Source organism: Anopheles marshallii, chromosome 3 (assembly GCF_943734725.1).
Source record: "Anopheles marshallii chromosome 3, idAnoMarsDA_429_01, whole genome shotgun sequence".
Taxonomy (NCBI): domain Eukaryota; kingdom Metazoa; phylum Arthropoda; class Insecta; order Diptera; family Culicidae; genus Anopheles; species Anopheles marshallii.
In genome coordinates, this window is record NC_071327.1 from 1,079,319 (window position 1) to 1,150,427 (window position 71,109).

Below are 71,109 nucleotides of genomic sequence, written 5' to 3' on the forward strand. Positions count from 1 at the left end.
TTGAATAACAAATTTCCATTTCCAAAGTAATGTAACTTGTAATTGCAAAGCGATTTCCAAAGTAATGTTGCGCTTTTCAACGTATGTAACGTAACTGTAATCTAATACGCAGTAACGTCGTGTTGCGATTTCGACTGACGAACCCTGCACTTTTGATGTCAAGTAACAGCCAAACAATCGCCCGATCATATGATTGTCAACGTAAACAAAACAATAGTCCACTCCGTCCAAACTTGTTGTCCTTCGTAGTTTGTTAGTCTGTGCAGTGTTGTGTTCTGCGCCATGAAATGGAGCTGCTCGCGTTGGATGAGGATTCGCTGATGGAAATATTTTCCTACTTTTGCTTCAACGAGCTACTAGTGCTATCTTCGGTCTGCAAACGGTTCCTGCACCTTTGCCAACGGCATCTGCGGAAAATACGCCACTTCGAGCTCGACTACCGCAGTGTGGCGGGACGCGAAAATTATCCGGATTATCTTCGCAACGTGTTTACCAGCCTTGGACCAACGCTAGAAGCGTTCCGCTTTTCCGGTGGATACATAATGGACGAAATGTTAAAACAACTCATTGTGGACGGTGTGGCCGTCCACTGTACGAACTTGCGCCACCTAACCATCAACTATACGATCCTTAACGAACATCAGCTACGATCGCTGGCCGCACTGTTGGGAACGCTCGTGCATCTTGACCTTGGTCGCTGTGATCTAACCGACGAAAGTTTGGGCGAGTTTCTGCGATCGCGACCACTGAAACTGCAGACATTGGCCATACCGGGGAACACCAATTTGTTGGGTGCATTTTTCAAAGATTGGACCACAGCGTATGATTTGCAGCAGCTTGATTTAAGCTACTGCTTTTCTTTGAATGTGCAAGAGATGGATGAGTTTTTAACGCACCATGCCAAACGTTTACGGGCGGTCGATGTTACCGGAAGCCTTTGGTTGCAGCGCAACAAGGATATTTTTGGGAAGGATGGCCGATCGATAACGATGGGAACGAACCTACCGGTGTTGGAGTACTATAAAGCGGGCTAAAGCTAAAGAAGTCTTTGATGCATAAAAAAAAAACCATTCCAAAGCTACAGAAACCTAGTTATTGTGGCTGTAATTGTTGAAGTTAATTTTGAGTAAGATAATTTTGAAACAATTCTTACATATTAGTTCAAAAGTGCCTAACACAATCGTTGTATCAAATTAAAAAATGTTGGTGATGGATCTCTACCGAAACTAGTATCATTAGAACAGCTGCCACTCCCTACTCGAGGTGATGATCTCATCACATCGAAGTAGTCACAGGATTTGAAAAAAGACTCGCTCAATCTGGTGTGAAAGAGATTTTACTCACCTGTTTCGATATCTCATCACGACGATCGATGTGGAAAAAAAACTCAACTAACGACACGAAACCATTTTTCTTTCCCCGTAGGTAAGGGTTTTTAATTAAAAAAAAAGCATATACGGGGTTTTATTTTCTGTGATCTTCATTTTTCCTTTCTGTGTTTACACATCGTATTGAATTTAGTTTGCCAAATTTGTGCCTTATAGTTAAAACAGAAAAAAAAAACAAATAAAATACAATCTATATATGTAAAATGGGTGTGTAAGTTAATGCTTTACAATTTATCTTTTTGCCTTTTTGTTTCGTTTGCTTCCGAAATAATAAGGTTTTTGTTTTCTTTTGTTTTTGAAATTGCCAGCAAATTTCATTTTTACTCACAAATGTAAACCAAAGTTCAATACGATTCTTGCCAGAAAGCATGCAGACACCACAAGGAACCACGAGTAGCGTTCTGCAGAGCTTCGGCACAGCGTCACACTGCACGCCATACACAGATACGCACTGGCAAGTTCTCGAAGTGTCTGCAAGCGGCAAAACAGCACGGTTAAAATTTGTTTTTCAAAACAAAAAGACAAATGGTACCCGCAAACGTGTATATGTGTGTGTGTGTGTTTAACGGCTAAAACATTGTCCACTAGCAACGGTATGCGATTCCGAACCAGTTTACGACTTCCCTACGATTAACTGCAATGGTAATGATCGATCGATAGAATAAACCCGCACAGCAAAACGGTTACATTGCACCTCGCGGCAGGTGTTGGGCACCGGGGACAAAACAATCGCCTTTCACCTGCCGGGATAATGCATATGCTACCGTACTGTTGGTCTCCGACTTACTAAGATTCTTCGACTTCTCACGACAGTTCCTTTAAACACTGAGTCTCACGGTTCTTTTCAGCACGGAGAGGCACTCTTAGCCTGTGGATGTGTCTTTTGTTGCCGTCGAGAAAGGAATGAAGATATGCTGTTTGTTTTTAAAATCTAGTGTTCCTCATAATCTTGCCCTCCTATCGGGTGGTGTCAAACCTTTCGTGGTAAGATTCAACAGCACAACACAATAGTTGGGATGATTTGGATCGACAGGACATACGATTTAACGACGATTACTAAACTGCCTCTACTAGAAGGTACGTGAATGTAATAAGTATTTTTAGTGTTACGTTTGTTACGCGAATCTTCTCTACTGAATGTTTCATTCCCATTTTATATTGCTTTTCTACTGTTAATTATAAAATAACCGGTAAGAGAGATACAAATGTAATGTTGTTTTGCGGTAGAGTTGATTTTTAAATCTTAGATTTCAGAAGTTCGCGCAACAAATTCTTAATGCATCGTATGTCGCGCCCGAGTTCCTTCGACTCACTCTTCAGCTTGTCATTCCTTTCGCGCAGAATTTCCTCCACATTAAGAATCTCCTCTATTTCCGCCTTTTTCTTCTGGCGGTACCGTGTAGCAGCGTTCTTGTTCTGCTCCTTTTTACGCGACTTTTTCTCCTCAATGCCACGGCCACGGGTGCTGGTGCTGCCATTCGGTCCGGTACGCTTTTTCGATACGGCGCCACCGTTACGACCGTTCAGCTTTTTCACCTTCAGTGGGCACCAGTCCTCATCGTCACCATCATTGCGGCTACTGCCGTAATAAGCGGACGATTCAGCCGAATCGCTGTAGACCGGCGATTGGGCAACCAGGGACGATGTCAACGATGCAGGCGACATGGAACCACCATTTTCGATGGATCCGATCTCGGAAGAATCGCACGACTCGTCATCATCGCCGCCGTGGTACGTGTCACGCTGCAGGCTGAGCAAGATTTTTTCCATCTCGTTCATCTGCTGGGGTGTGTAGTTTTCGCCAAAGTTGAACAGAGTGGTCTCAATGTCGCTGGGGACTTCCTGCAGTTGTTCCATCGGTACCGCTTGCTGCTGGATACTTTCATTCACGATCTGGTTCGACACGTTGGAGAGTTCGCCCATGATGTAGTAACCGTTGAGGTTGGTGTCGTTGGAACCCTGGAAGGATAGCTGTTGCTCCTGCTGCAGCAATCCTTGCTGTGGCGCATACAACGGTTGGAACTGTTCCGGCGACTGTTGCTGCTGCGATATCGTGACATTGTTGATCGGCATCTGAAGGGGAGGGACGCAACCAACGACACCGCCAAATGACGACGACTGGGGCGGCGTTTGCGGTGGCGTCAGATGGTTCATCAGCTCCATATTGCCGGGCACATATTCGAGCTCCATCAACACTTCGGTTCCAGTAGCGCAGCCGGTCTTCGACTCCGGTTGCTGCGGGAAGTCGTAAAATTCATCTTCCCCAATTGTTGACGGCGGACCGTAGTTAAGAAGCTGCACGGACTGGTTTGTCGATATCTTCAGCTTATCATCGTAACAAAGATCTAAAAAAAGAAGCAAAAATATTGTGAATTAATTTAACGTTTATCCAGAATTGAAAGCACAAGCAAAAGGGCTAGTAGCGGTCACGATTATATAGAGTGATGAATAATCAAAAAAGTTTCCATTCAAGCAACAAATCCTATGCGTAATAAATAACAGAAACACGTCGCGAGTTTGCAGATACGGTAAGGTAGAAACAAGACAAGAGATAAGGTTCGTTGCAGTTCAAACCGGATGCTCAAAATTTGGACCGTTCATCAAACCGGCTATGACTCCTATCAACGTCACCTTTGACCGTTTACAACAACCCGCCTGTGCACTTTTATCTCCAGACGTCAATACTTGCAATGGCAGTATTGACCATCGATGATTTGTGCAAGATTTTGCGAGACTCAAAGCTATAAGATGAGCAAATTTCGGGAAAATTCGCGCCATTTGCTGAACTATCTATCGCCACAAATCAAACAGAACTTGTTACAGTAGCAACTCTTCTGGAGGACGTATTTATGTGCTTCTATGAGTCACACACCATCGTTAGAATGCAGTCAGCATAATGTTGTTGGGTTTAGACTCGAAAGCATCACACGAGCACTATGGCAATCATTTACCTCGACTGAAATAACACCGATAAGATACTATCCCGTAAGACAGTTTGATGTTTGCGATATGATACGGTGACCCATTAGCATTGGGTGCGAAACAAAGTATCCCTCCTGGCAACAACTCGAACGTTTATGCTGAATATGCTGTCTGACCATCGGCTATGCCATCTTGTCATCGCAACCTTATACAATCGGATACAAAGCTATAACCTGCTACGCTGTGTCGGGGAATACTACAAACCAAATATCTATGGGATGCGATTAATCGGCCAAAAACGATCCCAAAAAACGATCCATTTTTCATGGCACTACTTTCTCCCTCTGTCCATTCTCGAACAACTTTCAACCACCAACCACCGTCATCGATGATCGAAATTCAAAAACACCGCATCGTACGACCGACGGAAATCGCATCGTTTCATCCGTTGCATTGGCCTACCTTCGTGGGGAAAGTGATAGTTAAACATTTCCGCTCGTTATGTGCAGCGTAAGGCTTTTGCGTTGCTCGCGCGATTCGGCACGAGGGATCTGATGCAGACCGCCGGGGGCACCGCCTGCACAGTAGCAACAGCAGCAACAGCGACAGTCCCGGGACACCGTGCAGCAGTGTACCAACCCGTCACAGACCGGACGGTATGATGATGATGATGGGGACAACGTCGACGACGTGGATGAGGACGGCGTTCCAACACCCGCCAAACAACCGTGCAGTGATTCGTGAGCGTTTATCTTCATTGACACAAGCGGGTGTCTGTTGTCTGCGCTTCTCAACGGTAGCTGGGGATTTTGGCGCGATGCAACAGACCAACGCTTCACCGTATATCCTTTTTCCCGGTGATGATCACCACTCGACGAACTTCAGTATTGGGTTGCTACCCAACAAAACAAAAACAAACTCCACCCTGAACAGCTCAACAGTAATGGTACAAAATTCCCAGCACGGCTCAGTTCCAGACAAACTTCACAATCATGTCGCTCAAACGAAACGTTAATCCGGCGGATGAGTGATGCTTCCTTTCGCCCATCGAAATCTTTCTCTTCGCGCACACTACAACAGCGCACACTAGCGGTCGGCTGTGAACTGTGAAACGGCTCCTTCTTGCAAACCGAATCGGACACACGATTCCGCGATTGTTCAGTGCTGGAGGTTCAGTGTGAAACGGATTCCACCATCGGCATCGGCACCATCGCTTATCGGTGGTTTGAACCCCAACGGTGATAAGGGAGGGCGGCGACGGTGCCGCGGTAGTGCACGATCTTGAACCATCCGCTGCCAGGGGATAGACAATAAATAAGAGATTTGCCAATGACACACACACCCATACATAGGATGGGACGACGTTTAGTATTTTTTATTAAGTCCCAAGAATAGAATAGTCTCATACACTGCAGCAAAGTCGACCATCTTTCCCTGTTCGAAGATGCGTGCTAAAACGAAATGCAAAATACATCCTACTCCACGTTTGTGTTTGTATTGGGAACCACTATCAGGAGGAAGCATCAATTTCGGGGACAATGGTCTTGCGTTCAAGTGGTATGGTGGCATCGACATCCTTTCGCTCGTTGGTTCATGGTTAGAAGGGTCGTCACGCAACAAAGTCAGTTTGTAGCTTTTCGTCATACATCATCTTTTTAATTCAGCCGCATAATCAGGGACCTTTCGCTTCATTGCTTCATGTTTCTAAACCTAATCGAGAATCAAAACGGAGGAACAATGCGCTGTCCAGTTCGCGAAGCGTCTTTTCCCCCAGGGAGCAACAGTCGATGACCCATTCAAGGAATCTTCTAACGGCGCAGTACGAATTTCTGCACCACTGAACCGGCATTCTGGGCAAGGTCTTCTTGGGTCACAGGTCGACACATTCTGCAAGTGGGAACGTTTTTCCTGCCATCCTCTATCACGAGTATCACACGTGAAACCATCTTTTTACTTTTACTTTTACATTTGAGATCAGCCATTTTATGTGTGGAGTTACCACAATACGACAAATGTCTAGGGCTGTTCGTCCTCCTTCCCAACCGATCAATCAATCTATTCGCTGTATCTATCAGCTGGAATTGGCAAACGCCATTCCACAAGTGCAGTAGGTTCTATATGACAGAAGTGTGGTTAATCTTCATGTATCTGTCACGTGCTACCAACGTGGGACATATCTTACTGTCAATAGATGGAAGTGTTTTTTTTTAACCAACCATTTTGTGAGTTCCATTTTATCATACTTTAACATCACTGATCTTACTTAGTTATTACGTACTTCTGTCCCTGTCACTTCTTTGAGCAGATTCCTTTAGTAGAAATAGTCTCTCTCTCTCTCTTTTTTCACTTATTTTATTTTCTCTTGAACCCATTTATAGCTCATTACGTATTTTAAACGTACTGACCTACTTTTGAGACACAGAAGCCCTCAATTCACTCAGAATCAAAACATGGAACAAATAGAAAGGCAAGGCCAGCAGGTCAATTCCTTGATAACTTGCACTAATACACCATGCATACGCGCATACACACCTCATTTGGGAAACTTGAGCTTCAAGCTTGGTGCGTGACCAAGGGTTATTGGCTTATGTGATTTTTTACTGGCGCTGTGGCGCTGTTCAATGTTCCAAGGTTATGTCTCACTCACACTTCCCAATTCTTCAGGAAGACTTCCAGCAGGTGTGTGCAGTTGGAACGGTTGTAATGAGACTTTGACTTTGAATAACAAAATACTACCAGTTGCAAGAAAAACATAGCCATTCCATAGGTGATACACCATCCAATGAAAGTCTTGTGCTGTCTTTTACTCTCCAACGTACGAATTGGAGTCATCTCGTATCTCGCGAATAGAGGTACAGGAGGCAGTACTACGGCTACCCAACTGCGTACTTCACTTGACGTAGATTATCGATAAATAAATATTCATCGTTAGCGAAACGCTCTACGCGCCGCGATTCACCTCTCACCGTGCTACGGCCAACCAACTAGGTGAGACGGCGCCACCTGCAAACTTCAACCCTTTGTACAACACACGGGCCACTAGTACGTAGGGCTGGCTCGCTCGTATGAAAATAACCTGTTCCTCGGCAAACAACAATGCCTCGTATATCGCAGCAATGACAAGACTATCACAACTGTCCAACAATGCTTCTCAACGCAGGTGTAATACAGCCGCCTAGTGGCTCTTTGATGGATTCAGATTCCAGCGATAGCAATTTGCTTTCTTACGCATAGGCCGGGACACTAGCCAGAGACCGGGATAGGCAGAACCGGTTAAATGCAGTTTCATGCACATATTTAGAGCACCGCCACAACCCATTCAGACCAGCGCGGTTGGCGTTGACGCTTTGGGGTTGAAAAAATGTCACCTCCACCCAGGAGCCGGTTTAACCGAACCACCAGAACCAGAACACATTTCAATCGATGTGTCGCGTCGGAGGTTTGTAAAATATGGACCAGTTTACCGCCACCACGCCTTAGTCATTCCCTTCAATGTCCACGGCATTCGCTTGACTGACCGGCGGTTAAAACAAGCCACCACCTACAACAACACCGCTTGGTGCTAGCTAGATTCAAAATTTGCATTGATAATGCTGTATCGCTAATGGCGTTCGCTGTGAATTCACTTCCTTGCCGGTCAGGCTTGGGGAAACCCACCCAAACGTACCCTCCTTGTAACGATTCGCGTTTATAAATCGATCAAGGGTACACGCCTCGGCGAGATGCGGCATGCAATGCAATGTGCCTCATCGTGATGATTTTGGTGGGAAAATCAGCACTATTCAATAATAATAAAACACGGCACGGTGCGCGTGTGGTTTACACGTAGAACAGCACGCTTTCCATTCATGCGCAATGGTCGTGAAGGTTCAGGTAGGTTCCTGTGTTTCGGACAGGTGTGCTAGAGGAGTGCAATGCATCATTGACGCATGCTTTACGCAATACTATTTGAAAGTCAATGCTCAAATTATTTACGAGCTTAAACCTCAAAGTTTAGAGTAGCCAGTTTCAAGCGTCCCGATGGTGTAATTGCCAACTGAGGAATACTCATTGGGAGTTTTATAAAAAAAAACTCATGTTGACCCTTCCGCATTTCGCGTTTCGATATTCTTCGATCGTGCAATTTACAGAAAAAGAAGAAGAATATCCAGAATTTCCAGAATCGCATCCTAATTCTAGACTAAAACAAAGAACTTTAGTCCGACATTACTATTCGATCAACGTCCACAGCGAGTGCGCCCTCTATCGGTAACCTAATTTTGGGTGGAATCTAATCTATCCGATGGTCCACACTCCTAATCATTTGCGCAGTTCTGGCCACCATTGCGTCCCCCCCCCCCCCCCCCACTTAGTCATAGTAATGTCAATCAATAAAATAAGGGCATGCAAGCATGCGGTACCGATCGGCAGATGGTTTGCGTAGGATGTGCAGCATCAACTCGATCGTTCTTGTACTAGCCAAACCACGCAGGAATGTTTTCCACTTATCAGTCGCAAGATTCGGACAGCCCAACTCACAACAAAGGCTCACAGAGAAGCTTGTTGCATATTCATGCTTATTTCTTTGGCTACATTAATCACCGAAGCGTCGCTGCTTCCCTGTGTACTTCAATAACAAATCGTCGAAAAATCCATAGCGCCTATGCCTTTCTTTGCTAGAACATTCAAAACGAACGCTAGAAGGACAAGAGGCTGCAAAATTGATAACCGGACGCAACTGATAATATTGTGCCTTTGCTTAATTTGCATTCGCAAACCGTCATCCCATGTGGACAGGTTTAAAGTGGAATCGTTCCGTCCCGGTCGAGACATCTTTCATGTTATACATATTTATCATCTAAATAGTCAAGCACATGTCGAAGGACCTTTGTTCAATCCATACTAACCGTAGACATTCATCTCTAGCTGCAATAGATTTCGTGGTGGTTGATTTGTTGATGCTTTGCTGCTGCCGCTGACCTAACGATACAGAATTAACTCTTTGTCCCAACGATTTTTGTTTTTCTAACGACAATTGTTACACCCTAGTTCTACTATGCCTAACGTTCCCTTTCACCACCTGACACCTGAGTGAAGGTGATTTTGCCGACGTTTGGGGCAGCCGATCGTCTGCCGATGTCTAGACTCTGACTCGAGTGGCTCCTTGAAAATAGCTTTAATTGCTCGTTTGATTGCTTCCTGTCCACTCTCCAGAACAATGCCAATCGGCAGTTCAATTTATGCGTAACGCTACTAACGTCTAAATTTAATCGCGTACCCCTATATCCTACACGGTTGAATGTAAATGTAACTTCGACTTTTTAAATCGCTAACTAAAATATATCCACCTGGGATTCGAAAATATGGGCACAATAGAATTTCACAATGGACTAAGGGGAAAGTATTTCCCGGAAAGACAAAAGGCTTGAGCAGGAAATTGTTCCCTTCTCCGCTAGTGTCATATAATGCGTACAAAAATAAGGATAACGAAACGCCAAAAGGCTCGCTTAGGACCGTTTCCGGGGCGTATAAACCCCACTACTGGCAGGGAGTTTAACACCCGGTTGATTTAATATCGAGAGATTGTTTTACGTTGCTTCAGCTCACCAACAATTGTACTAAATTTAATTCGACTGTTATCGCACGCTAAACCAGGAGAAAAACAAACAAACACACTATGTAAGGAATTATTTATAAAACAAACAAAAAATACACACAGCAATTTTCGATCACAGATATTGTTTGCGTACCAAAAGAGAACCAAAAACAAAAACAAAGGCGTACTGCACTTGCACGCCCTTTTCGTGTTGAGTATATGCGTAAAATTTGGCAAACGATTTGGCAGGCCCTTTTCGGCGCAAGAGCTGTGCAAGCTTTCCGTATCCTATCTTTGCTATCTTTTTCTACCTGTGCCTCTTGTCCTGCTATAGGGGAAAGTGGGATCAGGGTTCGTCTAATGTGTGATGATCGCCCTAACTTAAAAACAAATGCCCTAGAACAACTGCAAAGAGAGCGTTAATTATTATTAGTGCTTTAATGCAGCAGTACACGATAAGCTTTCTCGATAACCCTCGATAACAGTTCTAACGTTTCACGTGTTTTCTAATTAACAGTGTGTGGTTTTTGTGTCTGGATCCGGAATATCCGCAATTGCCCCCCTGTTTCTAACGCGCAAAGGATTCAGACGGCAGCAGCAAGCTCGGGGCAGCGGCACACCACCAGTCGTCTCTTCACCAGCTTCTGGGAGTTGAACACGATCTCGCGATTCCAAGTGTATCGATAGGCCACCGCAACGACGGCCACGACGCTCATGCTCACGGGTGGTAACGGTAGCAGTGTGGGCCGAATTTTGCCAGCTCCGTTAAAGCGGACGGTGCGAAACGGTTCGCGACGTTTACATTAAACTTCCGGGTCTCCTGGTATGGCTCCTCCGGATATCACTAGACAGCGTACGGCTATCTTCCTCATACACTTGCAGCGATCGTTTGTGGACGACCACCCGAGGGGCACGCAAACGTTTCACTTTTCCTTTTGCAACGCTGCGTTATAAGAAACACCACAACGGTAACCGTAGCACTGCCCTCAATAGAACACCCCGTCGTTAAGGCGCCGGAAGAAACTCCTTCACAGCACAAGCACACACTCAACGAGACTCAAATAAGAAGAACACAACTGTCAAGAACAGCGCAGAGATAGCTTAACGCAGGCGCAAGCAACCACGCGGACGGGACTCGAACGACAGACTGAGCAAAGCTGATTCGTGACTGCGTCGCGAGAGCAGCACCATCACAACGGTATTGGTGTTGGTGGGGTAGTTCTAAAGGTGAATCGACAATCACTCCCGATTCGATTTCTCATCCCCTAAACGCGTCGGGGTGGTACGAGGCTGCGAGCGAAACAAACACAACAATCACCGCGTCGGCAAGAGTCGCACGGTGTGTGCGTCATCACACTGCGGACTGTTCGACCACCATCAAAATGGCCACTCGCTACCCAGGTCGTGCGTGGGGGAAGCAGCGTTCAGTGTGCTAGTGTACCGAGCACCGACCGCAGCGAGCTTACGGGCGAGAGCGAACCGCATCGAGAGCGAAACAAACGCCCCGAAGAATACTATCAGCATTTAATCGGCAACCTCTGAAACGACACCAATGACAACGGTCCGTCAACCTTTAATTCTACCAACACCAACTCCGGCACGCATGTTTGGTTGACCCATACGCACACACCAATGGGGGTGCTGGTGCAGGGGGTTGATGAAAGCTGAGCTGTCTGACCGTTGTCGCGATAATCGAAAGCCCACACCGAAAGTCGTCGTGTATTGGTAGGTTGCGCCCCTATGCGTATCCCTTATAAGCAACATAGCGCCCAAATATCTCAACACAAACTGGAGCCCCGTTTGACTGTAAATGCTGAAATACTTGTCAACGTCTTGTCCGATTTTATATAAACCCTTAACCATATCTTCAATTTGGAAGGGTCCGCTCCAAACTATGTCTCTGTTCGCCGTTTCGAACAATGACCACAACCGGCGCCACATAAAACCCCGAACCTGTTCCACCGCTTCCCGGTGAGCAAGTCTCAAAAACCCTTTACCGGGTGCCTTTCCATTGGCTTCTTCCAACGTGAAGGCTAATGGTGCTGCTGCTACGTTTTGCAAGAGATGGCCACCATCATCGGACCGGGTACCTCTCGACAACACCGTGAGGCGTTAAAGTGACTCCGAATCGAGCTCTTGTCCGACCTGCGTTAAGCTGGATACCAGTTTTACAGCGCACAGGGAAACCAACGCGAATCACCATATCGCTCACGGCAAGGCTGGAGGATAACAGCATAGAGACCTGGGCGCTTGGAATAACTTAACCGGTGCAATACAGTTCCACAGTGAAAGTCCACGCGTGAAGAGAGAAGGGGATGGATCACCTGTTTGCCGTGGGCCTCTTACTGGAACTGTTAATATTATTCGAGGCTGCCCAATTAATGTTTTCGGACGATGGGATCCACAGAAACAAAGAAGAGGAATTCAGACACTTAAGATCTTCGGCGCGAGAGGAAGATTTGGACATTTTCTTATGCAACGCACTTCGTGTGTTGAGGCTTATAAGCCAATGCATAATGATTAATAACGGTTACAGCAGGGACATACATCCAAATAGTAACAAGCAACCTATAAGGGAGATTTCTTTGCGTCTTTGTGAATATTGCCTACCAATATGCATCGCAACAGTGCAGCAACGCAATTCTCCGGCTATCATGACTGCAACAAACGAGCTCACAAATCGGTGCAATGGCAAACAATCGCGGCAATAGGTCGAATGCGATAGCAAAAGCCGGACTTTAATGCCGTCTACCCATCCAGCTGGCTCTCGGTTGTGCAAATTCTCGTGCGATCATCCTGCGTGGTCTGGTGAGATCATGTTGTATTCTACTTTCCACAAGACGAAAACATCCCGCAGGAGGTCATCTCGAGTGCAGCACACATTTAGTTGGCTCTATCTCTAGCTTATCACACCCGGAGCGGCGTGGTGCACACATAGCACGGAGTCTTCCGTTCCTTTTCCGGTAAATGGTAAATTACAACAGCGAGGCGAGTTGTTCACTTGCTTCATAAAAGGCAAGTATTTGTTATGATAGTGCGCAACAAATAGCATCCTCACTTGAAAACAAATTATTTACATCCACAACGCGACCATCGTGGAAATTTTTTCCCCGTCGTCTTACTCCCCAATTGGGAAGGGTTGTGTCGCTCAGACATCCAAGTGACAGCGACGCAAATCCCCAATCACAAGCGTTCAATTAAATCGTTTAAATTATTTATCATTTACCAATGTAACGCACATCGACAACCGTGCTCCGGTGTTGTTTGCTACCCCTCCGCCAGGGATGTATGCAAATTGAGACAGCATGTTATATTATTGGCCCCCAGCGATATTGAGACAAATCACTTCGCACAGCACTGGCATGGACGGAATGCGATTGCAAGTGTGCGCGTGTGGACGGCGACACGAAATCAAACGTGCTGGATTGTGGACGGATTGTGTCTGATTGACGTCGAAACAGCATAACAGCAGAAAAGAAACGCTCCTCTCATGACCACCCGTGATTTCTCTCTTGTCTGGTTGGTGGCCCGTTTCAAATCCTTCAAAGGGATTTCCGGACGATTGGAAAAAGCAACAATTTTACGCAAAAGGGTTTCCCGAACCCTTACACAGCCGAAGGGGCAAAGGTGAGTTTTGTCCGGACCGGTTTTGGACGGTATTGTTTTATTTTCATGTCACATTCAAAACAACAACCAACTCCTCGCTTCCAATCGCATGAGAAAGACAGTAAGGCTTGACTTGTCACACCAGGCGTGCTATTCGGCATCGTTTGCCACTATCAGCATCCACAATGCGTGCTTTTCTAGCAAAAGCTGAACCCTCTAAAGTAATCTCGTTTGCGCGGCATGCTAGCAGTACAGGAAGCTAACTTGCCAAGGCTATATTATCCCAAGCTTACCAATTAACATCGCCCTTCACAGGGGGTTGATCTTCAAGGTTGATCTTCAGAAAAAAAAACCGCATCTCATAAAATGGTTAGAAGATGTCTATTATAGCAAAATTATTCAGAACTTGAACTACCAAGAGATTACCAAGCATTTTTCCCTAAAATTCAGACTTTTTATTCATGGATGTTGGTAGTTTACCATCGTTAAGCAGTTGTTAAAGTAAACTTCCACTACTTATTATGATGATTGTTCCAAACGAGTTATTTTATTAACCAGATCAAACTAAGCACACGTTGTTACGCTTGTATGATAAACGTTCTATCACTTTGTCTAATTCGTGACCAATCACAGAAAGAACCGGTTGCAAACGAGCCGTGCATTCTAGCCGTGTAATCATGATTGATTAAGTGCTAATGTATTAGCATATTGCACCTTCCATTACGAAATCGCAAAAAATATCCGCCAACTGCTGGTTCGCTTCGATTCTGCTGCCATACACAGACATATTTGTCATGCAATTCATGATCGTTTACCGACATATGGACATAACGCGACAATACCTGAAATGTTTTTGTTGTGTAATGTATCGTTTTGCATATTCGAAAAAATGTGCTATTGCTTCCAGTTGGCTTGTAAAACTTTACGTAAAATGCCTCGACTTGATCCCGTCCTTTGTCCAGTGAGCCAATAACCAGTGAGTGATAACCAACACACAATAAACATAACCCATGGGGTTTGTTGAAGAACGTTGACTTTCTACATTATTTACTATTTTATAATTATTATGATTTACATTAGTTTTGCTGTATACACGCGGGAAATATGCTTACTTTTCTACGTGTTCATTTTACTGGGGATGAAACATCAAACATAAACACATTAAATAACGTCCAACCAGCAAACTCAAACAACCCCTCCTCAGAGAGGGGAGTATGTTTACTTCCTTTCTTTACGTGATCATGTAGCAGTCACGTGATCGCTTGAAGGAGCAGCAAAAACCAACATGGACCAATACATACACACGTAAATATTTAATTGCCACGCTTGGTAATATGCGTGCAGTGATAGCAAAGTCGAGTTGTAGCATAGGTGAGTTCGCTATGCTTCAAAAAAGTAAATTTAAACGAAACCGGCTCCAACGAAGTCACTAACACGGCTCCGAACTTGCAAGACAAACAGCACCGTGGAGTATAGTGTATTTAAACAACATTGAACCGCACCCTGAAGCAGACTCAATAAAAAAGCGTGAAGGAGCAGGTTTTTTCCATGTTTTTTTTTTCTTATTCAAAGCGCTTTACTTGTTCTTTTTTATCCTTTGCGCTACCTTAACAAAGAGTTTGCAGATAATTAAGAGTAATCACATGAATGTATCGGTGTATTATTTGAGTATTTTTTGTTTTAATTCATTCGTAGATGAGTCTTATAGAGGCTTATTTGCTTATTAATCCATGAAATATTTAATCACGCTTGAACAGGACTTGCCATAACAAGGGTATGAATTTATTGTCATAATTTGGATGATAAAATTTACAGAGACACATTGGAACTGTAACCTATCAAGACACCTTAACTTATTAACACTTTAACGAAATATAGGCAAAATAAAGGCCCTATAGGCCTCTGTTGGGCTGATCATGTCATTAGAATGGCACCGGACCACCCGGAGAGTATAATCTTTATAAGTGCCTCACAAAGGAGGAAAAAAAGTGTGATAAGCCCAAACTGAGAGGGAATTATGGCGTCCCACAGAAAGGCTGGAATACAAGACTGGCTAACAACTGCGCTGAACCGTGAATGCTTTAAAGAACTCCTGCAGCAGACCAAGACTACGTTACAGTTGCAACCCCGGATAAGAAAGTAAGAAAGACTAAAGTTTGCTATTGATGATGACTAAAAGATGATCATCTGTAACAATTTCACGCCGCAGAACTTCGTAGTGCTTGGTGACGAGATTTGAGTTTTCTTTGAGGTAATATATAACTTTACTGCTTGATACTATAACAAAGTTAAAACGTCGTCCTACCTTTATTCAGCACTTCAATGGGAATTTGCAGTATTGCCAGTATGGATGGGTCGGGTTTCAAATCATCTTCTAAATCGCAGACTTCATTGTTGAAAAGTGGTTCTAAAATAAAAACAAAATACCATTCCAGTTACTTTAGAGGGCCGTCTATATGGACTCCAAATTCAAGTACACACCATTGCAGTAATCGTAAGTATCGTCGAAAATGTCCTCAGCAAGACCATGCTGGGAATTCGATGGAGACGACGGCTCCATCTTGCCCTCCCAATCGACGTTTGTCGGAAAGGTTGTGGGCGTCGTCAACATCTCCATTAATGATGCGGATTCCATTGGTAAGGATTGACAACGAAGATGGTAATGATGATCCTCTAAATTGCTCTTGGGCAATGGTAAATGATGTTAAAGATTGTTCTTGTACGAAATCGGTGGCATCTGTCGCAGGGGACTTCATTTTGCTTGTTTGGGGCGCCATGGTGGCTCTAAAATAAAATAAATAAATCAAATTCGTTATTACAGTTTAAAACATAGAACTAAGTCATATGGGTACGACGCAACAAAAATCCCCTTAACTAATTATTGCGCTATCAAGCTGTGCGATCGGAAATGGGAATGTAAAAACAAATACTATAACATCTGGCATATCTCTTATCACTCGCATCATCGCACTCGACAGTAAACAACCGTAGTCGGTTTCGATAAGCCTTCAACACCGTCGTTCGTCATGGACAAGAGTTCGATGTTAAGAAAATTGGTTTCGCGTTACCCAAGTAACGTTCCCACACAACCATGATGAGGATGAGTCACGCAAGCTAGAGATCATGCAAATATGCGACGACGACTTGCTGTACGCAGGCATGCTAAACGTTAATGTGTTTGTTATGAAGTGCGGGAGGGGGGAAGCATCATGTTGAAAAAGTGCTTCGTCATTCGCATAGCATCAGTGACGCTAATAGTAGCATCACGTCACCCACTTGATACACGGATGCCGCCGGTAAACCAAATTAGCGAAAAAGTTGTGAAATAAAGTTCAACATAAGGTGAGGTGAAGATTGTTTCTCTACTAGAAAACACTCGAAGCATGCTTTGAGTGTGAAAAGAAGTAAAAGTAGGTCAACATAAACTTCAAGAGAGAGTGGGGAACATTGCAAGGAAACTGCAGTAGCTGTACAAGTGGAAATTCACCGTTTTTTTCAAACTAGTCACGAGTGTGGCGAGCTATTGGCCAAAAACCAGTTTTATCTGCTGATTCACTGGGACCCTTTTTTGCGATACATCTGTTCGAGTTCTGCCTTCTAAACACCCAAGCCAAACTTGAATTGCACGCGCGCGCTAAGGGCATTACATCATTTTATACCAAAATAAATTTCCCTCGCTTTTCCCGAATTTCCGGCACCGTCCAATAAATGCATTGTTTTCCTTTCATTTGACACCCGTTTGGGGGTGTTTCAACCACGTTAGGCGTATAAATTCTTGCATTATTCTAATGCAATTGACACACCTCCATTCACCTTCCATCCCAGCCCCTTTTTTCAACACTCATCGCTGCGAAGTGGGAATGTATATCGCGTAGCAAATTTTTTCACCACCCTGCGTCATGCCCTTTGCCAACACAAACGCACCAAACGTTGCAGCTCTGGTACGCTAAATTTAGCTAAAATTTCGCCGTGACAATACTTACAACTCGTTTAATTTCATAATGATTGGGTGTACTTTGGGCACCGGAGTGCGCTTGCTTTTCAGCTGGTCAATTAATCCATTTTTCACCTTTTAATAAGCACAACACAAAATTTCAATACGTTCGTTCTTTGTGGCTGCATTTGGGAAACTGAATCCGATCGGGCTGTGTAAACTACTGCTCGCTGCAGATGACGCAAGCACGCTGCGTAGCGAAGGTTAGCTCATGAATCATGACATTTCACTGGGTGCCATGTTGCTTTTACGAATTGATGATTGTGGTGAATATCTAGAATCACCTACCCATTCCCGCACGAATTCCGGCTATGTGCCAATTCCAGCATTCCATTTATACAATTTATTACACCAGCTATTGTTTTCAATTGTCCCGAATTGTTCTTTCTAAAATTACACGATCTATACACGCTAGAACGCTTGTTCATTTAATCGATATTTTATATTATTCCATTGGTAATTAAAGATCTAAATCATATATTAAACAGAAAAATTATCTTCACGTTCAAAATTGTGTTTATAAAATAAAAACAACGCAGACTTTAAATGGAAAATTTTGACCGTGTAGGTACATCATGGTCCCAATGTGTTATTGACATGTTAATTTACAGCTGATCGAATATCGATGATCTTGTCTGACGGTACTGAAAAAATGTAAACAAGCAGAAGTAAAAAGTGGCTGTTTATAAATAATTAAATCATATTAAAATTGGATCCTTCGAGTGAATATCATAATAATAAGTGGAAGCATAACGATAGCGTACGTTTAACACTAAAATATGCTAAAAGTGTATCCTTGTTAGTTACAGGCGAATCGTTTGAGGTTGAGGATCTACATCCGGTAAGTGCATGGATCATGAATTGTGTTACCTCACAATAGGAGATCAATAGTAGTCAAATTTAATGTAACTAAAACTATTAACGTAATGTTTGCCTTCCACGTGATACATAATGAAAGAAGACTAACATGGCAAATCGAATTGTCTTCATCTGTTGGTGAAGGGACATCTGCACTATGTAGAAGCACGTGATTTATAGAAAAATACATACGAATGGTACACATTCCATTCAAAGATCATGATTACTGATAGTAATCATGGTAATAGTTATTTCACATCTTAACTAAGGCTCTATTGAAATCTATACTTACATAATCAACTGTTTCGGTTGATCTCAAATCTGAATCGGAAGAAGAAACTTGGATGACATCATTTTACGATAAAAGATTTATCATCAGGTGCTATCATACCTATCATAATAGGTGCTAATGTGATAAAGGTTTGGATGTTGATATCTTTCTATCATGAGAAACAACTCCATCAAAACAATTCAATTCTAGATTTGGCCCCGTGAATGAATGCTCTGTCGCGAATCAAACAAAAGCATCATCCGCCAATCGATCCATTCGCGCATCACACTAGTCAATGAGATAATTAATATGATGTCTCCTAAACAATTATCTCTGATTGTGTCGCTAGATCGTACGCTTACCGAATGCATGTTTTCTCCCTCCTGTCGGTAAGCACAGCGTTTTGCTAGTACACTTCTCCGAAATACACGACACACCTGCGATCCTCTGCACGAGAGCGACCGCGTTGGCCAGTCCGTTGGGTGTGTTGGTATCGCTCTGTTTGGGTGCTATTACTACGCCATAGCCCGTGGCACTACACGGGCCAGAGCATCCAACGTACACGGGGCCCGAGTATATTGGGAGGTTCATATCGCTGGGCTGTTGCTATCAGTCGGTTCAGTAGAGGTTCGGCAGTGGTGCGCTAGAGATGTGGCTTTACTACGGAGTGATCGATTTTGCAACGCGTTTCATGTGATACAGAGACTTTCCCAACACGTTGGACCTTGCGGTGTGGGGATTTGCAGATTCGCATGCCTTTGTGTGACTGAAGAAGTGAAAAGTAACAGCCAGTGATACGATTCCAGTTGTGATTTAACAGTGGACTTTGACAAAAGAAGAAATACGTTGTGATTTTTTAATCTTTAAATATTAACTGGTCATCCTAACTTACTTCCGTTTAGGGCGCGTTCCTCTTGGTAGAAAATGATGTAAGTTACTGCAAACGTCAATTAATGCACGCAAAGAATAATGCACACTGGTAACGGTTATGTAAAGCACCTGAGCAAAGATTGCGGTTTTCCCCGGACTGCGGAAGATCGATCGTGAAACGATTAACAGCTATGCGATTGTGTGCTTTCATCCCCCACATTACTCTTACTCAGGCTGGCGAAGATTCTCCTGGTTGAATTCATTACCCTGTTCCCTGGCACGACACATTCATCAAGGCACTACACCAGCACTTGTCCATACAGAGGAATTCTCCGATGTCGATATCAAAATATAATTGTGTCCGATCGCACAATGTAGATCATTCTTAACGATCTGCGTAGCGTGCTTGTAATCGTCTTCGTAGAAGACACAGTTTAGTATCAAATTAGCCCATCATCACCTCATTAGAGTTGTACGTCTCCATCGAATCCATCCGCATCGATCAGTGCACATGTGCTATGCGATCGACAGAAAAAAGAACCGGCGAACTCATTGAGTAGCACTCCATCAAAGCCGTTCAGTGCAAACAAAGTTTGCCAGTTGTTCGACAACATCGCGACTAAGCATTCCGTCATGTTATACCGAACAAGTATTCGGCATTATCTGAAGGGGCTTTGCCATTTTACAACTCACCGATAACCACCCTACGTGGAAGAACAACCGGTAATGAGACATAAGTTTTGGAGTACTTTAAACGTAGATAAGGTACGCGTAAGTACGCGATGTCTATTGTATTGTTTGGTTTTTTTTTTCAATAAAGCAGCAATTATGACGACTTTTAATCCCGATTGTTAGTGAGACGAATTTGTGGAGAATGATTCGCTGTTTTTGATTGTTTGCAGCTGGAATCGTTTCACACGTGACGTCACTTTGTTTATATTGAACTCTGCAGTTTCGAGTCTAGTCGTGTAAAGTAGAGGGTTTCAACTCTTTTTATAAATTAAGATCACTTTCTCACCCTCTCCTACTAGGTTGTTCAAATTTACAACAAAAATTACTAGTCATGTTAGCGATATTCGCTTATATCACAACATACTTTACTGCTGCCAAGTGATCTCTCCGACACTCAATTGTCTCCTGAATCAATTTTATAGAATAATAGATCTAAAACTTAGTCATCGTGAAAATCACGTCATTTTAAGTGATTTTACATTGCAAAAAAAAATCGATTCAGCGTGTTCGTTTACGCGATAAAACACGATCAGCCAGCGAGGAATGGAGTTGGTGCCTGCCATAGAACCTTACCGCACTAGTGATGAATACATTATAAGTAATGATGGCCACTATGATGGGCACCAGCTCGCCCGCCTAGTGGCCGGCCCGGTCACTGAAATGAGAATAATAGAATTGTTGTAAAAAAAAAAATACACACACAATTATTGTTTGTATCGTACATGAATGTGTATGTTGTAAAAACGATTGCAATCGACCTTGAATGTCTGCTGGGGCGATAGGGTACCGTCCCGGGGGTTCGTGGCGAATCAGTCTCCATACAATGGGTCAATCTCAAAGCAATTCCGATGCAGGGCAGCATGGGTTCAGTGTATGCTAGTGGGCATTCGTTAGAATCAGTGTGGCGAAAACTCTCGCCCAAGCACTGAGTACTTATGCAATCTATTTGGTTCATTTTTCTTGCATTACCATCTCTGTTTGCTCCAAACCCTGACCATAACTCCATCTCGGGTAGCGCCATGGCTGATTGCTACAAGTATCTCGGTCAAAAAACCCCTACCGTGTGCGATCGGGATGCATCACATTAAGGATTGCTAGAGGCGGGGGGATCCTTTCTCCATTTAAAAGAGCGAATTGACGAAATAGGAGATAATTGAAAAAAGACGCTATATAAAGGTACAGCGTCCCATCCCATCCCAAACTAGGCAGCTCGGTGACAACGAAAGACTGGCTGAAAATAGCAAACAATTCATTCAAATTGACAAGGACCGCAATCGTACTTGCCTCGCCAAACAATGTTGCGGATGTTCTAATGGTTTGGAACCTAATAAAACTAAGTCTAATAAGTAGCCAATATCAATATTTACTCTCTATTGGGCCACACATCAAAACATTACTGTGACCATCCGGTCACAATCAATCACGCGTCCGTATCGTCTTTATGGTGCAGCGGGTCGCTTGATTTTGATTAGTTATAGACACCGAAAATGGCAGCATCGGGACAATCGAGATCAATGCGCAAAGCAACTAGAACTAGTTCCATCAATCAGCGCACAATTTTATGCAATTGGCCTACATATGCTCGGTTGGCGAATTTCGTTTCCGAGAAATAGGACAATCAGCAGCCTTGGGGAGGGCTACGAAAAGCGAAAAGACACAAGGCCGGAAAATGTCAACTTACTTGTCGCTTGTGTAACAAGCCATCAGTTTATCAATTACGGTAGCTCCACTGTACAAGCCAATTAAAAGCGAATGATGTTGTATTCCTATCTACGCATCTTGTCAGCTACTCGATCTCGATATTTAACGATAAAAAGTAGCTCACTTGCTCCGATTTCACGTGAAGGCAGGTGAGAGAACTTTCAAGGTCATTTATCTTAAACCCTTCGAGGGGTGTGGTCTGACCCATTACTGGATGATAAGTTTCTGTCTCCCGTCGCAAGTGTGTCGCTGTCCGGTAATTACCGCTCCAGATCGATTTTTTAGCATAAGTACCGGGACTGCAAATTAGGGAATCACCTTCACCGAAAACAAAAACAGACCGCTTCGTACAGTGCAAAACGGTAGGCACAGTTTAATTCCTTTTTTGCCCCAGTATGTTCCACAATTACGGACAGACCCCCCCGGTAATTACCCGGTGTAAACGGGAGGGCAAATGTTGGCCGAACAATTAGCAGCAGTAGTTTTGTTTTATTGTTATACAATTACCTCACGTACCTTATACGGTTGCACCGGTCGGGAATGCCTGAGGTACGTGGGACACTATTTTTGCATTGCGCTGCCTAACACACATCACTCCATCCTCATTAGCAGTTGCTTTGGCGCCTTTAAATCCAGTGTTTAAGCCACTCTTTGAAACAACTCGTTGTCAAGTTTTGAAGTGTTGTTCGCTAGCGTCTTAAGTGCGCCCCGAAAGAGACGCTTCTAGCGATCTTTACACTAGATGCTATTTATTGTGTCACTTCTAGGCTAGATTAGGCTCTCGGAGTGTGTAGAAACTGTTCCTTCTGGAGGTATTCTTCTAGACCCACATGACATCGCAATTCTCTCTAGCCTGGCAATTGTTCTTCCGAGCCGGCTATCAACGCTATCACAGTCGTTGCCATAAGGCAAAGAGTTATCAGTTATGATCACTTTTATTGCCGTGCTGTTTGATGTAAAGATACCGCGTGTCTACTCTTGCTCCAGGAGGTCCCCGTCAAGTGCGAACTTTTCGTGTTCTCCCTTCTTGAGTGAGAGGTTTATCAGCAGCGGAGTTTGTACGAAATTTGTGAAGCTACTCGAAATGACGGAAATCTTTCATAGGAATTTTTAGGATTGCCCACTGTACGTCACATCACTTGCACCATTGCACAAGTGGATGTTGAAGACAATCTGGCGGACACTCTGTTGCAAGTACAAGTGGTAAAAGTCCAAGTTCCAAGATGGATTACTCCAAACTTAAACATTACTTCAATTGCTAAATTGTTGGGCTTCACGTGGGCTTGTCCAGGATGATTATCTTCAGGGTTCAACATCTTCAAACATCCAGTCAAACTTTACATTGTTCGAACTTCCCTGTGCGACGAAACGTTAACTACTCTCAACAGCAAGCCTTTGGTCTGGTATCACTTTGCAGATTGAATGTCAATAAGAAAAGGCTTTTGCTGCTCTCGATCCCAGCGGCACTGGTGATCGTTGCTCTCGTGGTCGGCCTAACTGTTGGTCTACGATCTCGGGACGATGACAATAAACCCCATGCGCGGCTTACCGGAGCAGCCGTCACATCGAACGGCATCGAGTGTGCCGGCATCGGTGAAGACATACTGCGTCGCAACGGCACCGCAGTGGATGCCGCTATTGCCACGATGTTCTGTGAGGGTGTTACCTGTCCGCAGAGTATGGGCCTCGGAGGCGGGTTTCTTGCCACGATCTACTTCCGGGAGACGAAAACCTCCGAAGCGCTGGTGGCCCGCGAAGTTGCACCGGCCGCAGCCACAGAGGACATGTACGTGAACCAGTCGTCGACGCAGGGTGGTCTGGCCGTTGCCGTCCCCGGCGAAGTGAAAGGCTACTGGGCACTGCACCAGAAATATGGTCGGCTCGAGTGGAAGGAGCTCATTCAGCCTACGATTCAACTGTGCCGAAATGGTCATCTGGTTACGGGCTATCTGGAGCGTATACTAAAAGGCCGCGAGGAGCGAATTCGAAACGAACCGACGCTGCGGGATGTGTTTATCAATCCGGCCACACAGCAAACCTGGCTAGAGGGTGACAGACTCAAGCGTCCCACATTGGCCGATACGCTGGAAGTGATCGCGGCAGAAGGTGCAGACGCGCTGTACAGTCGCAATGGAACTCTCCTGCCGAAGCTGATGCGTGATCTCAAGCTGCTCGGAAGCATCATCACCGAGGACGATTTTTACAATTATGAGTATGTGTGTGTTTTTTGTTTTTACGTAACGAATGTCCCGCTTGAACTCCATTCCAGTAAGGGTCGTGGTCTTGTACATCACAGTACAACTATGGCTGTTTGCACTGTAGTGGGGTTTATGCTTGGGAATTCCGTCGGGAAAGCCACCCGTTTAATCGCTATTTCTCTTGCGTGCCTCGGCAATGCTTTGCAGACCACGGTGGGTAGCTCCGATACAAACCAGTATTAGAAAATCTAGTAAAGTCTATTCGATCCCACTGCCGGGCAGTGGACCCATACTGAACTACATGCTGAACATCCTAGACAACTACGACGACCTACGGCAAGGCGATCCTGTGTCGTGGCATCGGATAGTGGAGAGTTTCAAGCATGGCTACGGAATACGCACACAGGTCGGTGATCCGGCGTACGTTCCCGGCATTGAGGATGTTATGGAAAAGCTATCGAGCAAAACGTACGCCCGATACATCTTCGAAACGATCAAAGATGACCGGACGCACACCGATTTCGCACACTATGGGGCCAAGTTTTCCAACGAGCGAGATCTCGGTACGGCACATGTGTCCGTGCTTGCCCCGAACGGCGATGCCGTGTCGATCACGAGCACCATCAACAATATGTAAGTTAAGCCCGACTGTGGTGTGTGACCAATCGGCTATCGTACTACTTCCCACTGACCCACCTCGCCATCGTTATCGTTTCTACAGCTTGGGAGCCATGGTACGTTCCACCTCGACCGGGATCGTGCTGAATGACGAGATGGACGATTTCGCCACACCCGGGCTGATTAATGCGTACGGTTTGCCGGCATCGCCCGCCAACTTTATCGTGCCCGGTAAGCGGCCACTCTCCTCGATGACACCGACGATCATCACGGACGAAACGGGTGACGTGCGGCTTGTGGTTGGCAGCGCGGGTGGAACGCGCATTACTAGCGCCACGTTGCAGCTGATCGTGCGGCACTTGATGTTTGGCGAAACGCTCGACACTATCATTAATACGCCCCGGATGCATCATCAGCTTGCACCGATGTCGATTGAGTATGAGAAAGGGTTCGATCCGAACGTGATCGCCGGTCTGCAAGCACGCGGTCACGTGTGCAATGAGGCTGCATCGGACGGTGGGTTTGCCGCCATGACAGCAATCGTACGCCATGCGGACAATCTCATCGAAGCCACCTACGATCCACGGCGGTCTGGAAGTATCTCCATTATAAAGGACTAGCTTCGGAACGATTGATGAAGCAACGTAGTGACTGCGACTAGGAAGTAGAAACCACCGTAGGATACTGCGTGAATCCTTTCGAGATCACGGAAGTGAAACACCGTCGTGTTCCTATCGATAGCTTGCCTTGTATTAATGATATTTGTGTCATATATGTCTAGTTACCAATTTCGTACAATAAAATGATATTTAAAGAGCAAATAGGCCAAGAATATGCATTCACAGACACAGCGAACATTCGAGTTAATAGTTTAAAATGTATGCTTCATCTATCGAGCAAATCTGTAGCACATCACGTTCTAATTCTAACTGATCATCGCTTACTAACCAAAAACAAAATCATGTTTTGTTTCTTTCAACGGTTCCATGTACGAACGGGCGAAACGTAGGGTCATTGGGGGTTATGTACGTGTTCTTATCAACAGCATGAAATTCACCAGCGTAACACCTACTAACACACTCTAGCACGAACCTTCAGAATGGTGAGAGGAATAAACAGAAATTAAAACGAATAGCTTAGAGTAGTTTCGAATGTGAAACGGGGTAGGTACAAACTAACAGCTCGCCCTGTTTACGTTTTAAAAAGTCCTGTGAGGAATTTTCGAGAACTGCTTGAGTTGCATTTGCCGATTATTCAACAACCGTGTGACATATTGCATTTTCTTGCTTAAAAGATACTGCTGAGGCTCTCCATTGAAAGACCACGAGAGCATCATGAAACGCAGAACCATTCTTACGCTGCTGATCGCGGCGATCATTCTGACAATCCTCACGGTCGTGTTTGTACTCGCTACCCAGGGCAACATCGCAACGCAGCAACGGGTGGAAGATAACGGTCAACATCAGCGCACCGGTGCCGTCGTTGCGAACGGTGCAGAATGTGCCGCGATCGGTGCACAAATCCTGCGCCTTAATGGTACCGCTGCCGATGCCGCCATTGCAACGCTTTTCTGTGAAGGTGTCACATGTCCGCAAAGTATGGGCCTCGGTGGAGGTTTCCTGCTGACGATCTACGACCGCCAGAACGGTACGGTTGAAACGCTGAACGCTCGGGAAACTGCTCCAGCCGCTTCCGAACAGAGTATGCTTCTGGTGGCGAAGAAGCGCGGCCAGGACACGAGAGGACTTACCGTGGCAGTGCCGGGCGAGTTGAAGGGTTACTGGGAGCTGCATCAGCGATACGGTCGGCTTAAGTGGGCCACACTCGTGCAGCCAACGATCGAACTGTGTGAGCGGGGACATCTAGTGACACCTTACCTGAGTAGGATTTTGCAGCGTGTGCAAACTCAACTCTACGCGGAACCATCCATGAGAGAAGTGTTCATTAATCCAGCCACAAACCGGACCTGGCAGGAGGGAGACACGATTAAAAGGTTAAAACTGGCGGAGAGTTTGCGCATCGTGGCGCAGGAGGGCGTCAACAGCATGTACAGTAGGAACGGAACGCTCTTGAAGATGTTGATGAACGACCTCCAATCGTTTGGCAGTATTATAGACGAGGATGACTTTTTGAACTACAGGTAATGCAGCGACGGAGACCTCTTTACGTGCGAGCTCTACCAACATTTGTATCCCTATATTGCAGACCACGTTGGGAATCTCCCGATTCGGTGACACTAAAATCAGGCGAACAAGTTCACTCAATCGCGGTGCCGGGAAGTGGAACAGTGCAGAACTTCATGCTCCGCATTCTCGATGGCTACAGGGAAATGGACTCGAAGGATACCCTTACGTGGCACCGCATTGTGGAGAGCATGAAGTTTGCGTACGGTTTGCGCACACGCATCGGTGATCCTGCCTTTACACCGGAAGCGATGGAGGTTATCCGCAACTTAACGGATCCACAGTTCGCAGACCACATCCGCACCAAGCTGATTAGTGACGAACGGACGTACAACGATTTTGCGCACTATGGGGCCGAGTTTGCCGACGTGGAGGACAAGGGAACGGCACACATCTGTGTGTTGGCACCGAATGGTGATGCAGTATCGGCAACGAGCACCATAAATTATCTGTACGCGTCCTGCTCGTATCTTAAACATGAGAAGATCTCATTCTAATCAATCCTTTTTGCTCTTCACTATAGACTTGGAGCCAAAATACGATCACAATCGACGGGCATCATTCTGAACGACGAAATGGACGACTTTTCCACACCGGGCACAGTGAATACGTACGGATTGCCGGCATCGCCTGCTAACTTCATTGCGCCGGGAAAAATCCCACTCTCCTCCATGACGCCCTCGATCGTCACCGATCGGAATGGTTCGGTGCGGATGGTTCTTGGTGGTGCTGGAGGTTCACGCATTACCAGTGCAACGGCCGTCATGATTTATCGGCATCTAGTATTTGGGCATGATCTTGATACAATTATGAATGAAAAACGGCTCCATCATCAGCTGGCACCGATGTGGGTTGACTACGAAGCCGGATTTCCGCAGTCCATACTGGATGGACTTACGGCCAAAGGCCATCGGGTGAAGGAGAAAACTCCGGATGCCGGATTTGCCGCTGCGACTGGCATTGTGCAGGACGCTAAGGAACACGCGGTTCAGGCGGCGTTCGATCCACGACGCGGTGGTAGTATGGAGATTGTGAAAATGTAGTACACGTGACTCAATGAATGTGGAAATACTAATCGTAACGTTAAAGTTAATCCCTGTGTATGAAGTATTGATTGACAATAAAAATGACACGTTATCGTACTTTTTCCTTGTTGGATTATTTTGGTTTGAAATTCGTTGAAATGCGCAAGTTTTTATGGATAAATCCAATGCTTTACCTGCGACATAGTTATTCATATGATTTTAGAATTCCAACACAGCGTTGATATATCATTCAAAATTAACTTCAAGTTGTTAAAAGAATTGACTAAAGTTACCTACAATCCCATTATATCAACAATGGTTTTGCCACTCGAAGGATAACATATTAGTAATATTTATTTTTTTCGAAGTAAAATGAATTTGAAATCACGTTTAGTGGCTATATGCAAGACACTATGAAGGTGTGTAACGACCTATTTTAAAAAATTTCAAATATACCAAGATAACTGTATATTTCTATCAATCTTGGTAATTCGCTCACACAGCAGGAAATTCACCTTTTCGCCGTTGTCAATATTTTTCGCCGCTGTCAAATTTCACTGCTGCCAACTGATGACAACTTCCTACTTTTTCGGTCTTTTCGACGTACAACGTGCTGAAGGTAGGAACGGTGTGTTGTTTTCCTCCACGAAGTTGCCCACAAACAATAGTGTAATTCGCGTGCTGACCTTACATTTTCCTCCCGACAGATGGCTGATAAGGCTAAGAGTGCCCCCAAGGCCGTGAAAAAGCCGGCAGATGCAAAACCCGCTGCGACGAAGGTAGCGAAACCGAAGGCTGCCGGTGAACCTAAGAAGGTGTCGAAGCGGCGTTTGCCCGCGGTGCCGGAATCGTGGCTGAAGATCGGCAAGGGTAAGAAGGGACAGCGGCCGAATTTGTTGCTGCATCGTCGCAAGATCCGTGCCGTGCGGTTGTTGCGTCGCAAGCAGAATCTGCTCCGCGCGCTGAACTACGAGAAGACGTACTTGAAGACGGAGCGTGGCGTTGTGCAGCAGGCGCGCATTGCCAAGGAGAAGGGCAACATCTACATCCCGGCCGAGCCGAAAGTGGCGTTTGTCATTCGTATCCGCGGGTAAGTAGCGGGAAAGATAGTACCTTTATCATCCGTTGAATTTGGATAAGGAACTCGTTTAATTAACGGTATTTTTCCCTCCTTTTCCGGACAGTATCAACAAGGTTGCCCCGAAGGTGCGTAAGGTGCTGCAGCTGTTCCGTCTGCGCCAGATCAACAATGGCACGTTCATCAAGCTGAACAAGGCCACCAAGAACATGTTGCGCATTGCCGAGCCCTACATTACCTACGGCTATCCGACACTGAAGTCCGTTCGTCATCTGATCTACAAGCGTGGCTTCGTTAAGGTGTGTTTTGTGGTGCTACGCGCAATTGTGCCACCGTCATTGACTGATCAACTAATCACATTGTGTTTGATCTTACCTTTCTTCCTTTCCATAGCACCGACATAGTCGCATTCCGATCACCGACAACTTCGTGATCGAGCGTAAGCTCCGCGGACACCGCCTGCAGTGTGTGGAGGATATGGTTTACCACATCTACACCGGCGGCGCATCCTTCAAGAAGGTGAGCAACTTCCTGTGGCCGTTCAAGTTGAACACGCCGACCGGTGGCTGGCGCAAGAAGAACAACCACTACGTGGAGGGTGGTGACTTTGGTAACCGCGAGGACAAGATCAACGAACTGATCCAGCGAATGGTTTAAGGTCCGCGTATTCTGCCCGGCGGAGAACAGCTGCTGCTTGGCAAGTTTTTTTTGTGAGTGTGTGCAGATAAGTGGAATAAACGTGAAGAGAAAAGCCTGAACCCCGAAGGTGAAAAATCTAAGTTACGTGTTGTTCACAACCAATGTGCTTTCCTGTTGGGTTGCTGAGATTAGTGGGGACGAAGCTTACGTTGGCATAAAGTGGTGCATACAGCGTCCGTACGGTTACTATGACAAGTGAGCACAGCGAATGGGGTGAATGGTGTGTGCCTCGCATTCTACTGTGACGTTGCATTGTTTTGGTTTTGTGAGTGATTGGATGTGGGATTAGCATTTCGGTGCCTTTCCTTGCAGTCCCAAGATATGCTGTTGATCGTATTGTGAAAATCGGCCAATGTGGTAGTTGTGTTGTTGTTTTGTTGTTGGCCGTACGGACTGGTTTTGTTTTTGTATAATTGCAATTATAAGTTTAATTGCTATCGAAGAAAACGACGAAAACTTTTCAACCTGTCCATTGACACTAATTCGTTGTTTCAATCATGTTTGACATGTTTCATCATTGGACATTGCAAGTGGATAATCCACTATATAAAAGGATGAATAATATATGATATTTTCCTTTCCTTTTGCTATTGATGCGCACCTGCTATCAACGGGTTCTTGCAAATAGCGAATATTAAAGCATGCCTCCCAAATTGTATAATTTGGATTAAGCCTAATAAGCTCACTGAGTTTCTGGTCTGCGGCCACTACAGAGAGATGTGTGTGGCCAGGTGTTGTCCTAATGAGACGCAATACTTCTGGTGACTTTTTTGACCATTCGCCAGACTTGTTGTTGACTCTAAAGAGCTCTGAGCGTTTGGCCAAGCTGAAGCAACTCATGATAAATGATTCTATTTCAATACTACTTAAAGAGTTGAAAAATGGAATACCAGTGGAATTCAAATCCGAATTTCCCAAGACGAATATTTTGACTTCTGGACTTACTTCAGCGTTTGTCTGGGTCTCACGAAGAGTTAGTAGGAATTTTGATTACTGAGTAGATCTTCATCCCTACTCCATAGCTGAAAGAACTTTGGCCGTTTCTCCGTGGTAAGGCAATATCACCTTTGATTCCAGAATGGTAAGATTTTTTGGGTTCCTTCTCGTGACACAAGATGTTCAAGAAGATTGAACTGCACCGCACTCACGTTAGGAAAAATGTCGATGTGATACATTTCAGCTTCGTAGATAATGCTTTCCAGATCATTTGTAGCTCCTCAAGGTACCCCATTACGGTTTGGAGGCACTAAACCGAATTAGAAGATAAAACTAATCACACCAAGCAGACGATGGTGAATTTTGTGATGGACCAGTGGCGGATCTAACGTTTGGGTGGAGTGGGCGCCTCCTAGGTCCCTGCAGAACGCTAGTGTGTAAGAGCGTTTGTATTAGAAGAGTACCAACACGCGTGCATACGGAGGCATGGGTTGGAAAAGGACCTCCTTTCCTAGCAAAAACTGAAACAAAAAATCTCCGTCAAGCGCCCATAGAAACGAGCCGAATTCAGATTTCGGATACCAGAGGAGCATCTTTCTAGGAGGAAACATTGATTCGGTTTCAGCGTGCATGTAGCTGTACCGCTCTCGCATGTTATCATTGAGCGTGATAGCAGATCTTGTGATAGTTTGATAGTAAACGATAGCGGAGGGCAATTTCACCACCGCATACTATCAAACTTGTGAGTGCGATCGCCTAGTGTAAGTGAGCTAGATGAAAGGGAAAGCATTCTCCATCTCTTCTCATCTCTCTCAAACTCCCCGTCGGCGGATGCGAAATGAGCCGATTTCTGATTTCGGACACCAGGAGAGCATCCAAAGCAAGAGGTAACACAAAATGTCCTCCGTCGCTGTAGTACATCATATGCATCTTCTGCTTTGGCATTGATCATCGTATTGATTCATCCTCCATCGAGCATCCTCTTTTCATAAAATAGAGAACTGGTAATTAACGAACTGGGATTTTTTGTTTTCCCATCAAGAATTTAAAAGATGGAGAATGTTTTTCTTTCTACTTCCCACATCCATCGTTCATTCAATAAGGACAACTGAACGAGACGCGTTAATATGTACAAAGTATCTACAGTATTTATTGTGTGTTATTGAATTGAAACGAAAAGTGTGGATCCATTTTGATACCAATCACGGAATTAGGTTTCCGAAGGTGACGAAATACGAAAATGTTAGAACTGTGGTTTGTCACAGCAAGAAATAATCGCTGCTCATGTAAAATGATCGATCGATAAAAGATGATCGTTACATGCTTTCCTATATACGGGTATAACACGGGAAGTGGGTCAGATGTGATCCTGGTGCTACATTGTTGTACTCTTATGCGCTTACGGTAATGTATTTTTTTATAAATCTAGAAGATTAAATGCAGAATGTGTAGTCTGCAAACGCTCAAACGTTGAACGCGCCTTGCTCGCCGATATGCCATCCATCCACGAAGCAAAACACATATCTGGTTCTCCTTATCATCTACAGTAGTGTCATATATTTTGCCTTTCCGTGTTTCATATGCCATCTCCCTGTTGGGGTGTATTTTCGTGTTCGCTTGAGAGAGTTGCTGCCGTTTTTCTGTTACAATCCAATTTACTGTAACAGATCGCCGATCATTGCTGGGACCGTGTAGCACGAGGGAACTTCGATTGTGCTTGTGCATTACATAGATAGGTATTTAGGTATCGCGCTCCTCCCTTTGTGTGTTTTGCTGCATAGTCCCGCTTTCCCACAAAGTCTGCCAATCTAGAGATACATTACGTACGATACACACAAACACACACCTACACCTCCAAATTCGCTTCCTCAAGCATCTTTTCGCTTTAATACTTCTATCGCGTACCTTCATTTAAGACAAAACTAAATTACATTTACTCCCATTTCATCTGGAGCTGTGTAGCCGCTGCCACATTTCATTGCTCCCCATCAATCGTTATCCTCCTCTTCCTCGTTATTCTTGTAAGTAGTGAATCGGGCTCGGTAAAATCGATTTTAAATTAACATGTAAACTTTTCAACGCTTAGTTGATGTATAAAGAAATATTCTACGAACTCCCCTATCGCTTTCCTCCCAAATCACCCTTCCCGTTCACCGTCTAGAAGTCCGAGTCATCGTCGTCATCCATCGGAGGCAAATCTTCGTCCTCCGAGCTGTCCACGACCCTCTTTTTCGGTTTCTAATCAACAAAAACAAAAGTTAGTCAGTTAAACGAATATTTGAGACACGGTTTTGGTTGGCCGTCCTTAATTATCCTCACCTTTGTAATTTTGTCCGTCTCGCTGCTGCTGTCACCACCGACCTTTCGGGCACGCTTAGCACCCGCTGCGGGCTTTGCTGTGTCGGCCACTTTCGGCCCGAGGACACGCTTTTTCACTGGTCCTGGTTTCTTTATCGGCGACGACTCGCTATCATCGAGATTGATCACTCGGGAACCAACTGGATCCTGCACCTCCACATCACTGTCGACGCCGGCAGCGGTTTTCGACCGTCCTTCCTGAATATTGTCGAACATCTCGTCATCCGAACAATTGAAATCGTCATCATCCACTTCCTCACCGTCGTTCATTATAGAGTAGTTGACCTTCGGTAATGTTGGAAATAGTCGACGAAAAGATGATGGTGAATTAAAGGTGGTAAGGATGAATAAATTATACTTATAAACTGGCGTCATGTGTAAATTACCTTAGCTGCTGCTGCACGACGTCCGGATTTCTCGCGCGTCGGAACTTTTACCGATGAAGCGAAGTCATCGTCACTCATGTCCGATTTGAACGCACCATCTTCATCCGACGATGTAACCTTTTTCTGTAAACAACCGCAATCAACCGAAAAATAAAATAAAATCATAACGATTTGCAACTTTACACTTATCATATTTTTATCTTACCCGTCCACGCTTTGCCGGACCCTTTGGTCCCGGGGAACTCTTCTCCTTCTTTACCCGGGGCGCTTTAGGTGCTTTGGGTTCCTTCGGTTCTTTCGGTTCCTTCTTGACGCGCGGTTTCGGCATTGGCTTCTCACCACCACCGCCACCACCACCTTCCACCAGTGCATCAAACTCATCGATCTCACCCTCGCCTTCATCTCCGTTTTCGCCCGGTTCCTTTTTCTCCTTCTTCACCTTGCCGGCGGCCGCCTTCTCGAACTTTTTGATCATATCCTCTGATATGCGGAACTTCACCTCTTCCGCCTCAATGCTCGGTTTCGTGTCGTCGATGGCACTTTTCCGGCTACCGGTCTTTGTACGTCCCGCAGACGGGCCACCCTTGCCTGCCGTATTCTTCAACTTCTTTTCCGTGCTGATTGCATCGAGACGTTCCTTCTCCTCGACCTCGTCCATCTTGCGGGAAAGCACATCCAGATCGTCAATCCACAGTACCTCGGGTGTTTTCGCCTCGAGCGCTTTCAGTTCGGCCAGCTTCTGATCGCGCTGCTTGAGAATTTCATTTTTCCGTTCGTCCGTCAGCATCCACATGGACATGCCGAGCAGATAATTGAATTTCTTCACATCGGTAAGCTTCTGGAACGCTTTCTCCGGATCGGCCGGGGCCTTCGCACCCTTGGCAGACGATTTGCCCGGCTTCACGTCTTCATGCTCTTCCTCCTCGTCCCCTTCGGCTTCCTCTTCCTGATCTTCATCGCTCGTCTGTACGCGACGCTTCCACTCCTGGATCGGATCCGGCCGGTAGCCACGCTTGATCAGTTCATCGATCAACGCTTTGCGTTTTTTGTTCTCTACCACCATCGTACCGCTACACTTCTCCATGATGAACCGTGCCTTATCCGAGAGACTGTCCGCCTCGGCCTGCAGCATACCGAGCAGATACGATCTGCGCTTTCCATAGTATTCCAGCCGGATTGAATAGAACTCCATGAAGATGTCATTCGCGTGAGCGTACCGTTTGAGATAGTTTTTATCGTCGAACGCGTTCATCGATGCCGTCGAGATGGAACTGGTCAGTTTGAACACCCGATGGAAACCACCTTCCTCCGCGTACAGCTTTGCGTACTCTCCGGACTGGAAAGAGATGATAAACCGCACCGTAGTGTCCGTGTTGTACTCCTTGTAATCCGAAATGATTGCCTTCTGCTTGTCGGTACCGTGCAGCAGCGGTTCCAGCACGTTCTCCTTGTACGTCTGCGTCCATGTACCAATGGGCAGTTCGGAAATTTCAATCCTCTGATTATCCAGCAGCCCAACATTGCCGGCCGTGATGTACTTCTGAACACCGACCGATTCGATAACACCTCGGAAATTTTTATACCAAGGTGTCAACACTTTCGGCTCCTGTCCGTTCAACATTCGACGAATGTTAGCAATGACGTCACGCGGATTATGGTTGGGAATTTTCGTTGCCCATCCGGTACCGATACCGTCCGCACCGTTGATCAGCAGCATCGGAATAATCGGCAGATACCATACCGGTTCGATGCGCTGATTATCGTCCATCTGGTACTCCAGCAACGGATCATCGAGGGGATGGAAAATGGAACGCGTCAGTGCGGAAAGCATAGTGAAAATGTAACGGGGGCTAGCGCTATCCTTTCCACCCGTCAAACGCGTACCAAACTGACCGCCAGGGTAGAGCAGATTGATGTTATTACTTCCTACGTAGTTCTGCGCCAAATTGACGATCGTCGAACAAAGCGACTGCTCACCATGATGGTAGGCGGACTTCTCCGCAACCGAACCAGCCAACTGAGCCACCTTTACTTCACGTTTGTCGTCACGCTTGAAGCAGGTGAACAATACCTTACGTTGACCCGGCTTTAAACCGTCCAGCATGCACGGAATCGAACGAACGTTGTCCGAGTTGGAGAACAACACCAGCTCGAGATTGACAAAGTCCTTGTAGCTGACATGTTTCGTCGTTTTGGTGTACAAATAACGCTCCTGCAAACCGACCTGCTTTCGATGGCGGCACTCCTCCATGTGGGCCGTCAGCCAATCTTTACGTTGCTCGATCGCCTTCCTGGAGAATGCCAACAGGATCGCATCATCGTCTCCAGTATCTTCGTAGCGGAACAGAACTCGATGCCGCTCCATATTTTGGAAATATTCCTTCGCCTCCTTCGAGGTAGACGTACCCAAACCCTTGTAGTACTTGATGTTGTACGTGTGCGAGTTGGCCGTCTCCGCTTTCCACTCTTCGAACTCGGGCAGCGAGAAGAAGGACAACTCTTCGCCATTCTTCTTCGTTGCCTTCACGATCGGCGTAATAAACTCCTCGAGGAACGGTAAACGTAGCAGCTCCGGCCAGTTGGTATGTATGAAATTGATCAACAAACCTTTAATGTGAGATCCGTCCTGGTCCTGATCTGTCATAATCATCACCTTGCCGTACCGTAGCGTCTTCAGATCGTCCATCGTAAGATATTTCTTCTTATACTGCAGACCCAGAATCTTGATGAGATTATTAATTTCGGCATTCTCTAAAATCTGTTTGTGCGTGGCTTCTCGCACATTCAGCAGCTTACCACGCAGCGGAAACACGCCGTAAGTATCGCGACCTACGACCCCCAAACCGGACACGGCCAAAGTTTTGGCGGAATCTCCCTCGGTGAGAATGAGCGTACAGTTGAGCGAATTGCGCGAGCCAGCATCGTTAGCGTCTTCCAGCTTCGGAATACCCTTGATCTTCGACTTTTTCGAACCGGATGTTTTAGCCAGATCGGTCTGTGCCTTAAACTTGGCCCATTGAAGCACTGACTCTACGATTCCACTCTTCGATACCGCGTTTATAAACTTCTCCGACAGAGCACACTTCGATCCGAAGCTCTTCGACTGCAGTGTCATGTTTTCTTTGGTCTGCGAGTCGAACGTGGGATTTACGATCAAGCAATTGATAAACACCCACATGTGATTCTTCACCTGGAATGGTTTGATCGTTACGCCGCCCTTGTTCTTTTTCTTCAGCACCTCCGTCAGCTGCTTCACGATCATGTCCGCTACATAGTCCACGTGTCGGCCGCCCTTTGTCGTGGCAATCGAATTAACGAACGATACCTGTTGGAAGCCTCGTTCCGAAATCGCTACCGCTACCTCCCAGCGTTCGTTAACGGTTTCGTAGCAAGCCTTCAACTGCGCACCCACTTCGTCTGTCGCTTCCTTCAGGAACAGATCGACGTAGTCCTTAAACGATTTAACGGGAACACGCTGACCGTTCAGAAAAACAGTCACGCCTCGTGTCGACGCAGCCACATCGTAGGCACGGCGCGACAACAAACCGACGATATCATCGTCAAGCTTTTCCATCTTGAATTTGGTCAGATCGGGCGAGAAGGTAATCTTCGTGTAGTCATCACCGTAGAAGTCTTCCTTAATTTTCGGTTCGGTCGCTTTCGACATGTTATCGCCCCAGCTCTGTTTGAAGCACTTCTTGTACTGCTTCGAAGCCGTCTCGACCGTAAACTTGGTGCTGAAAATGTTGCACAGCTTCGCACCGTATCCATTACGTCCGCCGGTAACCTTCTCTTCCTCATCGTTGTAATTCGAGGACGTTAGCAGATGACCGAAGATCATCGTCGGTACGAACATCTTCTCTTCCTTATGCATCACCACCGGGATACCGTGGCCATCGTTCCAGATCGAGATCGTGTTCGTTTCCTGATTGATCTCCACCTTGATGGTGCTCATCTTCGGATCGCGCTGTTTGTTGTCAGCAGCGTTCACCAGGATTTCGTCAAAGATCTTGTACAATCCCGGCACGTACGTAATCTCGCGTTGGATCATTTTCTTGGCCTCCATGTCGAACACCCACATCGGCTCCTTCACCATCTCGACCGAACCGATGTACGTGTCCGGCCGGAGCAGGATATGTTCTAGTTGGGATTTTTTCTGGTAAATCTTTTCAATAGATTTACCACCGATTTTGGGACTCGATGTAGCCGGTGCTCCATTTTGCTGTTTGGCAAACGCTGCCTAAAATTTAGAACATCAAAAATAAATGTAATATAAAATGTTAACCTTCATATTAAATGTAAATAAAAACAAATCTACATTTGGCAATAAAACAAAACAATATTAGAAGAGATGAAATACAACGAAAAACATTTTCAAAATGATGAAAATCATTTTAGGGTTGGCTGGACGAAATAGTCGAATATGAATCCAAGAAGCCGTCTCAAATCATCCGTTGCTATTATATATATATATGTGTGTGTGCGTGGTTTTTTTGCACCGGCACATTGTGCTATCTTGCTCTAACTGGTGTTGGTTTTGATGTGTGCTGGAACAAGATAGCAACACGCACAGCACCGACAGACCGCGTCAAACACAAAAATGGCGGCTAAGCAAATTCCACCGCAGATCTGAGCCAATTCACCGGATGCACACTATCGTTCTTGATTCTTTTGTTTTGCTTTCCTGTGTGTAAAGCTCGTGACTATATGCGTATTACAATAAAATACCTATCACATAATTTACTTGGCAAGATAATTGAATATGTTATGCCTGAAGCAAAGGTTAAATTACATCGAATTAAGTAAGCTCCTACAAGTTGCAGCTACACTACACAAGCGGGATTGGGCGGTAGATCCATTTTCCCTACGCTAATTGTAAAAAAAAAAACACATTCGTAGATGGTTGCTACATACCCGTATATCAGCCATGGTTTTTGCGCGTCTTCCAAGCAGCAAATCAGATAATTTTCTTCGCGTTACCAGGAAAAATATTGTTGTCTACACAGTAGGTCTCGGTTTCGAAGCGTGCGAAGCGGTTTCACTGTGTTGTTGCGAGATTATGTGTTTTCGGTACTGTCTCAATCAGATCCGAGTTGTACACGAAACAAACAGAAATCTCCCCCGCTTCTATTCGCTGACAAATCCTACCCGCACAAATACCACACACGTACCTGTTAAGCAACCCAAAAAAAACACTGCAATTAGTATGATGTCGAAGCCACTGAACACAGTATTGAGGGCCTAGTGCTGTGTAAAATGATATGAAGTGTTCCGGATCTTTACTTTCTGCAATGAACAGTTTGCAGCTGCACACAATATTTCCTCTGATTGAAGCGTCACCCGGCGGATTGAACCAGCACTGAAATGTAACCTTTTCCGGCTTGTACACCCTCTACCGACAACTTTTCCTATGCTAGACACTTGCGCGTTCACCTACCTGCGAGATCTAGTGTGCGAATGAGAAGAATTTGCTGGGCTGAATGGACAAACACAACAGCTGCACTTTCGTGTACGATGACGCCGATGGTGCGAAAGAGCGCGCGCAAAGCACAATCTTTGTTTCGAGCTGTCAAAGCTCCGGTGTTCACCGATTTGAGCCGTTTTTGTTTGATTATCTTAATTTGTGATAATACCGCATTTCATCCGGCACTTGACAAAATACCTGCTCTTCGGTGCTACAATGCGATAATTTTTACACAAAGCAAAGCAAAGAACTTTTTAGTTTGTGGATGCGTCAGTGGATGCTAAAGAGGCGTTGCATTGGAACTAATTTGAATGTAGAAAAGTCAAAATGCGAGAACCCAACCAACAGAGAAATTATGTCAAATGTGCCTTTTGTTGTGAAAAGGCTTTTTGGGAAATCGTTGATCAGGCGAAAATTAAAATAAAATCACACTACTAATCATGATTTGCGGTGTTTAACTGATTTAGTCAATCAAATCCAAATAAAAAAAATAGCCGACGTACTAAGCCAAAAAATAATGAAAGATTTATGTTCGTTCAAGGGGTTGTTTACAAAGAGTTGGAAAAGATATTTGTGTGTCAGCAAAGGCAATAGTTTGCAATAGCTTCAAGGCAATTCATCAATTGAAGATGGTGAAGATGGAATTTTCATGATCTTTTTCGGTACGGTAACCGCCTAGACCATCGGCTTTCGATTTGCGCAACGATGCAAACTAAAATTTGTTTGCTAGGAATCGATACAGACGTTCCGAAAGGGAGGCCGAAACTGTCAAAATTACGAACAGAAAAAAACAACAAAACATACGCAAAGTGAGATGATTGTTCAGGGCGATCAGCATTCTTTCGTTATTTTTATTTAATCCGTTCCAGCATCCGGACCTAGCACGTTTCAACCCTTTCACCGGAGCGGCCTCTGACGACATGAAGCGAACGGGTGTGTGCTGATCCTGAAGAGAAGAGTGTGCGAGTGAGTTCGGGTTATTGTTTTCATTCCTCCGCTTAAGGAACCTCCTCCTCATCATCCATCCTCCGAGTGTCGGAATTCCAAGTGTGCTGTTTAACATCCCTCTCAATCCACATCCGGAGTATCCCTTTCTGCTGTCTGTAAGGGAACTTTGGAAATATTTCTACATTTTAAAGCCAGAACAGCGTGAAGCTGGGTGCATATCTTAGCCTCGGTATGGACAGTAACCTGGAAGGTGATGAGGTGGAGTTTCGCAAACATGCCAAATATTTTATACGATTTCTGCACACACTGCCCGAGCGTCTAGCATCGCACGATTCTACCAGGTACGTATCAGGCTCGAATATCCCACGGCCGTGCAGAGTGGTTGCACTTCAAATGACCTTTGTTCCCTTCACAGAGTCACCATCGCTTTTTTCGCCGTCAGCGGGTTGGATGTGTTAAATTCGCTGGACATGCTAACCGACACCTTCCAGCAGGACATTATCAACTGGATCTACAAGCTGCAAGTCGTGCCGAAACCGGGTGAACGTGCGTACGGTGGCATACAGGGGTCGAGCACTTTCGACGTGATCGATACGCCGGAAAACTGTGGCCTGCAGCTGTACCGATGGGGCCATCTAGCGATCACGTACACGGGTATTGCCGTGCTGGTAGCGCTCGGAGATGATCTGTCTCGGTTAAACCGAAGAGCCATAATCGAGGGTGTGGCAGCGGTACAGCGGGACGATGGTAGCTTCGGTGCCACGATCGAGGGAAGCGAGCAGGATATGCGGTTTGTTTACTGTGCGGCCGCAATATGCGCCATGCTGAACGATTGGGGTCGTGTGGATCGTAAAAAGATGGCCGACTATATCCTTAAGAGTATCGTAAGTTGGCGATGGCAGCAATTATAGTGGGACAGAGAGCTTAATGTCACATTGCAAATCATTTCCAGCGGTACGATTACGGTATCAGTCAGCACTACGAGATGGAATCGCATGGTGGCACGACGTTCTGTGCGATTGCCGCCCTGGAACTCAGCGGGCAGCTAAACCTACTCACACAGGACACACGGGAAAAGATCGTTCGGTGGCTTATCTTCCGTCAGCAGGATGGTTTCCAAGGCCGTCCGAACAAACCGGTCGACACGTGTTACTCGTTCTGGATCGCGGCCACGCTCAAGATACTGAACGCGTTTGAACTGACCAGCTTCAAGGACAATCGAGATTACGTACTCTCGACGCAGGACGCAACGGTGGGTGGGTTTTCCAAGTGGCCCCAAGCGTACACGGATCCGTTCCATTCCTACTTCGGTTTGTGTGGGCTTAGCTTTCTGAACGAACCCGGTCTTCAGGAGGTGATGCCCAGCCTCAACATATCGATGCGTGCCTACCGACGGTTGCAGGGACTGCAGCGTGACTGGAGCCTGCTAGAGGAAGGGCTTGCGTCCGGCAATGGGGAGGTGACCGTACATATAGAGTAGAAATGGGCACCCCTACCCTCAAAAACACAGTTAGTGATCACAAAATAGCAAACTTAGCACACACATCCACCACTGCCCTCTTAAGAAGTGGTAGGATGGGTTCTTGATTAGAATGTTTTTTTAGATACATTTTTAAAAAGGGGAAAACCATGGGAAGATATATTTATTTTCGTTATTCAAATGGAATACACGGTATTAAATTAAAACTTTACTGCTTTTAGAGATTGCATCGTGTTGCGGGAATTGCTTTTATGTAGCTTTAGTTAGGCCGTTTACACCACAACATTTCAAAAATCCATGCAGTGCAGTTTGTCGCATCTCGTTACTCCGCGTGAAATGCGTTAAACGCGCCAAAACGCTTATGCGAACCGGTTTTCGTTCACGCTGCACTGGCCGATTACAAATATATCTCGCGTGATGGCAGCGTGATAGCCTGTTGTATTTTGATAGTCGCTTGCTTATCATACACTTTCGTTATCTCTCGTTGGAAAAGGGCGTACAATGACGATAAAGTACGATGCGGCGTGTGTTTGGAATGAAAAGCCGGTCGGCTAGGATGAAAAAGGACCGGGTTTGATAATTGTTTCTGTAGATAATTGTTCTGGAGCGTCCTTGTACCTTGGAAGGCAAACGGTAAAACAACAACGGCACAACTAGGTTAAATAATCGTCCGAGCATTCGAAATGTGTCGAATGTGTGTAGTAGTAGAAACGGTAAATCGAATCAAATCGTAGCGCTTAAGAGAAGTGTACATTAGCAAGACTCGACAGGTGGGAAAATAAAGCAACATATTTTAGTGACAAAAACGTACTTTCTGGGTGTTTGGGACTTCTGATTCGATAAGACAGCTTCGCTGCTTGAGTAAACAATCACAAAGGGGTGAGCAGCAGCGAAAGCTCACGTAAGTGTTTATTACCCCATCCGGTTGAAACAAAATCTGTACCGCAATAGTGTAAGCGTTGGGTCTGTAAACACGCCAGTAAAATGAATTTGACCTCACTACTTAACAGTGGTTCCATTATATGACGTAGATAAGGCATACCATACAGGCGTAAACAGTGTTGCATTTATGAGTCACGTACTGGTAAAAGCATCAGTCGTAAAACATGCCGATGAACAGACTGAACCTGCTGTAATTAGAGCTTTGCGGTGGATTTGGAACCGGTCTTGGTGGTATGTTTGTCGCAGTGCCTGTGAAGGCGTTATTACCTCTCTTTTGTCCATGTGCAACACTTCTAATACGAGCTAGGCGGCTTGATATTCTTCTATTCACATGACTAGCCAACAAGACATGGCCTGACGACAATCAATAGTTTTTGTGTATCAAGCTAAAATCCTCGCTGCTTATATGTCCCAATTCAGGACGTTGAGTTTTCACCTTCTGCAAGAGTTCTTTAACCACTCACGCTTTATAGAAGTCGTGATCTAGGGCTAGTGAATGAATAGAATAAACTTGAACATGTAGTAAATGTGACGTTGAAGTCTCTTGTACAGCATTATGGAAGACATTTCGGAAGTTACCTTGTTAATAGAGAAATACGTTTGCATCTAAGATCTTCATGTTATCTTTTTTTGTTATTATCTGTTTCATTCTCATTGTTTGCCATCGATGGCGGACTCTACGATCTTCGTCTAGATTCACCAGTATTTCTTTGCTCTCATCGTCTCTAGCTTAGTTCGGGAGTCGTAATACATTACATTTCCGTCGGTTTAGTGGGTTTAGTGGGTCAAAATTCTTGACAAAAAAAGTCCTTCATAGCTCAATTCACCTGTACTCCATCAGCTGTGGTAAGAAAATGGCTCACATTCTATTGTATCACACTCTGTAATTACTGCTGTCGTACAACTGTTGATAATCGCCAACAGGTGGGCACGTGCCTGGAGGTGTTAGCTTGTTTGTATTGTATTACTGAGAGGAGGTCCGTTGGTTGTGTAAGTAAAGACGACGCGACGGTAGCTAAGGCACCTTAACAATTTGTATCATTTAGTTCATCTTCCTCAAAAAAAAAAAAGAAAACCTTGCACTACATTACCTCTTCTCAATTTCTTCCTTCAAGCCATACATAATACAAAATTCATTCTTTTAGTAACAAAATTCTTTTACTAGCACGAACAAACCAATTCTCTCTCACTTACCTCTGTTTCTCGCTATATAAACGCAATACATGTAAATATAAAAGCTCATACAAAGAAAAAAACTAAAGTAAGTAAATTAAAAAGAGAACACCGCGAAATGATATAAAAATTGACCAGATTCAAAATGGACGGCCTTGCTTTGAAGAAACGGAGGACGGACATCTCATCCTGTGTCCTCATATTTCTTAAGTTGTGTACTTAAATTTATGTAAAACGAAACGAGATTCAAGGCAAATAAGAATGCTTCTATAGCGTAAAAAGGAAGCTTCAATTGTATGCGTTTTTATATTCCTTTCCTTAACTTCTTCGATTCGCTTCTTTACACATGACGCTTACATTCTAGTCTTTGTTGCAAATTGCTTGTTTTGTTTAGCTTTCCAGAAGGGATAAAGAAAAAAGAAAAAAACACAAAAACTGCATTCTACACATTTCATTTGCTTCTTTACAAACTTGCCCTTCATGGAGGCAACTGATAAAAAGCTCCTCCTCTACCTTCTATTCTTCTCACTCAACAGCTTCACATTTGTTGGATGGCGTGCATGTGATGGTGGTGAATTAAGAGTTAAGCCTTATCGATATCTTAGAAAAGATTGCTACAACTATAAAAAACGGACGCAACAATGTTGATATAAGGATGAAAACGAATGCAAGAGAAGTTGTTCTAAACCTCTCCTTTTGCGCATTTCCCTTTCATTTCACTACTATTATTGGTGAATCTTCTTCTTCTGATGGAATACTTTAAAACGCTGAAGCAAGTTTCTTTTTTATATTTACACACATTTGCGCACTTATTCGATGGCGCGTCAATGCTTTTTCTGTATGATTTTAACCATACCACTTAAACTCCGTTACTTCCGCTTCTTATAAATTATATTGCTTCCCCTCTTTTTAGAAAGAAGAACGGGTGAAAACGGTTCGAATGTGGTATTTTTCGCTTTAAAAAAGTCATTGCGGTCGGGCAATCAAATGCTACTACACTAACACAGTAAAGAAGGAAATAATGGATAGGGTGTGTGCTAGTGGATTAATCGTTTAGAAAAATCCACCCGTTTGGATTCACTATTCGGTAGTGGCGGGCAACGAGCACCATTCCGGTCAGTAGCATCAGAATGATCGAACCAGGGAAACGGACGGCAAGATTGTAGATCGAACAGTACGGACATTGGGAGCTACCACAGACCTCGCATATGTTGAGCAGGTATGTTTGCAGCGAATCAAAGATTGTTTCATTGAACCGTTCTGGAAACGTTAGAATGGATGGGGACACATGTTAAGACAAACATAGACACATTTTTAAAACGAACTGAAAACATACCTGGGGCGTAGTAGTCGTAAATACGAATCGGTAAGTAGCGCGACATGTTGGCTACCGGCATCCATCTTTCCAGTGTAAAGTTCACACAAACGTAATCGTTGTCCAACTGGAAAAAGCAAAAAAAAACATATCAATCAGTAAACTTCAACTTTCGAATAAGTTGCAAATGAGAACACACTTACATAGTCGAAATAGAAGAGCACCTTGCGTTCCTGGAAGCGAGCGCGCTGCAGATTGCGAACACGCTGACTAAGAATGTACGAATCAAGCTTCTGTTGCTGAATCATGTAACCGGTCGGGACGGCCACATCAAGCACCGCCATACCCGAACGGATTGATTCTTCCGTGTAGGTCCATCTGTTGAGCAAGGAAAGCATATTCAAAATACACTCATATACATCAAATTTAATTTCTTTATAAATGATAAGATTCAATATATTATCACCTACCGTTGACAGATAACGTAGCTAATGTGCGACTGATTCCTGCCGTGGAAGATCGTACGTGTCGTCAGATCGAATGCCGGGACGGGTGGTTGCGTTTGGAACTTGTACGTATCCACCGAGTACTGGACGTGCATCTGTAGGATGGCATAACCGACACCGGTTGCTTCCACTCGTACCGTACCCCAAGCGTTTGGTACCTAGAAAGAACAAATAAGGGTAAGGATCAAGTAGTGGAACTACAACTTCAGATCGAACCGGTACTTACATCCAAAAACTGTTGCTGAGCCAAACTCTTCCGTGTGATGTAGAGTTGCTTCGTTTCACCAGGCAGAGATGTTGCTTCGACCTTGATCGCTAGTTGCGTTACGTTCGATACACGGTTTCGAGTACTGTACTCCGTCAAGGCTTTCATGGCGAGCCCCGTGTCCTGACTCGAAGCCCATCCACCGTCTGTCAAGCGCTGCGCGTTAAGCCAGGCCACGATCGGATCGACATGCAGCTCTTGACGCGATACGTACGTCAGTAAAGCATAGGCGGTCGTTTGAATGTTAAGCGAGTCGTACTTGTACGGCAACCGTGGCAAAGAGAAGTAACGCTGGTTTTCCAATTTGGTAGGTGGTAGCGGTACCTCCTCATTACCCCAATAATTAAATTCACCTGTTTAAAATGAATGGAATTCAAAGGTGTAAGATTACGTATAGCAAAGAAAGCGAAGCATTCTTACCGATTGATCGCATCTTGGCGGAAAGCATTGTGAAAGCAGCCTCAGCATTCGGTGCCTTAGCTACCATAAGCGCATACGCCACGATTGCCACTTCATACGTCGATCCGGAATCTTTTATAGTGGCCATATTACGTTGTAGGTATTGTAACGCTCTTTGCTGTGATAAAGCAACCCGTGACGCCAATCTCTGCAGAAGATAATAAGATACATTATTTTTTTGAACGAAATCACTTCGTTCCAACACGAAAAGGTCTTTTATGAACACTTACACCAGCAGGCAAATTAACCGTCGTTAGCGTAATGAGCACGTGCGCCGTTAACGTAATGTTCTTCTCGCGTACGACATCGTTGCGCGAAAAGAATCCAGAATGGTTTGCCTTACGATCGGGCAGCCATGTTTCCTCCCAGAACGAACCGTCCTCCTTCTGGTGGCGCAACAGCCAATGCATATTCTTCTGTATCATGTACGGATCGATGAAGATGAAGTTTTCGTACTCGTACAAACCGGCCATCTCGCCAAACACCTGCGCACAGTATGCCGTCAACCAAACGGACGGTGCGGATTGGTTCCAATCGGCACGGAACAACGAGAAACCGCCATCCTCCATCAGGTAGCTCAGCTGCCGTTGGTACAGTGTGTTCATGAAGTGGAACGCTTGCCGTTCGGTCTTTTTGTCACGCAGTGTACTGGCACGCATGTATTTGATGGTGTAGAAGTTGGCTGCGAAGCTGAACATGTTCTGTTCGGCCGCATCCATCGGCAGCTCCAGCAGGGAGGTAGTATTGATGGGCATCGTGGGAAAAATGGCACCGACCACATCGCCCACAACGGAGATGCGGGCTCGGTTCGAACCGAACACATAGTAACGATCTATTTCGTATGGAATAATGGGAGTTTCGGTGACATTTACGTGCATGAACTGTACCAGGTAAGCGCGGTTACGCAAATCCAGCAGGATAGACTGATGCCGGTACTGTGGTAAACCATCTGCTTCGACCTTAATCTTGCGACTGATCTGATGTGCGCCGAGAAGTGTTGATGCATGGATCGTTACTTCGATTTCGCCGAGGCGAGTCGGTACAATCGGTAGGTAAACGTTCGTTGAGTCTTGTGCGTTCAGGTAGATGTAGAACTGATGCTCACCGTAAGAGGTTCGCGGATTGTACGATCGTACGATACCGTCCTCTTCCACGTGCACGAACTGATAGTCCGGTGAGCTGTGGAGCACGACTGTCGCCTCAATATCCACCGTCTGGTAGTTAAACACCGCCACACGGATGCCCACTTGTTCGCCCTGATGACACGCGGTTGGCATTTCCACGTTAATGAAGAACGGTTGTATGCCAACATATTCGATGGGTTTTCGCACCATTCCGTACCCACGTACCCCGCTTATACCGAACGCCGAAACTGTCCACAGTGCCGGAACTTGTGGCACTTCCAGATTGAAGATGTATCTGCCGTGCGGTCCAATGTTCACGTCCTTCCACAGCCACACATTCTGATAATGGCGCAGTATACGGTTGAAGCGGAACTTGCGGAACTCGGCCAGTAGGGTTTCGTTCCGTATGCTACAACCAGCCTCGTCGGTACCATCCTCACAGTCCATGTAACCATCACACCGTTTGTCCGTACGGTAGCAACGTCCATTCAAGCATTCGCTATAGTTGAGGGCCTGATCACAGATGGACGGTCGCATCGGTATAACACCGTCCGTGAATACAACCAACCCAGCGTAATCGAATGTTCGGTTCGCATCGATACCGAACGAGGAAGCGGGATAGTAAACGAGCTCATCCGGATCACCGTCGTGCGACATCCAAGTTTTCTTGTGCGTTCCATTCGTGTGCTCATCGAACGAGAGCATCTTCGTGATGACATTCGCGTACGTTAGCTCATTGCCGGCCTGCATCGTGTAGAATGCATTGTCGATGCCGGACAGACCAACGTACGAACCGGGCTCTCCGTAAATGGCCACCTCTACCTTCTCTCCGGTACGTGCCTTACGATTGTTGATGAACACGGTGAAGTTGTTGCGTGAGATTCCATTTACCGGGAAGGTAAGACTGTCCGCCAGCAGCTTTCCGTACCGTCCGATGTGCCACACGACGATCGTAGCCGCCGGTGCCATCTCCGCGCTGAGTGTAATCGCCATCGTCTTAACGCCGCCCTTCATATTCTCGTGTCCGGTCACCAGAATGATTCCCTTCGACATGACCAGGTAGTCAAAGTCCTTGATGTAGAAGTTGCTCTGCACGTGCAGCGTGATGTATTCGCCCACCTTCGCATCGGATGTGCTAGTGTACACCTTAATGTTATGGTTGTTCGGTGAGAAGTGCGCTAATAGTAGCAGCTCCGTTGACGCCCGCTCACCAAACGGATCGATGTAGTTGGCCGTCAGTCGCATCGATTGAATTTCGTTGAGGAATTCGGTCGTCTGTTTCGTGTTTTCCAGATTAAGATCGTGACGGATGTCGAGCTTTAGCTCCCACACGCCTACCTTCTGCGACATGTGAAGCACACGGGTGTCGAAGGTGTTACGACCACCGGAAGCGCGGCTATCGATTGTACCGGACACCTCCATACGACCGGCGTTAAACTCATCCAGTGGTAATGGCGATCCATCATGGTACTCCGCGATCAAGTACACGGTAAACGGCATCGATGGTTTAAATACCTAAAACGAAGAATAGATCGTTACTACATCCTGTTTGGTAGAGGATCTAATATTATAGCGCATTCACGCAACTTACCTGAGGTGAATCTCCCAGGAAAGCAATGCGAATAGACGAGTTGTAAACGCGTGTCAATGAGTAACCCTCCACGATCTCGTTGTAGAACCGTTCGCCAACGCGTGCCGTAAACAGGATCTCCATGCCGGACAGATTCGGTACCAGCTGGGCCAGCTCGCTCATCGGGAACCGGAAATCATACGTGCCATTGAAGAACCGCAAAAAGGGCAAGCTTTCCCGGTACGTGTTTGACCACGAGTCCCACTGTGCGTCGGTTTCGACCGGTTTCTTGATCCAGAATGGCCACTCCTCGTCGAAGTTAAGATGTCGCTCGATCACGTACGAATCCTGGAAGTTATTGGACGACGACGAGTAACGCCCATCGTAGGTCTGTCCCACACCATCATAACCGCTCTGATCGCGACCAATCTGACTGGTGAAGCTGTTTTGTGGATTGTTGTACAGCAATTCTGGGTTTGATTTTTGCAGATAGTACGGCACGTTTTGGTTGGCGTTGGTTAACCGTCCCAAGTTACCGACGCGATTCATCTGATTGATCGCTTCTGGGTTGAAGAAACCGATCGGTCGGATCGTCGCCTTTAGCGTTAGATTACCCTTCACCGGTGTACCGTTCGTGAAGTTAGCCATGATGCGTCCATAGACGTAGCGATCCGTGTTGAAGAAGAACGCCGGCATCGTTACGTTCACCTCGAACCGGGTTTGATAGTACTCCTCCACGTTGAACCGTGCCTCCTCAATCTGGCCCTGTGCTTCGATACGGATTTTCCACTCGCCAAACACCGGTTGGTCGGACAGTTGGTACTGCAAGCTTACCGAACCCAGGTTCGATTGTCGTGATAACCAACGGCGCATAATATGTCCCGCCGGATCCAGCATGTACACGTTCATCTCCTGATCAAATCCTTTCAGCTCGGTCGTAATCGGGATCGCTCGGAAGCGTACCGTTTCACCCTGCATGTACACCGGTTTGTCCGTCTGCACGAAAATCGTCATCGAACGCTGGGAGAAGATCAGCTTCGTTTCGTTCGCAAACACGTACCCGCCAAAGTTTCTGTCGTACGATCCCTCCACACGCAATTTGTATTCGCCCATCACGCTCGTCGGTGGGACACGCATCAACATCGATTCCGGTACGCCCACCGTAATCGGTTTTGTCTCGCTGCTCAGCTCTACTCCATCACGCGAAATACTGCACCGCACATTAAGCGACAGGCGCGATTCCAAAACCGACACTGCCACCTTATACACCTGCCCGGGCCTTATCATTTTGGACGCTACAATGAAATAGGTAATACCTTGCGAGAAAGAATTTCCAGCCGCATAATCGTTTGCGAAAGGATTCCGATTGAAGCTGGAACGGGACGAAGGAGTCGTTTGGCGATTAAAGTAATCCCGCGGTGTCGTTGACTGGAAGATCACGTTCCGATTGTCCTGACCGAACCGATTGTTTTCGATACTGTTCGAGTCTTGATTGTTCGCGTTGTTGTTGCCGTAGTAGTCTCGCTGATAATTTGTACCGGACGTGGGTGATGGTAGACCCTGGTTGGTGCGCGAATTCGGATCGTACTGGGAGTTTGGATACTGTGGATTGTACTGCTGTCGCCCGAACGGATCCGATGCGCTGTAGCGATTGACATCGTTCGATTGTGGCTGTGATTGTTGCGCTCGGGTGAGAAATATAGCTTGGACGAGCAACAGCCAGAAGAAGAGTGTCCTTGCATCCGACCTGTTGCCGGCCGGATGCTTACCAGCCATCATGGCGTTATATGTGTGAAGTATCGTTTTGTATCCTGAAAAGAAATGAGAAAATGACAGAGGAGTGTGAAAAAGATTGACGCCATTGGAGGGTAGTGTGTGGTCGATAATGCGTAACAGATGTACAATTGTACATTAAAACGGTCTTTCAAGCCATCCATGGTAGATAGACATTTGTTTCAAAGCCGTTAATGTGATGAATCCACACATTATCACCAAGGCTCCTGAAGACTAGCCTTCTTTCTCCCCTGTGGAAATCATTGCATACATCAAAGCACGGCGGAGATCCACCATAAGATGTGTCCAGAGAGTAAAGTCCCTATGTTTGTACCTACCACCGTAGGGAGAGGTGCGAGTGGGCGCGCAAAGAGATTATGCCATAAAATTAATATCATTTAAGATCGATAATGACAGTCACACATGTTGCATTCTCGTCTAACTGTTTGAGCAACCATTTCAAACAGACAGCAAATAAATGACCAAGAGAAACAAGGGGTGATTCACTGCGCATCATGATGGTGTTGCTGCCGGATGTATCATTGCTGTTTGTGCTCTAATGCTGTTTGGGTCATGACGTAGTGGGTTGCAGCAAATTATAAATAGGGTAGTAGCCGTGTGATAAATAGACGCCTCATCTCATGCAACCCATTGATGTGATCAGAAAATGCAGTTCTGCCATCAAACGAATTGCTTTAGCTCTTCAGGAGTAGCTCTTTGAAAATTTACATTCGTAGTGTTCCATAACTTTAGAAAACATGGCCCGTTTAGTATTGGCAAGAGAATCAAAAGAGTAAGATCAAGATTTTTCATACTGATAAACCTAACTTTGTAGAATAGTAGAACAGAGATTTGATTCGTTATACGGGATCAGAGTACAGGCATTACTACATGTCTAACCCTACAAAAGTGACATCATTTGTCATTTTTAATAAACTCCTTATGGGTTTTCATCGTGAACGACATCAACAGGAATTAATTAATCATATATCATCAGAGAATCTATTTGTGTTCCACATTTTAGACATCAAGAGGAATATGCTTCTAAAAACTCTCATAAACTTAATAAGGGAAAATGTTCTAACAAAGGCAATGATTACATAATCGATAGTGGACATGAGATTATCCCAAAATTATCACATTCATCCTCAACATGACCATATCACTCACAGCAATATTGTAAATAAATCCTTTTTACTGTTTACAAAAAAGAAGTTAAATGAACTCTTTCTCTCCGTCGAAAGTCATTCGATTTCTTGTTTATCTTGCGGCCGCTGTTACGCACTGCGCGGATCATTAATCTTTGGGCGCGTCCGAGAATGAGGCGCGCACAAATTGGGATGAGAAAAAGTGTAGCAAAAACAGATGATGAACCTTTGCGAAACGGCCAGCAACATCGCATAATAATATCTTCATCTCGAGGCAACATTAATATAGATCGTTTATCATGGCGCCAACCGTAAACGACGCTCTCCCGTGATCCGGCGCCTTTTAAAGACGGGTTTGACAGTAAAACTGTGTATATTGTGTGAAAAGGAAAAGTGTATCCCAAATTCATGGGCTCTGTTCGTACACACTTTACACTCTTTTTCTGCTTTTAAACACCGCACAGAAACAGCGCGCAAGTGAAGTGATTTAAATCGGCCATTACCTCGGTGCTGGAAGTGGCATACCCCATCCATGGTCCAATATTGCCGCAGAACGCCCCAAACCATGGTCCACAATTTTGCCGGCACACATTCCAGAGCGCGTGCGAGGGAATCATTTGAAGTGATTTTAACCGTATCGAAAAGAACGATCTAATTGTCAATCTAATAGAATTTCTCTTTCATTCTCGCCTTAGCACAACACACCTCCGTAAACATCGTTATGTGAATTTCCTGCATTAAAAATGAATGCCGGCCGGTTAACTGGCAGCCGGATGAAGGAATCGATAACATTCCTTACACAATGGCATCATTGAAGGTCAAACAGATTGAAACAAGAAGCGAGTGGTTATAAGGGGATTATGAAGGTTGAGATGGTTTCGTGCAGCGGTGACTGATGGTGTGTCGACTCTGCTGTGGAAAGTGGTTGGGGCCCTCCTTTCTGTTGCACGTGATAGAAAGGGCGACCGTTTGACACATTATTTCACGCTGAGTCTCAGTTTGTTAGGGAAATAAAAGGGTAGGCTTAAGGGATGTGAAGCCTAACTTAAATTAGCTTTCTTCCCAATGACACTTGGCGGATCATCGGAAAAGTAATGTCACATATGATGATTCTAGCAGAGTTGACGACAAAACTTTGAAAGTGGACGATTGATTGTTCAGTGCGAATAACTTCAATGACTTCCTGATAATCTAAAAACAGACCTTATACGAACGAGGAACCTTTATGGAACGAGAAAATTAAGATTTCAACCAAAGGAATAATGATAACTCACTAAACATGTCCGAAACGAGGTTTTATAAATTGTTAGCGGATGTATGCCATTTTAAAGAACACTTTTCCTCTATCTCAGAATAGCTTTTGTTCACCAACAATACCAAAGTCCATGACCGTGAACTACATGCAGTTTGAGCGACCGTACAATGAATCATATAGACCACAGTTTTCGTGATCACATGTCAATGTTCTACGCTTTTCTGCATGTTACGCTCATGTTCGACCCCACGTCAGTCAGCGTTTGAATAGCGGGCTCAAACAATTAAATGGAGCAGCCAGCCGCCGTAGCGGTCCCATTCTGCGATCACGAGTGGCACGCGGCGCTGCCATTCATTTCTATCATATATTTCGGAGGGTGAGGCGCGATGGGATGTATGACCACAAAACTAATCGCCGCAGTAGAACCGCAGAAAAAATAGAGGAAATGAGTATCAATGCTTGAATGGAGAAGCTCGCGTGTTCTGTATGGGGAACAAGCTCTTGACATTGGAGGGTTCGGGCGCTCCGATTTCCATCTCACACATGACCATACGTGTGTCGCGATCATTGATATGATGCATTATTTCTACTGACAACTATTTCTTCCTGGAGTGTATAATAAGCACAAAAGAAAACGAAATACTATCCATCACACGCGTTCGTTCTTCACTGGGTGGTCTCTTGCCGATGGTTTTCACTCTTCTCCAATCCAATTGCAATATGACCAGCGGTATTGCGGTTCTTGTTGTGTAACATAATCTGGCTGTCAGGAACTCAAGTACTTGGGACCGCGTATGTTAAAGAAATGTTGGATTTTCTCTATATTCTTCCCCGCAGCAGTGTTTGAAGAGGAACAAAAGTGAAGAGCGAAAAACCGAACGACAAAGATAGATTGTAAGAAAAATGTGTAGATCGAAATTGGAAAACATTCTACTTGAAACCGATCGCCAGTGAACGAAGAGGTCCACCAGAGCAGCATCTTGCGTCGATCGTTTACAGAAGGAATGAAAATTTCGTTTTCTCATTTCCGTATTGAATCTTTGTGCGGTTTGAAATGAAAGTGGTGGAAACACTTCTACTCAAGCCTACAATATCTTGACGATGTCCAGAACCTCCTCACGCTCTACTACTGCCTTCACTTTGTTCCACATTCAACACTTTGATGGTGGTAAACATACAACAACACGTGCCCGTTGGTTATTTTGAAGGAAGATCAGTAATGTTTTGAAAAGCAGAGTTTGAAGAGCTCTTATTTCCGAAGGTAATTATTTGCAATTGACTATAATAAAAAATTACAACAGTTTTATAAACGTTTGTGCTTAGTATTTTTAAATACTTCATACTCCAATAAGATTAGTGCACAAATCTGTTGTCTGCATGATGCTGTAATCACCATCTGCCAACACTTCTTCACAGCTGCAACGAAGAAGTTAAGTAATTTTCCCGAACAGATGTGCTTGTATTAAGCCATTTTTTGAACCCAATACCTTTCACCAGTCGCTTCTTCAATGGTGGTATGATATTAGTCAAAACACAAGGCAATCACGTGCAGGAATCTGGAAAAGAAAATATGTACTGCGCGCGCCACACAACGTGCATCTGGAGATGGATGGGTTGTTGTCGATACCCACACACACACACACACACGCTCGTTGGGGTCATACTGTTGCAATAAATATGGGGTTTTCTTTTCTGCGTTAACTATTGCAACTCGTTGCAGCATCAGCACCATATTGTACGTTGTAGTCTTGGAGTACGTATACCCAATTTATCTGTGTATACATTCCAAAGCCGTAGCGGAACATGATCGTTGTTCCTAATCGTCAGCAGGACCCACCGGCATGCTAACAGCTGCACCACCAACATCATCCGTGAAAAAAACGGTGGCAACAATCTTACACTTATCCATATCCACGGCAATATCTTTCGTCTGATGATTTCGAGTGAAAAATGAACAAGAAAAATTTATCACCCAGACTGGCAGACAGTCAGAAAAAGGCACGTGCCGATGACCACAAGAAGTTTGAAGCGACCGAGTGGTATCTCACTGGAACAAGCAAGCGGAAAAGATATCTCTAGTGTTCTTCTAAAAATAAGAACTGCATATTCCTCAACCCGCCGACAAGAAAGGCCGGTTCCCATTTCCAGAGGAAGAAGGAACTAAGACCGAGGAGTCAATCCCGCGTCATTTCCACCCAACCACTGTGGACCGGGTGCAACCGCGGGAGTGGTTTTAAAGGAAAATAATTTACAACGATAACATAAACACAACCGGACCAACCAAACCATCTAACATGGTAGAACAGCCCCTGCCTGTTACTGAGTTGGGATCCGAAAGCAAGATTGATCTCTGATGAACCCTTTTTAGTCACCCTCTTTTCCTGCTCTTCACCCTCCTGCATACTACAGAGAACGGAGATCACACTTTTCTTTATACACTCACGATCGGTAGTGTTTCCTTCTTTTCTCTGATGTCCATCAACGATGCACTTTTCCACAACAACCTACCTACAGCAGTTCTGTAACAGTTTTCATTGCTTACATCTTTTGACATGATTTCGATCGTTATTTATCAACTGGAGATGATTTTTGTTCTTCAAAGCCGAAAGGAAAGTGATAGTCCTACTCTGCTGTAGGTGTGAAATATATCGGCCATTTAGGAATTCGAAACTATTCACCCTTTAAAGTAGCTTATTAAAGTAATCCGATGGTGAGTTTGGTCGTCCATTACGTAAAGTATATGATCGATTAATGACATGTTTAAGTCCAAATCATGGTAAATAGGACAGTGTACAAATGATTCGAAACGCAAGAATCCTCTGTGACTCTACAAACTTAATAACTAATTCTACTTCAACACTCCTTGTTATCAAAGCACGTTAACCATTTTCCAATAAAATTACATCCTTCCACAGCTTCTATTGTTGGCCTACTCTTGGCATGTGGAACTACTTGTTTTCCTGAGCGGCAACAATAAATTATACCACAAAAAAAACAAATACTTTTTGTTCCATAAAAATATCGTTCATGACCCACAAAGTGCCAGTAAAGGGCAAGCAGAACAGGGGAGGAGACACTTGAACTACTGCTTGTGACCTGCATATGAAACGAACAACGTTTTCCCTTCATTCCCAGTACCAATAACGAGAACAGAGCTACACCAAATTGGGGTAGAATGCGTAGTCGCGTCTAGAGAAGTATGTGAAAAGTCATCTTGGGATTTTTAACGATTGCCCTCTGTCGGTGCTCGGTGTGCTCAAATAAATCTTTCCTAGTTTTTCTCCTACGCAGAGCGCGGGAAGAAGTGAAGCGAAGAGAAGTCAGTTCAATGTCCTTTCACTTTAGGCATTTTGGGAAAAATTCTTTAATAAACAAAAAAACGGCAATGAAAATCGTTTTCCTTCAATAACTCCTTTCTTCTAACCGGCGAAAATCACCCTCTACAACACTCCTTGTTTGAAGTTTCTGTTATCTTTATCACCGCGTGGAACGTGACTTCTTTCCGAAGATGGAAAAGGCCGGTCTTTTAGATAGACAGAAAGACACACAAACAGATAAAGAAGGAAAGCGGCGGTTTGTTTTTCCGTAACTCTCAAAACCGGTGGTTTAAATGAAAATTTTCTCCGCTTGTTTTCATTCACAATTGGCGCATGCCTCTGCCCCGTTCGCAGTTGGTAATGCCGCCGTAAAATTTAATTAAAACCATGCTGGACTCCTCCTAAAAGGAAGGACAATTCTAGGCGGAAAGAAGCAGTTAAGCTTCTGTTTGACGTCGGTGTCGTAAAAATCGATTGCAAAAAGAGACACACTCAATTAGTTTTGGGGCTTTGGGCCCAGATTTCCATAGCAAATCACTAGTAGCAATATGGGACAGAATGTTAAGGGAAGATTTTAATTTAATAATTCATGTTTAATGAATGAAGCAACACGCGAGGCACCCTTTAAGACACGGACCTACCTGTGTAAGAAGTGAGATTTTCACTATTTAAATGTAACCAATTTCTTCATGATAAGAAGTAACGATGCGATAAAACGTGTAAAATCGCGTAAAAACTCATCAGTTTACAGCATTTTCCTAAGGGATTATGAAGTAAAGTGAGAAATATTGAACTTCCCCATCATGAAGCCGGCATTTTAAAATGATTGGCCAGCGAAAAAATGCCGGCAGCCGGATGGGGAACTGAACAAAAACTGTTGAGAACAAACGCTTGAACGCCTGAGTCAATTTTCTACCAATTTTAGAAGAAGCTACTTCACACAGCCTAAACCATCAAAATATCGACCGACCGGCAAAATATGCGTGCGATGGAAAAACGCTTTGGATCGACCGTCATTACAATTTGGTAATATTTCCTTGACGCCTTTCGGGGCCTTCATAATTAATGGCGGCCTGCTGTTGCAAATTTATTCTACCACCACCACCACAGCAGTATGTGTGAGTTGTGCGTGAGTATGAGCAATCTTTTCCCTTTTTTCATTTTCAAAGGCCACATTGGCGACAGATCTCCCTTGAAGGCATACAGCCATCGCAGGGGATGCTTTAAATCGACCTGAAACGAGAGGGAAAATGTGAATTACCGTTTTTCCAGCAACAAATTAACATTGAGGGAGGGAAACTTTCTCCGCTAAATCTCCGGTTTACGAACACCGGGGCTTTGAGGCACCGGCGTCTAAAGTGAGAGAGCTTGAAGATCGCATGCGTTTTGGTGACTTCTCTACCCTTATTCTACAAAAAGCATGAGTCTTCCTGTGATTAAACAGCAGAGACGCATCCCTGTTTTGACCGGCATTTTGTGACGTCAGGAATTTTCATCAAACAATTTTCTCGTCCATCTTCAGAAGGGTGGACACCTCTCGCCCAAAAGTTGTTACAGTAGCAGTAGAGGTAGTGTGTAGAACGACTCCCGTTATCACGCCCTTCCTCAGCTCTCCTAGCAACAAATCTAATCATCACTCACACAAATCGTGGAAATTAGATTATAAGCCCAGAATGCGTCGAAGGGAAATATTGGCGAAAAACAGAGGGTGATGAGGCCTCCCCCTTTTCGCTGGTTCGCTGGAAGTATTTTCCCTTAGGGAAGGTTTCGTTGCGTCGTGTGGCCTGCAAAATTGCGGTTCTGATCGTTCTCACTTCACCGGGAAAATGCGATTGCCATGCACCACCACAGAGGGATGGTTTTTGACACACTTTCCGATTATAGGAGAAATTGTGCCCTAAAGCCATGTATAAAACACCCGGCAGGGTGGAATCGTAAGGAGTACTTGAAGTTGTTCAGTTGCACAAGCAGAACATCAACCATCTGACACAATCTATAAGGGAGCGTGTGTTCGGGACAATAATGTGCGTAAATGTAGAGAAATACACATGTTCTTACTCAACACCACAACACCAAAAAACAGCATTTCCTGTTTAGAAGAAGAATGCGAGGAAATGAAACATTATAAATTTACACATGATTGATGTCAAAAATCTCAAATTATGGTCGATCATCAGTGTGTTTTACCACATTCTTAACGCGCTGTTCGCCTATTTCTGAACGCAATCTGATTCATCCATCCATGAACACAAAACCTACAACTTCTGTTACCGGATACTGGCAGTACTAGCACAATTTTCGTAATTATTCTAGCGCTGGATAGAACCAAACATGTGCAATACCGCTCCCATCTATTAAATTGCTTGTGAAATGTGCCCCAGTAATGCGACAATATGGCCACATGTTGGAAAGTGTATTCCTCACAATGGTACATCAGACACACCATGTTTGCCAAGGTACAACCTGAAACAGAGTCTACGGGTAGAGAGAATAGACACGATAATTATTAGAGAGAACAACCTCCTCTTTTCCCTTATCATTAAATACCCGATACGCTACGCACAACTTTTACAGGAACAACGAACGTAATGTGTTTAAATAATGGATGCTAAATGAACCGTGCCCGCTTACGGGTGGCGTGCGACTCTCCTCTCTCTCTCATCCACCGAACACAACACGTCCCATAATTCATAGCTTTCTAGCCCAAAAACATGTGGCGGGTTATTGTTTTATTGGACCGTTTGGAAAAATATGATCGTTAATTTTATACGCACACCCTAGTTAGACTACGAAACCTGTTCATTGCCACCCGAGCGAGTAAAACTCCTGGATAGTGGGAAAATTTGGAACTAGACAGAACCTCCTATCGTTCTATCAAATGAATCCGATACATGCTTCTTTCTATGTGAAAAGTGATCCTCTCGAAGCCACATGTTTTGTTGCACCCGAAGAGGAAATAAAATATTTTACGATCGAATCATTTTCCGTTCTCGGGGTGCAGCAACGATAAGAACACACCAACTGTCCCGTATTGTTCCTTCGCATTGGATGAACAGTTGAACAGTTGGACTTGCACCGGAGATCATTTACACCACAGTGGAAAAGCACAAGAAACAGTGCCGCTACCAACATATCCCTTGGAAACCGCGGGCCACGGATCAAATTTAATTACGAGACATATTGGAAAACCTTTTTTATGACTCAGCCAACGGGAGAACACTTTTACTGGATGCAGGTCTCTTTGACGTTGAAAAGTCTTTATTTCATTTAAGTCAACTTACCTAAAACAAAATCAATAATGAAGGATAAAATGAGAAAATTTGTGTTAAGGATCTTCAAAAGAGCTTTCGCAACACTATTCGCATTAATTTGATTGTACTGCAGCTTTAAAAAATATTTAAGTTTGCCCATCTTCGTGCAGAATAGAGTTCCAAAGATCGAAACAAGAAAAGTTACAAAAGTGCCAGTGCCAGAAAAATGGTAATACCCAACACGAAATAAATTTGGGGTACAAAGAGACAAAACTATTTGTCGCACGCGTTCTATTCCAATCCGCTTTTTATGTGTCGCTCTATTTTCCACCTCACCCATTCGTTTGTCGTCGTGTTCATTAGTGTTTTCCTCATTGAGATAAATATATACGCACAGTCTTCTCAGTGCAGCACGACATTACCCGGTGTCCCGCCACCCGGAAGACATATCTTCTTTCCATTCACCAGCCTCCAACCACAATAATGTCCCGGTGGTGCTGGTGTGGTTTGTTTGTTTTGACGTTTTTTCAATGTTCCTAAAATTACTTTACCCATGTCCTATCTCGGGAGCTGCACAAATGCATTCAATGTACCAAAGCTGCAACACGATGACAATGTGCATCGGGAAACGTTTTCTTCTCCTTCAAAATGGACCATTTCTCTCCCTTTCTCCGTGCACGTGGCCCCTATGCCCAGGGTTTCCGATCGCGAAGGAATTTGTTGACAACATGTACAGACATAGCAACATCATCCCTCTTTGCCCTACCGCCAATGTGATCGCTGCCCGGCATTATTCCAGGGTACATGTCGACAGCACACTTCTACCACTCGTCAATAGATATGGCCGACACGACGCCACCACCGCGCCGCACGGAGTACACAGAGGAACATATTAAATTACCATTAGGGAAAATGCATCTTTGGTAAGGTCAACGAAAGAGGTTTACTTTGTGACCGCAGGAAGAACATATACAATGGTCTTTCCCCTGTGGTCGTCTTCTTATGTCGCCTCTGTTTAAGACACTCAACCACGCACCTTTTGTTGGGGGCTTTCAAAGCCTTGCGCAGAAAGATGTACGATCTGTGACAACATCGGTAAACGAAACGAAATTCGAATATAAATCGAATGGTAAGTGGTTCGACTGGACGGTATGGATGAAGAACAGCCAACTCGTCAGAAACAAACGCGGTTGACAGATCTGTGTTCTCAGAAGTAATGAGCATAAAATCGAATGTCCACAACGAGAGGTACGAGGTTTTGGAAAAGTAGTCGTCGTCTACCCGTTCGTGTCGGTCATTAAATTCAAATTTGTTAGGTAATTTGTCAAAATGGTGCTACAACAACACTCGGCGCTGAGTGCGCTCGTCCACAGATTGTGGCAGCTTTCCACATTTTGGGGTATTGTATTGTTTTGTTCCCAATGGGATCTATGACTTCACAGGAACGATAATAAAGCCAATTTAAGAAAAAGGAAATAGAGTTAAACTGTCAAAACCTGTTGGCTTAATTGAATGGCGAAATAATGTTTTAAAAGTTTCCAAACAAACAACACATGAGATCAATCGTTTTTCCAAGAATTCCCGCTAGTAACTCAGAAGAGGAGCCATAGAACACGTGCCATCTAGTGGCACTTGTGCGTTAAGATAGCTCCCCCCTCGTGGAACACAATCTCAACACCATAACGATCATCTCAACAAGGCAATTCGATTACGTAATATTTGTCCTGGAGTGGCTAATAAATTGTATTCATTACCTGTCCCAATTACTTCCGGCGCGCAAAAGGAAGCATCGTTCGATCAGTACGGTAAACTGGTGTCCTATTTGCTTTTGACAGTTTCTTGCCTGTCTCTAGCATGGAACAAACATCCGAAAATGAAATAGGACCATCACACCACTAACCGTCTCCACAAACAGTTTTTCCTTATCCTTCCTGGTACGGAAAATTCATCTCTTATCGCAATTCGGCACAGCCAGATCCCGGTAGTTGTGTCTGTTTGCCAATCGCAAACAATTCAACCGGTTTATGCTTCCCTTCTTGAATGAGAAAAAAGCATAGGGAACGATAAAAAAGGCATCCCTTTAACCCCTTTTTCTTTACCAATCATTTCCGGGGACAAACGTTTGTTTGCGCGTTCTCTCTGTTTTTCTGTCCCACGCGTTGTCACGTTGTGACGCTCTTCTGGTGGCGGCAGGATCAATCCGAAATGCAAACAGAAGGAACCCCAGCTTCAACCACCACGAGGCGTAACTCTCTACTGAGCTTGGTTTATATGTTCGCCGTGTTTGGAATGGTGACGGTGGTTGTTTGTGAAAAATTTGGTAGCTCCTGTGTCACGTGTGTCCTTCCGTTAAAACCGGCAAGCAAATGGATAAAGCAAATAAAGTGCAGTTTTATAGCTCCCTTTGCTTCGTTGCTCGTTGACACACTTGAGGGATTTGAGTTGTGTAAAGCTATTGGTTAGGGAGGATAGGATATGTCGGTCATCAACACTGATCACTGTTACAGAAGTGTGTGCAATGAAAGCCAAAAACTAAACAATCTCAACAATGCACCTTATTAAAACCAAAGAAAACGCTAATAGAACTCTTTTGTCATACAAATTGCATAACTTACGGCGTTTTATACTTTGAGCCCTGCATTTAAAGCAACATATTTGTGTAATAATTTTTATAAATTGTTGTAGTTATTTGGACTAAACCATTTTTCTAAGTTTATAGACCCATTCATAATACAGGTATAAAACGACTTTAAAAAATAAAAGACAAAAAACGTCAGTAAAAACCGTTAAATGTCAATCGCTTGCTACAAGAGGCTGCTGATATTTAAAAACTGACCCACTGCTAAGGGAAGCGTTATGAAATGACCCCTCTTTGAGTAAGTGTTTAAAGGTACAAATTCGATTCCTGTTACACTGACGGGGACAAGGGCAACATAAATGCACCAGTTCTGAGAGCACCCGTTGTTTTGGGTAGAGTGAGAGAAAGACAGATAGGACGTAGAGGACCGCTTAAACCTTCTTTTTTTCTATTAACGGGATCATACACACACGGCACATTCCTGTTTTTCCACGCTACCATAAATCACTTGAAAACAATTGGATAAAAACATACATTTCAATCGCTTTCCAGCACCCCACACATTCCATCCGAGGCGTCGCCGGTGTGAGACACACATGTGATGAGATGAAAATGGAATGCCGAAAGGATTTTACGATTAGGAATACGAGGATAGCAGAGGTTAGTAAGAGTACAGAGCGGAAATCGAACCCATAAGGATCACACCCTCCCGGAGATTTTTCATGCACTTCGCCGGGATACTGATTTATCGGAAATAGAACTTGAGTTTTCACTCGCATTGCGATCGGTTCCGTTCCGTGCTGTGGTGCCGGGCGCGCGCCATGTGCAAAGAACCCTCACCTCGTCAGTGTATGTGCACGCACCTTGGCCCCTGCCTGTGTGTGTGTGTGTGTGTGTGTGTGCGTTTCTCTTTCCGCAAATGATTCCTTCATTTAGGGGGAAATTAAAAACTGCTACAAACCCGGGGTGATCAGCGTACCGGATCCGATCTAACAGTGGAAAAAATGGAAAGTACACACACACAGGACACTGGAACAGAAGAGTGAAAAACAAACTAGACTTTATACAAATACAGACACACATTTTGAATGGAAACTAAAGGGATAAGTAGTTGTAAATGCAGTGCCCGATCCGAGTAGGGTGTTGCAGTTGGTGCAGTCAGAGATCGGAAAGGAATGATAAAGGTGAAACATGAAATTGCCTAAGGGAGGGAGAACAGCATGCAGCTGCACTTACAGAGGGACCCACACTTCGTTGCAGAATATGTTGGCTGCAACGGGCCAGAAAGGACGAATTGGGACACGACAGTATGGCGAATAGTATTATTTTTGCAAAAGCAAAATAAACACAAAGAAGAGCGAAACAACAGCAATGCGAATAAAGTAATTAGGCGAAGGAAAACAAATATGAGAGTATTGTTGGACTACTTAACACACATTAGAGCTACGCGGCATCTTGACATTTTGATTCTGAAACGGATAATTAGGTGAATAATGGAGGATGTTATACTTGTCGTACATTAGGATGAAGCTAACTATAATGTATATTTTTTATTCCTTTTTCATATTTGGTGGGATCATTGCAGTATCATGTATTATGAGCTATTGAAATAAAAAAATAAATGTACGGCCTGGACTTTCAATTTCTACAAAAGGCATTTTTCTATCAAAAATATTATATAAATGTAAACTATCAACCTATTGCTCTACTCGGTGGGACTCGTTTGATGTACTTTATTATGAGTCGAAAACATACATATTGAAAACCAGTACATATGTTCTCTCACGTGACACCTCATTTCATTGTGCACGTGTGCACGGCAGCCGGCTCCATATCAAATTTCACTCCAGGTCGTTATAATTCAGTTATCAATCAAACACATCAAGCGGGATACGCATCAACCTACGTGTGTACAGAATGAGGAAGGTAAATGATGAGATAGAATATATAAAATTTAAAGAAAAGCCAGAATAAGCCATCTGGAACGAACCGAGTCCGACATCTGCAACCAGGATCCTAGTGGCGCTGTACAGGCAAAAAAACAAAACACCGTCAAGCGGATCAGAAAGGCAAGCGAATTTCTATTCTTTTTTCCTTCCCATCCCCAGCCAAGCAGCACACAGGGACATCAGAAGCATGTGCCGGACACGTGCGATTTTGTGTTCTGGTGGTGGTGGTGGTTGTGTGAAAATCAAATCCTCCTGCACACATTAGCTCTACTCTCATCATGAGGCGAGTAATGATGATAAAAGTGGAATGAATAATCATTCGCATCAGCTGCTTCCGGACTAAGCCAATCTCCCTCCCCTTGGAATTCTGGAAATTGCTTCAGATTGCAACGCGTGTAGCTTCTTTCTAAAGGGATCGCGGGGTTGAAATGGCGCAAAAATCATACTCTTGCACACGTGTTCTTTTGATTTCTGATTTCCGAAATCAGTGTAAAAGAAGCACCTACCATCGACCGTTATGGACCTTTCTGACCCAGATACTGCCGGTTTGTTTCCTTTCGTCTTTACCGCTTACCTAGGGAATTGTGGCACTTCTTTACCGAGGGATTAACGGAAGAAAAGTCAACCATCGATAAACCGTCATATCCTCTTCTACGACGATGACTGTTGGGTGCTTCTCTGTGTATTGCCCAATAATCGCTCTGTACTTCCCCCTTTAGATGGGAGGGTCATTAAATGCACCATAATGCGATTCCGATAATCTCCGTTCTGTGCAATCAGGCATGCAGAAGTTGTAGCAGCACCAGTGTCATGCATTCTTTAGACTTCTTTTTTGTTACATTCGAACGTTCTGGTTCATACGTTTTGATCGCGATGCGATGCAGAATTGTGTCAACATAAACTCACGGTGGATGTGTTTGTGCTTCTTTTTATTACCAGATTAATAGTATTGGAGTGCAGTTGTTTATTTGCCCAAGTGATTAACAATAAAACACAATGACGAGATGCATCCAACGATCAAATCCTGCTTTACTGCTGTGTGTGCCTAATAGAAATTTAGCTTACCAATCAACGGAAAAGAAGAGTTATGACTTTCAATTTCTATAGATATTTTTTTTTGACAGATGTCAAAAGTATCACATCAGATATTCTTTTTGACAGTGGTAGATTTTTCTGCACGCACTGTAGAGCTCTTATTAAACCGCGATTATTTCGCTTTGAAGTGGCTGAGTACAATCATTGTAAAAAAATAAAAAGCAAACACGATAAGTACAACCGAAACGGAATGTAAACAAAAGTCCCATTACTCAAGCACGAACACGAAAAAGGTAAAAGAAAACACAATAATTTCCCGCGTGTGCTAAACAGAACAAGTAAACAGAGTGCGTTGGTTTGGTAAGATATGGTAATCGTATCCTTTTGAAGTGGAAACGTTGCATGTGTATTTCCTTCTATACATGATCGCTCGTACGATCGCCCTCAAAGTGCAACAAGAAGACGCTCATAAAAGGTACAATCCCCCAAAAATCTAATTAACGACACAGTGTGTGTGTGCGCATATAACAATAATAAACACTTCTAAACTGTATGGCTTTTCATGCAATCGCTTGCTAATGAAAGTGTTTTATGACTAATCCCTCAAACCAAACATACACGCATCCGCATTGATCCTGCCCACGGAAAAACTCAATTGTGCTGCAGTCGATTCAATTACAAAATTCCCCTTCAATAGGTTGTGGAGCAATAAAAGTTTCAAATCACCTCCCCACTGCTGACCCAAGAGGGAATGAGTCGGGCATTTCCCGGGGTTGTTTCTTACCCGACACTGCACTAAAAGGTAAATAATGATTTAAATATCGAATGACCACAGGAGATGTAGGTTTTGGCAGTTACGTTTCACATAAAAATTCACCAATTCACCCTTTAGGAAACCGATGGAGGAAAAAATAGCTGTTGTGTCCCCCAGTGTTGTGGGTAAGTTCATGTCACACGGTTCAGCAAATTAGACCGTATGTGTTTTTCTTCAGAAAAAAGGAAACAATGTTTATTAAGGAAATTTAGTCAAGCGATTTACATAGCTTCATACGTTTTGTACGATAAATGATGTAATTACATATTTTAACAGTTTTGTAGGCAAATTTCTAGCGATTTAAAAAAATAACAATGTTTTAACCTTGTTAACAGTTGATTCCGTTCCTTAAATGATACACAATAGAGAATGGACAAGAGCGAGTAAAAGATGTAGTTAAAAAGCCCCTTAAGTTCACGTCCTTTCCACAGCAATTCGCAACACAATGCCACGTACAAAATGAATAATTGGTGGTCTTCCACACACATGCATGTTTCAGTTTTCTGCATATTTTAGCTGGCCAATTTGGTAAAAAAATACACTGTTCCCTGGCGTTTTTTTATTACGCTTCCCATAGTTCTTTTTTGTTTAGTTTTCGCTTCGTCATTAAACTAAAATACAACCACCGCTCTCACATCGCGCGCATGCAAACTAAAAGAGGCAACGGTAATGCTCTAAGGGAATTAAGGGGTAGCTGAATATATTCTTATACGTTACCCTTTGACGAAAAAAAGTCCCGGGGAGCACCATACGAGGAGAAACAACAGAAAGATAACCGTCAACTGCAGGTCCTTTACCTTTCCATCTGGAAATGCATGACAGGTCACTCTTGTGGCGGACTCTGTCGCTGCACAATTAAATCGATAGTAACTGCTAGTGGGTGTAGCGAAAAATATTTCATCCACAGACTTATCATTATTAGCTAAAAATCATTCCGAATACGACACTCGTTCTTATCTCGTTAAATCCATTTGTCTGGCAGGTTTTTCGCAGCTAGAACGATCATTCATTTTTGCCTTCTGTAATCGACTACGGGCTAGACTAGCCTTCAGACATTTAAATAGTACTTTCAACTCATCCATTCCCTTCCCTTCAGTGTTTGGTGGTCGGGGCCGTTGGCCATTGCCAATCGATTTTTTACTGCACGCTTTGGTGGTGCGCTATGCCTCTATTTCTAACAGGCTAATCCCCTTATAATTCTTTGGCTTCGGACTATCGTTCTCCCGACGGTGGGCGACAACTGCTGTTTGACGAGTAGCCGTCTTTTCCCGATCAGTTCCGGAAGTTATAACCTCTGCCCATACTCTCAGAATCGACCAATTACTCAAACCCCCCTTAGTCAGCTATGTCGTCATCGTCTCCTCGTGAATGTCTCAATCCGTAAGCTCGATGACCTCCCTCCCATGTCGGGAGACGTTGAGTTCAGTTCTACAGTTGCTGTCTCAGACAGTGAAACGGTGGGATTAACTACTCGGGGCCAGAGCGTAGTGAGACTAATCCATTTTTGTTACTAGCTGGGACATTCTTTCATTCCATCTGCCTTGGCATTACACCGGCTAAAACAATGCGTTAGAAAATGCGTTCCTGCGAGCAGAAAAGAATCGATGAGATCAATAACACGCATGATAGATCACCCACTTTCCAGTCAATTGAATATTCTCGCCATGTGGTTTAAAGCACAGAAATCCACCCCTTTTAGCAACAATAATGCTCGCATAAAAGGGGACCTCTGTGTTTCAGACCGTTCCGTAGGAGTGCAATAGAGCCATAGAGCATGTTTTATTGGATACGATACGCTCCAGTTTATTTCCCCAATGAAAAAGACCTAATGCATATCTGGAACACTATCGCAAGCAAAATAACAGAGGGAAAAACCTTGATCACAAAAAAATTGGCAATAATTTGACACCTTTAAACCTTCTAATGGCACCGTCTGGTTTGTTGTTCCTGGTTTCCATTTTCGCTTTAATCTTGAAGGATGTTCGACAAACACTCACGCATACACTAATCCCCAAAATGGCAATGAAGCGGAAGAGTAACTGCAGCTTTCTGGTTCCGGTTGCATCGTATTTCGTTTACAAGAAAAGGGATTCGTCTTTCTTCGAACAGAACACACTTGAACGCGTTAGAGACGACGGCAAAGGCGCTTTATTGGAAGCTCGTCCGTCGCTAATGGTTATAGTAATTAGTCAGGTGTAATTGTACACCACACCAAATGTAATGAATGCCCTGATCTTAAAGCGAAGAACGGATGGAGGGAGCAGAAGGAAAGGATATTTTTTCTTTCCTTTTTGGGCTTTTCAAATGTACCTTCTGCAAGAAGCCATCCTCGAGGCACACACACTTGAGGCTAATGTGTCTATACGATGTGTGAATTAATTTGTGTTGGGTATAATTGTTTGGGATTAAACATTTTCCTGGAAACATCGCGCTGATGCAGTTTTTAGATGTCTGTTGATTTTACAAAAACAAAACAAATTCGATGTTAAAAAATGTTGAATAATTTGTCCAAAGACAGCAGTCATTTTTTGCATTTGTCACACCAATCAAATCAGCTTGTTCATAAGATTGTTTTAGTTTTATAGACTTAAGCCATGTAGTTCTTGCTACTGAGAGCTTCAAATGACTTTTTGATCTTCGACCCTCAGGATCGCGTCCGGCCTTTTACTCTTAAACAGCTTAATTGACAACTAAAGTAGACTGACAAAAGGTTGCCTGTGTTTAAATGGATTTTTGTAGAAAAAAAATCCCTATGATCCATAATTTTACCACTGCCACACATCATTTACTAAAACTTTCACTTCCGCCGGACGGACAAAAAGGAAAACATTTATTTGCGTGTAAGAAGCACATTTGACTTAACCCTCGGCGGTCAAAAAGGAAACTACAAAACATAAAAAAAAACAGTCTGAGGTTCAAGACTCTTATCGGTTCATTATATCCTGTGTATGTCTGCCGACACGGAAAACGGCGAACCAGCATGATATTTTTTTTTCATTGCTCTCCAGCACATTATGCATTCAGCTGATTTGATTAAAACTGAATTCAAACACTAATGAGATCAAACCGTGATAAGTAATTCATACCTTCCCTCCAAAACAAGCGAGCGTGGGGTTTTATGAAGTGAAAAATGACGGTCAGTGAGTAAGTGTGCTTTTTAATGCTGTTTGCACGATAAATAATAGCCCTTAATCATACCACTTCCTTCGCTGCATATCCGGGTTTCGAAGAACTTTTCTATGAACAAATTCACAATGAAAATATCCAACATCTCCTGGCGTGGTACATACAAATTGACGTTCAATGCATCAAAAATGAATCCTGGTGTTCACAATAGGACTTCTTGTAATGTGTGTGTTTCACAAATACGAATTTAGCTAACGAGTCTATCGATGGCTAGCCATCAACCATAAATCTGTATGTAATCTGTACAATCCTGTCTAGAAACCGTGTTGCATGCAAGGATAATGATGAGAAGAAGCGGTGCAGTATTCGTCTTTAGGACGACTTGAACTGGGGGTCTAACTATCATAACTATAATGCATGAATTTCGTCGTCCCCTTCCGGTAAAGGGACATACGGCGATGATCACACGTACATCAAAAGGACGCTCGACTCGAAGGTGAGTTATGAGGAGAACAGCAGAGAACGCACCACAAATAAAGCGTGGCGGCACTTTTGTTTCCGCATTAAAAACCATTGCGTTTGCATTTTTCTTCAATTCCATTCGTCTCTAATGATTTTATATAAAAGAGGGAACCAGGAAGGCGAGAGGAAAAACATAATTGTCATCCTATTTCCGGCAGAACTGGTAACGCATAAATTGTCTGAATACCAGGATAACAAAAAAGAAGCAAACAAAATTTCCCTCGCTCTCCACGCGTTTTAACGGAAACCACGCTGTAAGGATCTAATCAGAAGGCAACAGACACGCTTGGCAGGACCAATTGGCTGAGTGTTAGTGGATAGGGTAAGGGTTCTCTCGTTGGGCAGACAATCGTGGTCAAGGGTACTGGACACGAGGGTACATACGATGTTTGGTTGGTTGGTGGTAAGGGATATCCATAACGGACGCATCAGCATACCTTTTGGCCAGACTAATTGATTTTGTGTTAGACATTGTCGCAAGGAATATAGGAGAGAAATAATTCAGTGAATAACGTTGTTTTATTAGCACAAAATCATGCTCTTAAGGGGTTTTCCCAACGTCTTGCCACCATCAAACTATATTGCATACATAAATCAAACCGAATAATACTTTCTGGCACAAAAAGAATCGATTTTACCTTTACGTAACAAACAGAAATTCTTATGGAAAGTGTGCGTGCCTTCAAAGGTGCTAATTTGTATTCACAATTCTATTTTCATGGCTCGGCTTTTATTTGGAGCACAGTTAATAGCACTCGAAAGATGGAAAGGTCATACAACTTCGACTTTTAGTTGAAAAACGGGAAATTATGAACGAATCTTAGCGATAAATTGCAATGATTTACAAATCAATCATCAGTCAATCATTCATTAAAGAGCTTCACATTGTTATTATTTTATTAATTATCTTTTTAAGCCTTTTTGGTCTTCTTGATGTATAAAAAAACTCTTTGTAGTGACGTCAGGCATGTGCTTCAAAAGAGTGGCGTGCCCAATTTTTTTTTGAAATACATTGTTGAACTACAATTAACAATCATCATGTTAACTTTCCTTCAAAGCTAAAACTTAAGCAATACGGCCTGGTCGTTCCTCTTAAGGCTAAAACTTCACCAAAGACCAAAGACACCCTAAAAATCGAAGGCAAAGCTGTCAAAAACGCCGGTTACCATGGAATCGGTGCGACTGTAAACAAGTGAACCGGCAAAGCAGCAACACACCGCAAACGATTACGGAAAGAAGAAATTGGAACTCATTTTCCACACGTGGTGGGTGCTGTTTTGGAGTGCCTGACAAACTATTTGAGGTTATGTATCTTATCCTTGTCTCATACTGACTCAATGTTTAACGATGTTACACAAACAGCAATGCAACCCATTTTAAAATCCGATTTGAGGAAAGCAATTTTATTCTAGGGGAATTTCCGTAACAGTAAGTAAAAAGCTTCTCTTGTTGGTGTTTCGCACCCCAAAAGAAAAAAATAATGGATTGTCAGATACAGTTCGGAAGATATTTAATTTTAAAAATATTTGTCTTTACCTTTGTAACATTTTTCTTCGTAATTGAAACTTCACGGTATGAGACTGGTGATTTTGGGGGGTTGAGGATTGTAAACAGTTTCGCTACGCTACAGTTACATTCCTAATCGAGGGGAAAAACAAACATTTCCCCAGTGCTGTTGTCTGCCACATCTTGTGCAG

At 44.3% G+C, this 71,109-nt stretch overlaps 7 protein-coding genes across 7 annotated transcripts; 4 read left to right on the top strand and 3 right to left on the bottom strand.

Annotated features, from left to right (window-relative positions):
• The first annotated feature begins 287 nt into the window (after positions 1-287).
• LOC128715409 (uncharacterized) lies at positions 288-1,034 on the top strand. Its single transcript, XM_053810303.1, has one exon. It carries the CDS (start codon positions 288-290, stop codon positions 1,032-1,034), a length of 747 nt encoding a protein of 248 aa, XP_053666278.1.
• A 1,590-nt stretch (positions 1,035-2,624) lies between these two features.
• Positions 2,625-16,126, bottom strand: LOC128714264 (uncharacterized). The gene is made up of 3 exons (XM_053809139.1): positions 15,973-16,126; positions 15,797-15,898; positions 2,625-3,733 (listed from the first exon to the last, which is right to left on the bottom strand). The coding sequence occupies exons 1-3, from the start codon at positions 16,124-16,126 to the stop codon at positions 2,625-2,627; spliced, it is 1,365 nt and encodes a 454-aa protein (XP_053665114.1).
• Positions 16,127-19,538: 3,412 nt separating this feature from the next.
• On the top strand, positions 19,539-27,959 carry LOC128716126 (scoloptoxin SSD14). Its single transcript, XM_053811047.1, has 6 exons — positions 19,539-19,543; positions 23,335-24,129; positions 24,323-24,748; positions 26,064-26,873; positions 26,939-27,367; positions 27,440-27,959. The coding sequence occupies exons 1-6, from the start codon at positions 19,539-19,541 to the stop codon at positions 27,957-27,959; spliced, it is 2,985 nt and encodes a 994-aa protein (XP_053667022.1).
• A 689-nt stretch (positions 27,960-28,648) lies between these two features.
• On the top strand, positions 28,649-29,676 carry LOC128715333 (60S ribosomal protein L7). Its single transcript, XM_053810216.1, has 3 exons — positions 28,649-29,031; positions 29,126-29,318; positions 29,413-29,676. Exons 1-3 carry the CDS (start codon positions 28,649-28,651, stop codon positions 29,674-29,676), a joined length of 840 nt encoding a protein of 279 aa, XP_053666191.1.
• A 3,135-nt stretch (positions 29,677-32,811) lies between these two features.
• LOC128711757 (DNA topoisomerase 2) lies at positions 32,812-38,327 on the bottom strand. The gene is made up of 5 exons (XM_053806642.1): positions 38,313-38,327; positions 33,604-37,638; positions 33,399-33,521; positions 32,974-33,297; positions 32,812-32,892 (listed from the first exon to the last, which is right to left on the bottom strand). Exons 1-5 carry the CDS (start codon positions 38,325-38,327, stop codon positions 32,812-32,814), a joined length of 4,578 nt encoding a protein of 1,525 aa, XP_053662617.1.
• A 1,714-nt stretch (positions 38,328-40,041) lies between these two features.
• On the top strand, positions 40,042-41,290 carry LOC128711846 (geranylgeranyl transferase type-1 subunit beta). Its single transcript, XM_053806731.1, has 3 exons — positions 40,042-40,151; positions 40,226-40,694; positions 40,763-41,290. The coding sequence occupies exons 1-3, from the start codon at positions 40,042-40,044 to the stop codon at positions 41,288-41,290; spliced, it is 1,107 nt and encodes a 368-aa protein (XP_053662706.1).
• Positions 41,291-44,450: 3,160 nt separating this feature from the next.
• LOC128712111 (CD109 antigen) lies at positions 44,451-50,423 on the bottom strand. The gene is made up of 8 exons (XM_053807007.1): positions 48,666-50,423; positions 46,181-48,589; positions 45,912-46,098; positions 45,453-45,844; positions 45,191-45,384; positions 44,924-45,098; positions 44,742-44,847; positions 44,451-44,665 (listed from the first exon to the last, which is right to left on the bottom strand). Exons 1-8 carry the CDS (start codon positions 50,421-50,423, stop codon positions 44,451-44,453), a joined length of 5,436 nt encoding a protein of 1,811 aa, XP_053662982.1.
• Between the last annotated feature and the right edge of the window lie 20,686 nt (positions 50,424-71,109).

Coding starts and splice junctions, on each gene's coding strand:
- LOC128715333 (XM_053810216.1), top strand. CDS start 28,649: ATGGCTGATAAGGCTAAGAGTGCCCCCAAGGCCGTGAAAAAGCCGGCA. Junction 29,032..29,125: donor TTTGTCATTCGTATCCGCGG/GTAAGTAGCGGG, acceptor TTTTCCGGACAG/TATCAACAAGGTTGCCCCGA. Junction 29,319..29,412: donor ACAAGCGTGGCTTCGTTAAG/GTGTGTTTTGTG, acceptor TCCTTTCCATAG/CACCGACATAGTCGCATTCC.
- LOC128712111 (XM_053807007.1), bottom strand. CDS start 50,423: ATGATGGCTGGTAAGCATCCGGCCGGCAACAGGTCGGATGCAAGGACA. Junction 46,099..46,180: donor CGGTTAATTTGCCTGCTGGT/GTAAGTGTTCAT, acceptor TATCTTCTGCAG/AGATTGGCGTCACGGGTTGC. Junction 44,666..44,741: donor TTACGACTACTACGCCCCAG/GTATGTTTTCAG, acceptor TAACGTTTCCAG/AACGGTTCAATGAAACAATC.
- LOC128711846 (XM_053806731.1), top strand. CDS start 40,042: ATGGACAGTAACCTGGAAGGTGATGAGGTGGAGTTTCGCAAACATGCC. Junction 40,152..40,225: donor GCATCGCACGATTCTACCAG/GTACGTATCAGG, acceptor TTCCCTTCACAG/AGTCACCATCGCTTTTTTCG. Junction 40,695..40,762: donor ACTATATCCTTAAGAGTATC/GTAAGTTGGCGA, acceptor AATCATTTCCAG/CGGTACGATTACGGTATCAG.
- LOC128711757 (XM_053806642.1), bottom strand. Junction 33,522..33,603: donor GTCCGGCAAAGCGTGGACGG/GTAAGATAAAAA, acceptor GGTTGTTTACAG/AAAAAGGTTACATCGTCGGA. Junction 33,298..33,398: donor GTCGTGCAGCAGCAGCTAAG/GTAATTTACACA, acceptor ACATTACCGAAG/GTCAACTACTCTATAATGAA.
- LOC128716126 (XM_053811047.1), top strand. Junction 24,749..26,063: donor ACGAGCACCATCAACAATAT/GTAAGTTAAGCC, acceptor AGACCACGAGAG/CATCATGAAACGCAGAACCA. Junction 27,368..27,439: donor ACGAGCACCATAAATTATCT/GTACGCGTCCTG, acceptor TCTTCACTATAG/ACTTGGAGCCAAAATACGAT.
- LOC128715409 (XM_053810303.1), top strand. CDS start 288: ATGGAGCTGCTCGCGTTGGATGAGGATTCGCTGATGGAAATATTTTCC.
- LOC128714264 (XM_053809139.1), bottom strand. CDS start 16,126: ATGGAATCCGCATCATTAATGGAGATGTTGACGACGCCCACAACCTTT. Junction 15,899..15,972: donor TACTTACGATTACTGCAATG/GTGTGTACTTGA, acceptor TTTTTATTTTAG/AACCACTTTTCAACAATGAA. Junction 3,734..15,796: donor CATTGAAGTGCTGAATAAAG/GTAGGACGACGT, acceptor TTCTTTTTTTAG/ATCTTTGTTACGATGATAAG.